The sequence below is a fragment of the Homo sapiens genome, chromosome 10, assembly GCF_000001405.40.
Source record: "Homo sapiens chromosome 10, GRCh38.p14 Primary Assembly".
Lineage (NCBI taxonomy): Eukaryota > Metazoa > Chordata > Mammalia > Primates > Hominidae > Homo > Homo sapiens.
The window spans coordinates 23,526,204-23,598,292 of record NC_000010.11 but is presented as its reverse complement, the minus strand read 5'-3'; the positions used below and the strand labels follow the sequence as shown (position 1 = coordinate 23,598,292).

At 39.2% G+C, this 72,089-nt stretch overlaps 1 long non-coding RNA gene across 2 annotated transcripts; it reads right to left on the bottom strand.

Moving 5' to 3' along the window:
* Positions 1–12,052: 12,052 nt before the first annotated feature.
* LOC105376454 (uncharacterized) lies at positions 12,053–54,373 on the bottom strand. 2 transcript variants are annotated; one of them, XR_930753.3, is made up of 11 exons: positions 54,292–54,373; positions 50,342–50,477; positions 49,580–50,103; positions 40,480–40,657; positions 29,491–29,721; positions 27,179–27,320; positions 22,590–22,692; positions 22,270–22,354; positions 18,210–18,415; positions 15,801–15,947; positions 12,053–12,545 (listed from the first exon to the last, which is right to left on the bottom strand). It is a non-coding gene; the product is annotated as an uncharacterized LOC105376454 (long non-coding RNA). The 2 variants fall into 2 exon arrangements; XR_930754.3 differs by lacking the exons at positions 15,801–15,947; positions 18,210–18,415.
* Positions 54,374–72,089: the final 17,716 nt, after the last annotated feature.

The window sequence follows — 72,089 nt, the reverse complement described above, 5'->3', positions numbered from 1 at the left end:
AACAAAAACGACATCCACACCAAAACCCCATGTGTAGGTCACCATCATCAAAGACCAAAGGTAGATAAAACCACAAAGACAGGGAGAATCCAGAGCAGAAAAGCTGAAAATTCTAAAAACCAAAGGGCCTCTTCTCCTCCAAAGGATGACAGCTCCTCGCCAGCAATGGAACAAAGCTGGATGGAGAATTATTTTGACAAGCTGACAGAAGTAGGCTTCAGAAGGTCAGTAACAACAAACTTCTCCAAGCTAAAGGAGGGTGTTCAATCCCATCAAAGGAAGCTAAAAACCTTGAAAAAAGATTAGATGAATGGCTAACTAGAATAAACCATGTAGAGAAGACTTTAAATGACCTGATGGAGCTGAAAACCATGGCACAAGAACTATGTGATGCATGCACAAGCTTAAGTAGCCGATTCAATCAAGTGGAAGAAAGGGTATCAGTGGCTGAAGATCAAATTAATGAAATAAAGTGAGAGTGAGAGGAGAAGTTTAGAGAAAAAGAGTAAAAAGAAATGAACAAAGCCTCCAAGAAATACAGGACTATGTGAAAAGACCAAATTTACGCTTGACTGGTGTACCTGAAAGTGACAGGAAGAATGGACCAACTTGAAAAACACTCTTCAGGATATAATCCAGGAAAACTTCCCCAACCTAGCAAGGCAGGCCAAAATTCAAATTCAGGAAATACAGAGAACACCACAAAGATACTCCTTGAGAAGAGCAACCCCAAGACACATAATTGTCAGATTCACCAAGGTTGAAATGAAGGAAAAAATGTTAAGGGCAGCCAGAAAGAAAGGTCAGATGACCCACAAAGGGAAGCCCATCAGACTAACAGCAGATCTCTCAGCAGAAACTCTACATGCCAGAAGAGAGTGGGGACCAATATTTAACATTCTTAAAGAAAAGAATTTTCAACTCAGAATTTCATATCCAGCCAAACTAAGCTTCATAAGTGAAAGAGAAATAACATCCTGTACAGACAAGCAAATGTTGAGAGATTTTGTCACCACCAGGCCTGCCCTAAAAGAGCTCCTGAAGGAAGCACTAAACATGGAAAGGAACAGCCAGTACCAGCTACTACAAACACATACCAAATTGTAAAGACCATCAACGCTAGGAAGAAACTGCAACAATTAAGGGGCAAAATAACCAGCTAACATCATAATGGCAGGATGAAATTCACACATAACAATATTAACCTTAAATGTAAATGGGCTAAATGTCCCAATTAAAAGACACAGACTGGCAAATTGGATAAACAGTCAAGACCCATCAATGTGCTGTATTCAGAAGACCCATATCACATGCAGAGACACACATAGGCTCAAAATAAAGGGATAGAGGAAGATCTACCAGGCAAATGGAAAGCAAAAGAAAGCAGGTGTTGCAATCCTAGTCTCGGATAAAACAGACTTTAAACCAACAAAGATCAAAAGAAACAAAGGTCATTACATAATGGTAAAGGGATCAATTCAACAAGAAGAGCTAACTATGCTAAATATATATGCACCCAAAACAGGAGCACCCAGATTCATAAAGCAAGTCCTTAGAGACCTAGAAAGAGACTTAGACTCCCACACAATAATAATGGGAGACTTTAACACCCCACTGTCAATATTAGACATATCAAAGAGACAGAAGATTATTAAGAAGGATATCCAGGTCTTGAACTCAGCTCTGCACCAAGTGGACATGATAGACATCTACAGACCTCTCCACCCCAAATCAACAGAATATACATTCTTCTCAGCACCACATCACACTTATTCCAAAATTGACCACATAGTTGGAAGTAAAGCACTCCTCAGCAAACGTAAAAGAACAGAAATCACAACAAACTGTCTCTCAGACCACAGTGCAATCAAATTAGAACTTAGGATTAAGAAACTCTCAAAACTGCACAACTACACGGAAACTGAACAACCTGCTCCTGAATGACTACTGGGTAAATAATGAAATGAAGGCAGAAATAAAGATGTTCTTTGAAACCAATGAGAACAAAGACACAATGTACTGGAATCTCTGGGACACATTTAAAGCAGTATGTGGTGGGAAATTTATAGCACTAAATGCCCACTAGAGAAAGCAGGAAAGATCTAAAATCAATACCCTAACATCACAATTAAAAGAACTAGAGAAGCAAAGGCAAACATATTCAAAAGCTAGCAGAAGGCAAGAAATAACTAAGATCAGAGCAGAACAGAAGGAGATATAGACACAAAAAAACTGTTCAAAAAAATCAATGAATCCAGGAGCTGGTTTTTTGAAAATATCAACAAAAGTGATAGAACACTAGGTAGATTAATAAAGAAGAAAAGAGAGAAGAATCAAATAGATGCAATAAAAAATGATAGGGGTGGAGCCAAGACGGCCGAATAGGAACAGATCCAGCCTACAGCTCCGAGCATGAGCGATGCAGAAGATGGGTGATTTCTGCAATTCCAACTGAGGTACTGGGTTCATCTCACTGGGGAGTGCCGGACAGTGGGTGCAGGACAGTGGGTGCAGCGCACCGTGCATGAGGCAAAGCAAGGTGAGGCATCGCCTCACCTGGGAAGCGCAAGGGGTCAGGGAATTCCCTTTCCTAGTCAAAGAAAGGGGTGACAGACGGCACCTGGAAACTGGGTCACTCCCACCCTAATACTGTGCTTTTCCAACGGGCTTAACAAACCGCACACCAGGAGATTATATCCCACACATGGCTCAGACGGTCCTATGCCCATGGAGCCTTGCTGATTGCTAGCACAGCAGTCAGATCAAACTGCAAGGCGGCAGCGAGGCTGGGGGAGGGGCGCCCGCCATTGCTCAGGCTTAAGTAGGTAAACGAGGCGGCTGGGAAGCTCGAACTGGGTGGTGCCCACCACAGCTCAAGGAGGCCTGCCTGCCTCTGCAGGCTCCACCTCTGGGGGCAGGGCACAGACAAACAAAAGACAGCAATAACCTCTGCAGACTTAAATGTCCCTGTCTGACAGCTTTGAAGAGAGTAGTGGTTCTCCCAGCATACAGCTTGAGATCTGAGAACAGGCAGACTGCCTCCTCAAGTGGGTCCCTGAATCCTGAGGAGCCTAACTTGGAGGCACCCCCCAGTAGGGGTGGACTGACACCTCACACGGCTGCGTACTCCTCTGAGACAAAACTTCCAGAGGAACAATCAAGCAGCAGCATTTGTGGCTCACCAATAGCCGCTGTTCTGCAGCCACCGCTGCTGATACCCACGCAAACCGGGTCTGGAGTGGACCTCCAGTAAACTCCAACAGACCTGCAGCTGAGGGTCCTGACTGTTAGAAGGAAAACTAACAAACAGAAAGGACATCCACACCAAAAACACATCTGTACGTCACCACTGTCAAAGACCAAATGTAGATAAAACCACAAAGATGGGGAAAAAACAGAGCAGAAAAACTGGAAACTCTAAAAATCAGAGCACCTCTCCTCCTGCAAAGGAACACAGCTTCTTACCAGCAACGGAACAAAGCTGGATGCAGAATGACTTTGACGAGTTGAAGTCAAAGAGAGGAAGGCTTCAGAAGATCAAACTACTCCAAGCTAAAGGAGGAATTCGAACCAAAGCAAAGAAGTTAAAAACTTTGAAAAAAATTAGGCGAATGGATAACTAGAATAACCAATGCAGAGAAGTCCTTAAAGGACCCGATGGAGCTGAAAACCATGGCATGAGAACTACGTGACAAATGCACAAGCCTCAGTAGCCGACGTGATCAACTGGAAAAAAGTGTATCAGTGATGGAAGACGAAATGAATGAAATGAAGCGAGAAGAGAAGTTTAGAAGAAAAGAATAAAAAGAAATGAACAAAGCCTCCAAGAAATATGGGACTATGTGAAAAGACCAAATCTACATCTAATTGGTGTACCTGAAAGTGACGGGGAGAACGGAACCAAGTTGGAAAACACTCTGCACGATATTATCCAGGAGAACTTCTCCAATCTAACAAGGCAAGCCAACATTCACATTCAGGAAATACAGAAAATGCCACAGAGATACTCCTCAAGAAGAGCAACTCCAAGACACATAATTGTCAGATTCACCAAAGTTGAAATGAAGGAAAAAATGTTAAGGGCAGCCAGACAGAAAGGCCGGGTTACCCACAAAGGGAAGCCCATCAGACTAACAGCTGATCTCTCGGCAGAAACTCTACAAGCCAGAAGAGAGTGGGGGCCAATATTCAACATTCTTAAAGAAAAGAATTTTCAACCCAGAATTTCATATCCAGCCAAACTAAGCTTCATAAGTGAAGGACAAATAAAATCCTTTACAGACAAGCAAATGCTGAGAGATTTTGTCACCACCAGGCCTGCCCTAAAAGAGCTCCTGAAGGAAGCACTAAACATGGAAAGGAACAACTGGTACCAGCCACTGCAAAAACATGCCAAATTGTAAAGACTATTGAGGCTAGGAAGAAACTGCATCAACTAACAAGCAAAATAACCAGCTAACATCATAATGACAGGATCAAATTCACACATAACAATACTAACCTTAAATGTAAATGGGCTAAGTGCTCCAATTAAAAGGTATAGACTGGCAAATTGGATCAAGAGTCAACACCCATCAGTGTGCTGTATTCAGGAAACCCATCTCACATGCAGAGACACACAGAGGCTCAAAATAAAGGGATGGAGGAAGATCTACCAAGCAAATGGAAAACAAAAAAAGGCAGGGGTTGTAATCCTAGTCTCTGATAAAACAAACTTTAAACCAACAAAGATCAAAAGAGACAAAGAAGGCCATTACATAATGGTAAAGGGATCAATTCAACAAGAAGAGCTCACTGTCCTAAATATACATGCGCCCAATACAGGAGCAGCCAAATTCATAAAGCAAGTCCTTAGAGACCTACAAACAGACTTAGACTCCCACACAATAATAATGGGAGACGTTAACATCCCACTGTCAACATTAGACAGATCAATGAGACAGAAAGTTAACAAGGATATCCAGGAATTGAACTCAGCTCTGCACCAAGCGGACCTAATAGACATCTACAGAACTCTCCACCCCAAATCAACAGAATATACATTCTTTTCAGCACCACACCACACCTATTCCAAAACTGACCACATAGTTGGAAGTAAAGCACCCCTCAGCAAATGTAAAAGAACAGAAATTATATCAAACTGTCTCTCAGACCACAGTGCAATCAAACTAGAACTCAGGATTAAGAAACTCACTCAAAACCACTCAACTACATGGAAACTGAACAACCTGCACCTGAATGACTACTGGGTACATAAAGAAATGAAGGTAGAAATAAAGATGTTCTTCGAAATCAACGAGAACAAAGACACAACATACCAGAATCTCTGGGACACATTCAAAGCAGCGTGTAGAGGGAAATTTATAGCACTAAATGCCCACAAGAGAAAGCAGGAAAGATCTAAAAGTGACACCCTAACATCACAATTAAAAGAACTAGAGAAGCAAGAGGAAACATATTCAAAAGCTAGCAGAAGGCCAGAAATAACTAAGATCAGAGCAGAACTGAAAGAAATAGAGAGACAAAAAACCCTTCAAAAAATCAATGAATCCAGGAGCTGGTTTTTTGAAAAGATCAACAAAATTGATAGACCACTAGCAAGACTAATAGAGAAGAAAAGAGAGAAGAATCAAATCAATGCAATAAAAAATGATAAAGGGGATATCACCACCGATCCCGCAGAAATACAAACTACCATCAGAGAATACTATAAACACCTCTACAGAAATAAACTAGAAAATCTAGAAGAAATGGATAAATTCCTCAACACATACACCCTCCCAAGACTAAACCTAGAAGAAGTTGAATCTCTGAATAGACCAATAACAGGCTCTGAAATTGAGGCAATAATTAATAGCTTACCAACCAAAAAAAGTCCAGGACCAGATGGATTCACAGCCAAATTCTACCAGAGGTACAAGGAGAAGCTGGTACCATTCCTTCTGAAATTATTCCAATCAACAGAAAAAGAGGGAATCCTCCCTAATGCACTTTATGAGGCCAGCATCATCCTGATACCAAAGCCTGGCAGAGACACAATAAAAAAAAAGAGAATTTTAGAGCAATATCCTTGATGAACATTGATGCAAAAATCCTCAATAAAATACTGGCAAACCGAATCCAGCAGCACATCAAGAAGCTTATCCATCATGATCAAGTCGGCTTCATCCCTGGGATGCAAGGCTAGTTCAACATACGAAAATCAATAAATGTAATCCGGCATATAAACAGAACCAAAGGCAAAAACCACATGATTATCTCAATAGATGCAGAAAAGGCCTTTGACAAAATTCAACAATGCTTCATGCTAAAAACTCTCAATAAATTAGGTATTGATGGGATGTATCTCAAAATAATAAGAGGTATCTGTGACAAACCCACAGCCAATATCATACTGAATGGACAAAAACTGGAAGCATTCTCTTTGAAAACTGGCACAAGACAGGGATGCCCTCTCTCACCACTCCTATTCAACATAGTGTTGGAAGTTCTGGCCAGGGCAATCAGGCAGGAGAGAGCAATAAAGGGTATTCAATTAGGAAAAGAGGAAGTCAAACTGACCCTGTTTGCAGATGACATGATTGTATATCTAAAAAACCCCATTGTCTCAGCCCAAAATCTCCTTAAGCTGATAAGTAACTTCAGCAAAGTCTCAGGATACAAAATCAATGTGCAAAAATCACAAGCATTCTTATACACCAAGAACAGACAAACAGAGAGCCAAATCATGAGTGAACTCCCATTCATAACTGCTTCAAAGAGAATAAAATACCTAGGAATAAAACTTACAAGGGATGTGAAGGACCTCTTTAAGGAGAACTACAAACCTCTGCTCAATGAAATAAAAGAGGATACAAACAAATGGAAGAACATTCCATGTTCATGGGTAGGAAGAATCAATATCATGAAAATGGCCATACTGACCAAGGTAATTTATAGATTCAATGCCATCCCCATCAAGCTACCAATGACTTTCTTCACAGAATTGGAAAAAAACTACTTTAAAGTTCCTGTGGAACCAAAAAAGAGCACACATCGCCAAGACAATCCTAAGCCAAAAGAACAAAGCTGGAGGCATCACACTACCTGACTTCAAGCTATACTACAAGACTACAGTAACCAAAACAGCATGGTACTGGTACCAAAACAGAGATATAGACGAATGGAAGAGAACAGAGCCCTCAGAAATAATGCTGCATATCTACAACCATCTGATCTTTGACAAACCTGAGAAAAACAAGCAATGGGGAAAGGATTCCCTATTTAATAAATGGTGCTGGGAAAAGTGGCTAGCCATATGTAGAAAGCTGAAACTGGATCCCTTCCTTACACCTTATACTAAAATTAATTCAAGATGGATTAAAGACTTACATGTTAGACCTAAAACCATAAAAACCCTAGAAGAAAACCTAGGCAATACTATTCAGGACATAGGCATGGGCAAGGACTTCATGTCTAAAACACCAAAAGCAATGGCAACAAAAGACAAAATTGACAAATGGGATCTAATTAAACTAAAGAGCTTCTGCACAGCAAAAGAAACTACCATCAGAGTGAACAGGCAACCTACAGAATGGGAGAAAATTTTGGCAACCTACTCATCTGACAAAGGGCTAATATCCAGAATCTACAATGAACTCAAAGAAATACACAAGAAAAAAACAAACAACCCCATCAAAAAGTGGGCAAAGGATATGAACAGACACTTCTCAAAAGAAGACATTTATGCAGCCAAAAAACACATGAAAAAATGCTCATCATCACTGGCCATCAGAGAAATGCAAATCAAAACCACAGTGAGATACCATCTCACACCAGTTACAATGGCAATCATTAAAAAGTCAGGAAACAACAGGTGCTGGAGAGGATGTGAAGAAATAGGAACACTTTTACACTGTTGGTGGGACTGTAAACTGGTTCAACCATTGTGGAAGTCGGTGTGGCAATTCCTCAGGGATCTAGAACTAGAAATACCATTTGACCCAGCCATCCCATTAGTGGGTATATACCCAAAGGATTATAAATCATGCTGCTATAAAGACACATGCACACGTATGTTTATTGTGGCACTATTCACAATAGCAAAGACTTGCAAGGAACCCAAATGTCCAACAATGATAGACTGGATTAAGAAAATGTGGCACATATACACCATGGAATACTATGCAGCCATAAAAAAGGATGAGTTCATGTCCTTTGTAGGGACATGGATGAAGCTGGAAACCATCATTCTCAGCAAACTATCGCAAGGACAAAAAACCAAACACTGCATGTTCTCACTCATAGGTGGGAATTGAACAAAGAGAACACATGGACACAGGAAGGGGATCATCACACACCGGGGCCTGTTGTGGGGTGGGGTGGGGGGGAGGTATAGCATTAGGAGATATACCTAATGCTAAATGACGAGTTAATGGGTGCAGCACACCAACATGGCACATATATACATATGTAACAAACCTGCACGTTGTGCACATGTACCCTAAAACTTAAAGTATAATAATAATAAAAAATAAAATACCATAAAATAAAATAAATAAATAAATAAAGACACCTATATTCAGTTTAAAAAAAAATGATAAAGGGGATATCACCACCAATCCCACAGAAATACAAACTACCATCAGAGAATACTATAAACATCTCTACATAAATAAACTAGACAATCTAGAGGAAATGGATAAATTCCTGGACACATACACCCTCCCAAGACTAAACCTAGAAGAAGTTGAATCTCTGAATAGACCAAGAACAGTCCTGAAATTGAGGCAATAATAGCCTACCAACCAAAAAAAGTCCAGGACCAGACGGATTCATGGCCGAATTCTACCAGAGGTACAAACAGGAGCTGGAACCATTCCTTCTGAAACTATTCCAATCAATAGAAAAAGAGAGAATCCTCGCTAACTCATTTTATAAGGCCAGCATCATCCTGATACCAAAGCCTGGCAGAGACACAACAAAAAAAGAGAATTTTAGACCAATATCCCTGATGAACTTCGACGTGAAAATCCTCACTAAAATACTGGCAAACTGAATACAGCAGCACATCAAAAAGCTTATCCAGCATGATCAAGTTGGCTTTATCCTGGGGATGGAAGTCTGGTTCAACATATGCAAATCAATAAATGTAATCCATCACATAAACAGAACCAATGACAAAAACCACATGATTATCTCAATAGATGCAGAAAAGGCCTTTGACAAAATCCAACAGCCTTCATGCTAAAAACTCTCAATGCGTGGAATGTATCTTAAAATATTAAGATCTATTTATGACAAACCCACAGCCAATATCATACTGAATGGGCAAAAACTGGAAGCGTTCCCTTTGAAAACTGGCACAAGACAGGGATTCCCTCTCTCCTATTCAACATAGTGTTGGAAGTTCTGGCCAGGGCAATCAGGCAAGAGAAAGAAAGAAAGTATATTCAATTAGGAAATGAGGAAGTCAAATTGTCCCTATTTGCACATGACATGATTGTATATTTAGAAAACTCCATCATCTCAGCCCAAAATCTCCTTAAGCTGGTAAGCAACTTCAGCAAAGTCTCAGGATACAAAATCAACATGCAAAAATCACACACATTCCTATACACCAATAACAGACAGACAGCCAAATCATGAGTGAACTCCCATTCACAACTGCTACAAAGAGAATAAAATACCTAGGAATCAAACTTACAAGGGATGTGAGGGACCTCTTCAAGGAGAACTACAAACCACTGCTGAATGAAATAAAAGAGGACAGAAACAAATGGAAGAACATTCCTTGCTCATGGATAGGAAGAATCCATATCATGAAAATGACCATACTGCCCAAGGTAATTTATAGATTCAATGCCATGCCCTTCAAGCTACCAATGACTTTTTTTCACAGAATTGGAAAAAACTACTTTAAAGTTCCTGTGGAACCAAAAAAGAGCCCACATTGCCAAGACAATCCTAACCCAAAAGAACAAAGCTGGAGGCATCACACTTCAAACTATACTACAAGACTACAGTAACCAAAACAGCATGGTACTGGTACCAAAACAGAGATATAGACGAATGGAAGAGAACAGAGCCCTCAGAAATAATGCTGCATATCTACAACCATCTGATCTTTGACAAACCTGAGAAAAACAAGCAATGGGGAAAGGATTCCCTATTTAATAAATGGTGCTGGGAAAAGTGGCTAGCCATATGTAGAAAGCTGAAACTGGATCCCTTCCTTACACCTGATACAAAAATTAATTCAAGATGGATTAAAGACTTACATGTTAGACCTAAAACCATAAAAACCCTAGAAGAAAACCTAGGCAATACCATTCAGGACATAGGCATGGGCAAGGACTTCATGACTAAAACACGAAAAGCAATGGTAACAAAAGCCAAAATAGACAAGTGGGATCTAATTAAACGAAAGAGCTTCTGCACAGCAAAAGAAACTATCATCAGAGTGAACAGGCAACCTACAGAATGGGAGGTAATTTTTTCAGTCTACCCAACTGACAAAGTGCTAATATCCAGAATCTACAAAGAACTTAAATAAATTTACAAGAAAAAAACAAACAACCCCCTCAAAAAGTGGCCAAAGGATATGAACAGACACTTCTCAAAAGAAGACATTTATGCAGCCAACAGACACACGAAAAAAAGCTCATCATCACTGGTCATCAGAGAAATGCAAATCAAAACCACAGTGAGATACCATCTCACACCAGTTACAATGGCAATCATTAAAAAGTCAGGAAACAACAGGTGCTGGAGAGGATGTGAAGAAATAGGAACACTTTTACACTGTTGGTGGGACTGTAAACTGGTTCAACCATTGTGGAAGTCGGTGTGGCAATTCCTCAGGGATCTAGAATTAGAAATACCATTTAACCCAGCCATCCCATTACTGGGTATATACCCAAAGGATTATAAATCATGCTACTATAAAGACACATGCACACGTATGTTTATTGCGGCACTATTCACAATAGCAAAGACTTGAAACCAACCCAAATGTCCACCAATGATAGACTGGATTAAGAAAATGTGGCACATATACACCATGGAATACTATGCAGCCATAAAAAAATGATGAGTTCATGTCCTTTGCAGGGACATGGATGAAGCTGGAAACCATCATTCTGAGCAAACTATCACAAGGACAGAAAACCAAACACCGCATGTTCTCACACATAGGTGGGAATTGGACAATGAGAACACTTGAACACAGGGAAGGCAACATCACACACAGGGGCCTGTCATGGGGTTGGGGGCTGGGGGAGGGATAGCATTAGGAGAAATACCTAATGTAAATGACAAGTTAATGGGTGCAGCGAACCAACAAGGCACATGTATACCTATGTAACAAATCTGCACGTTGTACACGTGTACCCTAGAACTTAAAGTATAATTTTAAAAAAAGAAAAAAAAGAAGAAATTTTTAATTTTTCATTAGGAATTTTGTTTGTTCTTAATGGCACACCCCAGCCTTATTCCTACTTCCCGTGGCATATACCAATCACCCTAAATTTTGCCTCAGTCAGCCAAACAACCCTATAAAAAGCATTGGGGGCATAATCATTATCTCTTTGATTACCAAGCATCTCCTGAGTGTTAGGCTCAAGCACTATCTTAGGTTCAGAGAGATTTAGAAACGATGAAAGATGAACTACATATTCCTGTAAGGAATTTACAATGTCTCTCCCCAAAAAATCTGAAAAGCATCACACCTTGTCAAATTGTAACAGTACTGGCCTTGCATTTAAACTGTTACCCTACAATTATACATTTCAAAGCCACATCTTCATTAAACTGTTGTGGATGTTTACTGTTGACATCTGTCATTTGGAAATTTTCCCTTAACAAAATTTATTGTGAACAAGTAACAAAGTTTATTGCTTCAGGACATCTGGCATATAAAAATGGCCCCTTTGGAAAGAACTGAACGTTAAAGTGTTTTCTCTATACCTGAGCTTTATACAAGTTTTGCTAGAATGAAAGAAGTTTTCCCTCCATTTAAACAAAGTCAGCTATATGCAGCTCATGGGTCACAAATGATTCACGGGCTAACAAATTATGCCTCCAAAGAGCAGTTGAATATTTATTCTGACACAGCTTTCACAGGACAACCAACAACCTCATTTGAAGTAAATTCCTTAGTCTGTTCCAATAAGAATAATTGTGTTGGAGCTGTGCTCCCTGCTCTAAAGAGGGCAAATCCATTTACTGCTGCAGAAAAGTCTCTTGGATGGATCTAACCTCTTTGCTTTGTGGGTTCTGATGCTGCTGAGTAAGCCAATGATATTTCAAGTTGCTGCTTGTTTGGACACAGTTGGGCAGAACTCTGTAGAGTGCTTTTTTCTTCAACGACTCAATCATGACTGCAAAAACAGCATCAGTATCAGAGATGTGGAGTAGTAACTCAGCTTGACAGCACTGAACTAACGGACATCCATCATTGGATTGTTCACACATCTTTCACAATTGAGTGTCTGACTTTAAAAGGAATTGTCATATAGTCTTTAGCATGTCAGTAGCATTCATCTGTAGCAATCTGTAGTGTTTATCTGTAGTTTAAATCCAAAAAGAAAAGAAAAATTAATCTTTCATGCAAGGCTGCTTTTGGAACAAAATTAATAATGGCTGCAATGTGCAGAATGATTCTCTCATGTTGTGTAGGCTAAATCAGACTAATTTAATTTTTTTGCAGTAATGGCTTAAAATATTGCAGAAGAAACATTTGAAACACTGTGAACATGATACCACTATACAACCTATTTACCAATCTCTTTTAGAGAGTGCTCACCAAGATTATTCTTGGCTCAATGATGTGTTTGCTTTCCCTCATAAATCTAACACTGTTTTTTCAGATTCATCCATTGTCATTTTTGGTGAATTCTAATTGGCTCCCACTGAGGCTTGGCAGCCTCCAAACTGATCATATGCCAGTTTAATTGACTCCAGGGAATATTTAACAAATTGTTCACTATTTCACTGTGCACTGAAGGATAGCTGCAACTATTCTTTTTTCCTGTCATCACCATTGGGGCCATTATGACAACCCTGTACATGTTTTATTTTGTGGCATAATTTTCTGTGCTGGAAAAATAATAACGCTTCACCACCTCCATCTTCTCTACCATTGAAACTATGATGAGATCAAAGATTGACTCAAGCTAATACATGGAAAAATAATGATTGCTAGCCTGTCAATTTGTAGAGCAATTTGTAACTCAATTCCTTATAATGCTGGACACCTACAAAGATGTATTGCAATGAAATCATTGTGTGATAATTCATTCCATCCTTCTAAAATGAACTTTTAATCAGCTAAGAAAATGTAATAGATCTATTCATCAGGTGTGTTTAATGAATGAGTTTTAAATAACACAGGATCATAGGAAACATCTGTGAAATCTTTGAATACAAGCTTTGTTTCTTTAAAAACAAATCCGTTAGAGAAAAATATTGAACTTCATCACATTGTTTATAGACTACAAAGATATGACTTCCAGGTAATAATTTATAAAGCAATGAAATGAAAATATGCAAATTTTCAAGAAGCATTCAACATAAGAGGCTTTTCTTGTTTAGAAAAGTTGTCTCTTTAATCCCTTCAATTCAGTGAGTTAACACTGAGCAATGAAAGGTACTCCATGTTGCAGAGGAAAACTGTGAGTTATAGCTCTGAATTTGGACAAACACACAAGCTGGAGGGACAGATGGGGGAGCCGCATGCAATCATCAGCAGAGCCCTCTCCTTAAATGAGAATATGCCATAGTCAGAGATAGGAAGATATTTCCTCTGCCGATATATAGGGAACAAAGAGTACTATGACCATGACATTGTGAATGAGTCCAAAGGACAAATGGCAAAAGGTGCACAGAGTTGTTACAACTTTCATAATCTAATCTGCCTTCCTCAAATGAGAGTTTAGAATTATAAAGCTACATGGCCATCCAGTTGGCACAAAAGCGCACTGCTATAACCATTGATTCATTTCTTGACTTCTTTTTTTCTTTTGCCAGCGCTTGTCTTTTAGCTATATTCCAGTTGCAGACCACAATTCTACCTTTCACTGTGTTCATTCTGCTGGAAACCTGGCAGGACCCATCACCCCATGCTTACTGGACCACATCAATTTTGGAGCCAGCTGCTCTAACATTTGGCAACATTAGGATCCACGGAATAACCCCTACAGTATCTGCAGTGGCTCTACCCATGTTAGCACCTATAAAAATAACAGTTACTGAGCACCAACTATGTGCCGAGCACTACTTTAGAAACTTATGATACATTAAGGAACAGACAAGGATACTGAGGTGTCTGACTTTGAGCCAAAATCCTACATGTGCTCTTTCAAGACAGACCTTAGCCAATCACAAAGACTTCACCTGGCAGGCATCACAAGGCATGAGCGGGAGGAGTGATCCTCCCCTTACTAGAGTTGGTGCACAGCCAAAGCGTTGCATCCTCTGAAGGAAGCTGCACTCAGGGACTCAGGTGCATGCCCCTGGCTGGACATGCTCTTACACATACCCATTTTCCTAGCCTAGGTGACTCCAGTTGGAGGCCTGCTTACCTTCGGGAAGCGGGTGGGAGGGCTCAGCTGAGACACTGTTCAGATGCCTCTGCTAAGACTTCCTAATGGGTGTGGGGCAAGAGGAGGGGCTTAAAGCTAAAGACACCTTTTTCCACTGTGACTCAGTTCTCAGTACTTTTCCCACTCCTAGCCCTTCTCTGCCTCCTCCAATATCCCACTCCATAAAACAGCAGGAGCCTTTTGTTCAGTGTCCCTTTAGCAATGAGATGATTTTCCTGTGTGAACCATTCCTAGAAACACAAAAATGGAACAATGGGGAAGCCAGCACCTTCTCTTATTGGTCTCTTGCTTGTACTGTTGCAATAAGTAAATAAAGGCCTTATTGTTTGGCCCATTGTTCAAATTAACTACCTTGGCACCTGGCAGTTTTCAAACAGGTGCCTGCCTTTGAGAAGCTTACATTCTAGATTACTCCCTGACTTGGGTTAAGCATTAAAGATTGTTCAAAAGTAAACATCAGAAAAAATGGTAGCACATTAATTTGTTATTAGTAATTAGTAATGCAACTCAAATTTTAATTTCAGAACCACCAGTCAGGGAAGGTACAAAACACAAAATGCCCAAGGTTATAGGTTCTGGGAAGCATTTTCTGAAAAGTCTTAGTAGTCATGAGACATTATTACAGGCCATACATCTGGGAGTGATGGGTTCTCTTACAAAGGGAGGCAGCTGGTTATTTGATTTGGGTTGGTTTGATTCAGTTTGTTGGTTTTGCCTGCCCACATTTTTTTTCTTTCTGAAACTGCCTTTCTCCATCAGTGGGTACCAGACTTAGGTAAACTCACAGTTAAGGGCACAGTCTTCCAGACTGCTACATCTAGCCAAAACTTCTGACACCAACTGCAATGAGAATATCAAGCTTCAAAGTCTAAGGAAACAGACGTCACAGGTCTGGCCTCAATACAGACACCAATTGTGAGTTTTGGGGTCCCCCACCACCACCTTCGCTTCAGACCAACTGGCTACAAATTCAGGGGTTTCTATGACCACCCTTAGGCTTGATAATCTGCTAGGACAACTCAAAGAATTCAGACAAACACTATACTTATGATTACAGCTGTATTATAGCAAAAGAATATAAATTAGAAGCAGAGGCATATAGGATGAGTTCTGGGAGGATTCCAGATATAAAGTTTTCATCATCGTCAAGGATGCCTTACACTCCCATTATCAAAATGTAACAAAACACTCCCAGTACTGCCAACCTGGGAAACTCACCTGAACTTTAGTGTCCAGAGTGATTATTGCGGTTTTCTTACATAGGCATGACTTAATCATTGACCACATAGCTGAACTCAACTTCCAGCACCCTCTTCTTGTCTCTCTGGAGGTCAGACTTATATCCTGTGGCCCAAAGGCCCAATTCTGTAATCACACAGTTGGTCTTTCTGGAATGGCGATCCCACCACCCTGAGTCACCTCATTAGCATAAACTATCAGGTTTAGGTCTGAGGGGTCCACCATGAATAGCAAAGACACTCCCATCACTCTGGAAGTTCTAAAGGTTTAGGGGTTTCCTCCCAGGAGCTGGGACAAAGGTCAGTAATCTCTCTGGGTAAAGTTAATATTCTATTATGTAGTGGGGTTGCCAATCACCACCTGACTTAAGTTGGTCAGTTGGAACACCGCATTCTCTGACAATATTCAATGATTGCTTCAAGGTTGAGTATATCACAAGCTCAGTCATGAGATGCTCCCAGAGGCTCTGCCACCAGAGCTATCAAATAAACTTTTCTTTATACATTGGTGCTGTGATTTTGAGAAAAGAGTGTGTGTGTGTGTGTGTGTGTGTGTGTGTGTGAGAGAGAGAGAGAGAGACCTTGTATCTCTTGAGTCTCTGAATTTAGCCATGTGAAAAGAAAGTCTCCTAGACTTCTCAGTTATAAGAGCTGATAGATTCCTTTTTGTGGAGGGGGTTGTTAATTTAGCTGGTGAGATTTCTGTGACTTGCAATCAAAAGAGCCTTGTCTAATACCTGCAGGACTCTTGTAGGTGCAGAAGTGGAGCTGAAGGGTGGATACAAACAACCTTCAACAGCACGATGTTGCCCATGGCCTTTCTCGCTTTCTAGAAGTTTTCTAAAAGTACCACACAGCTTGTTTTCACTCTAAGTTAATCAAGGAATTAAAATGGATGTATACTCCACAAGAAAGTCATGACACTGACTGATTACTTGATACTTTTAAAACCATATAAAGTATATTTTAAACCAGGAAAAAATACTGGTGATTGGGGTTTTAATCCCTATTCAGCCCCACAACCATTCATTCAAATCAAAAGAAGTAATCCTATCAGTAAGCTTTGTTCATGGGAACATTGGATAAGCTGAATGGAAGGTTATTGCCACTCAAATCCAGCTTTAGAATTTGTAGTTCTAACCCTTTGAGTGGTACCACCCCCTTGTTATAAACATGTGTGATATATTAATATCATGCTATCCATGTATATAAAAACTTTAGTGTTAAAGTACTAACATTTACCAATGATTTAATTTTTATATAAGTTATCATTTCACATTATCTATATTATAACTCTCTCTGGCTCACATGCATTCTGATAAAATTTCTTAAGTGAGAGAGAAGTGCATGGTAGCAAAGGCAGGGAGTTGAGGTTGGGTAAAAGCCACAGCAGAATTCACTAATGCCTCAGCCCACAGGGTGTTTTATTTATATAAACATCACCTGTCACAGGCAGTAACTCAGAATAGAAATCACACAGAACTGTTCAGGTAAAGGAAATAAATCTGCATAGACCTTGATAGAATATCCTCTTTCTATAAATGCCCTAATCACAGAAACTATCTCTCCTGTTTGTTCTTACTGTGTTTCTGCAAAGATTGTGTCAGAGACATGCACATGCAAGCTGGAAGAAGAGAGATTTTTGGGAAAAAATTGTTTTTCAATAATCTGACGATTCCCATGCTTCTCTTTAATTTTGAGCCAAGCATTGTTATTACCACTAACCATATTTGAAGTTGGTCTATGACTAAATCTGGGCTGCTTTATTAAGTGGAATGAATACACTCAAGTCTACATAATTATTTACCACTTAATTCATTCTCACAGAAGCAACGTAGTATATGCATAAAAGCTGCCTTCAGTTGGCATGAACACTATCATAATCGTTCTGAGGTTAACATCAAAAAATTGTAAGTTTCAGGTGGCAGGTGTCTGAAATAAGAAGTTTCTTTACTCAACAAAAATAAGCCTTTTGAAGTCTTCTGGACTAGTTTTAAAACATGTTCCTCTCAGACTTAAAGGTCCTATTATGCATTGAAATATTGCAACAGATAGCTGTATTCTATCAGCCTACTCAGATTCCCTCCAATATCCTTGCCTCCCAGCACACTCTGCTACAGCAAAGGACCAAGCAAACACTTGCTCTGGACGTGTAGAGCTCTCCCAATGGGCAGTCACCCACAATTTGACGTCCCCCATCATTCGAGACTTGGCTGAAGCACCAGAATTGTAGATTCCAGATGATGCAACTCAGAAATATGGGGAGTTTAAATTCCCACGCGGTCCTGTGCTTTCAAGAATTGGTCCAAGAAAGAGGCTTCGAGGAAAATAGGAGAGAATTGGGATTCTAAAAGCAATGCCCCAGGCTGGGTCACTAGGAGACACTTACCTGATTTGGAGTGGAGAAGGAAGGCAGTGGCCATTTTGAGATTTAGAAGGCAGAAGGCAGGCAGTGGCCATTTTGCAGCTGATCCCTGTTGCTGATGGCGTAATTCACCACATTAGCCTGAAGCAGCATGTGGGCCTGAAATTGATCTACCTTCCCAGTTTGGCTTCAGCTTTTCTGACTCCTGGGCCAGGTGTACGTGTTTAGCTCTGTGAGGAAGAGCTCCAGTTTGCACAAGACCACCCTCTTCATGAGAGTGAGAGGCAACAAAAATGGCTGCAGCTTCAGCCCACCCTCAAGGGCTCACAGCCTGCTCATGATCTTCCCTTTCAGATCGCCTGCCCAGTGGACTTGAAGCTCCAGCATTACATATGGAGACAGCTTTTTGAAAACCATTTTACCAGCTCCCACAACTGCATAAGCCAATTCCCTGTGACAAATCCCATGTAGAATCTTTCTCTTGGTTCTGCTTCTCTGGTTAAACCGTAACTGAAAAACCTGGGCTAACCTTTACTAGTAGGAAACAAGAGATGGCAGAGAGGGAGACACGAATCCCTCCTCTTTCCTTTTGCTCAAAGACTACTCCGAGGCGTAGTGCCTCACTGAAGCCCAGCCAGGGAAGTGCCGAGTGGGCACAGCCTGAGCTGCTTCCCACTCACCACGAAGAGGTAGCAAGCATGGCTACGCATCTTGCATTCATTTTCATCTTTCCTTTCTTCTTTTCTCCTCATCCTTGCTTCTCTAGGTCTAAACATACCATATAAAGCATGAACCTTTCTTTAGTTCTCCCTTAGAATATTTTCTGAGGGAAAAGTTTTCTTAGCATAGACAACTATGCTAAGAAAATTGGAACAGCGGGTGACAGGTGCACTAAAATCTCAGACTTCACCACTATACAACTCATCCATGTAACCCAAAACCACTTGTACTCCAAAAGCTATTGAAATAAAAAATATATATAATTGGAATAGGAACATGGTTCCACAAAGCAGACCTGCATGACAGAATTTAAGGGTCACATTGCCCATTCATCTGAGCCACCTCCTTTTACCTTTCAGCCTGCTCTTTTTCCAATTGAGATTTAATGCTGGTTTCTTTTCAGATTCTCCATATTTTTCACAAGTGAACTCATCTATTTTTGTGGCTTTAAAGACTTTCCTTCTGCTAATGATTCCAAAGTCTTATCTCCAGCCCAGACATTTCTCCTGGGCTGCAGATTTATGTATCCAACTGTCTTCCATGGCAAACACTTCAAGCACAACATCTCCTGGCCTATATTCATCTCCTCCCCACACCCAGTCTTGCCCAGTATTCCCTATCTCAGCAGAACCTAGAGTCACTCTTGATTCCTCATCACCTTCACCTTTCACATTCATTTAGACATCAAGTTCTAGCTGTTCTCCCTCATAAATATATCTCAAAACACCATTTTTCTCCATCTTAACTGCCACTACCTTGAATAATCCTATTAACCCACCATCCATTCTTGCCCGAAATCACACCATGGCCCCCTAATAGGCTTTATATTTTCTAATCTTTCTGCTCTCAGATCCTTTCTGTGTGCTACAGCCAGAAAGATCTTTCTGAACTGCAAACCTAATCATTATGAGGTTTAAAACCAATCAGTCTGTTCCATTGCTTTTAGGATAGAATCCAGTCTCCTTAACAGGTCTAATCAGATCCTTGATGATCTGGTCCTGCTTAGCTCACAGCCATTATCATCTTCACCTTCAATTACAGCCCTAAAAACATTCTTTCAGTGCCTTAAAGGTAGCTTGCACTCTCTCCTCTGGGCCTTCACACAGGACATTCCCTTTATCAAAAAACCTTTTCTACCTTTCCCAATTCCATCTTTCAAGTCTCGAATTTGGCATCACTTTCTCCCAGAAGCCCTCTTGAGTCCCCTAGAGCAGAGGCAAGGTGATCCGTTGCTCCTTGCTCTTTTTATTCTGTTACACTTATCATGCATTACTGTAATAGCTTGTTTAATTGTTATTTCCCCCACTAGACTCTATAACTTGTTTGTCTCACTTACTGCTGTATGCCTAATACAGAATGCATGGTCTGGAACAGAGGAGACACTCCATAAATATTTGATGAATGAATGACCATCATTTTAAAGAGACAGAATGGCTCCCAGGCCGGGATAATTTCACCATAATATTATTAAATGTATAGACATGTCTAAATAAAGAATGCATCAATCATTAAAGGAGCTGGACAGTTTGGAAACATAGGACAAGGTGAGTTATTGATGTAAATGCTGCAGTGCTTATCCAAACATACTCAGAAATGAAGGAATATTCACTAATGGACTTCAAACACTATGGTCCCATTAGTAAGAAAATCCCATTTATGAAATGGACATATCCAGCTCTTTTAGCCAAATGTCATTAACTTCCTATTTTGTAATTCCATAACCATGTAGCAATTTTGTAATTATTATTTGGTTTCCCATGTAAGTCTGTCTACAGGGAGAATGATATGCAAATTTGGAGTATGTCAGGTCTCTGTGATGGTAATTTCTCATGGGGAATTAACAAATTGCCTGCAGATTATGGTGTGCACTCATTATGAACCAACGATAAGTGGATCTCATCCACTATTTGTTCTTTGGACACTTCATCCACTCTTACTTTGCTTCTTAGGTTCAGTGGCCACAGGTTGTGGAAGCAAGCCCTGGATGCCCACAACAAACGGTGGAAGGAATGTGACCTTGGCAGGGACCATGCCCTATAACTGTTAATTCTTTTTTGCCCTCAGCAGCTTCCTAGCTAGTTCAGGATTATTTGCCAAAGAACCATAGTTCACAAGCAGGATGCTTTTATAACATCATTGTCTGGTAGATCGAGAGAGTTATCTCAGAATTTACTCACCATCTTGAGTGATTTCTAAGACATACTGACCAAAATAACAGAAATGAAAGGTTTCTAAAAGCATTAAAAAAAAAAGTGGCCCAAGTCAATCAAAGTCACTAGAAATATAGGCTCTTGGATCTGATGCTACAGAGTAAGGCTTTCAGTACATGTTTAAAATCACAGTAATTTCAAGCCAGCAATAGTGTGCTTAAAATATCACAGCAATGGAGAACCTGGAGCAGTGGTTCACACCTGTAATCCTAGTGATTTAGGAGACCAAGGCAGGAGGATCACTTGGAGGCCAGGAGTTTGAGACCAGCCTGGGCAACACAGCAAGACCTCCTCTCTATAAGAAGAAGAAGAAATAAATAAAAGTTTTAAAGATTACAGCAAGGAAGTTTATACCTAAAGAGAATGGATAAATTTCCTTTGTTGGTAGAATAAAAAAGCAGCGGGAAATTCCAAGGGCCTCTTGTTTTCATAATCACCCTGTATGATGAAAGATAGTTTGACAAGTAGAAAAACAGTTTAATACGTTTCCATATATTTAAAGAAAAGCCTGATGATGGTTTATAATTTCAATTTTTGTAAAATGAATGAAATTAACAACATCTATTTAGTAAAAGTACTAATGCAAGTAACACAAGTAAAAATTGTACAATTGATGTAGGCACCTTGTAGATATATATGTGTTATACCTCACGTACACTCCAGCAGCATATAAAAATGGTAGCAATTAATGCTCTGTTTCATACGGGAAAGTACAATGCCTCATTTAGATCTTTGTCCTTTACAACCAAAAAGGACATGAGATAATTGGAAATAGTCTTGGAACAGTGCTACTTATGAATTTTTTCTGAGAGTGGGTGTTAGTCTGTGGCCTTGTTTCTGTTCCCATATCAGAGAAGGGAGTCCAGTTTAAATTAATGCAAAGTACAAGCACGTTTAGCATTAGATTATACCTTTCATTTCCCCAGTGACTCAAGCAAAACATGAGTTTTCTTTAATTAAAATGTGCATGGGGAATGCTAATGAAAATTTTGGTAAGGCTATAATACTTTTTGAAAACAAAGTTAATCACGCACTGAAGAAGAAAGAAGAGGAGGAAAAGAAAAGAAAGAAGAAAAGAAGACCTAGCCAAAAGGAGGAGTTAAAATGACTTTCATCAATTTCTTGACATTTAGCACGACAACCTAGTAGCATACCTTTTTATGAAGAGAAGACAGTGGAGGTAAAGATGTTTTACGTGTTAATAAAAACATAAGTGAAGATTGTGTTACAGGAATTCACCTGTAAGAAAGCAAGCAAAATGTGTCAGCATTTAATTAATATGTGAGTAGTGAGGTGGAAGCTCACTTTTTTAACGTAAGTGAAGGTGAACAAGATTGCAAATCTCATTTATTTTCTTTTGTAATTTATTATCTTTTAAAATCTTTTTTTAACCTCCTGTCTTAGCCTGTTTGGGTTGCTATAACAAAATGCCTAAGATTGGGTAATTAATCAAAATTAGAAATATGTTTCTTACAGTTCTGGAGGCTGGGAAGTCAAAGATCAAGGCACCAACAAGTTTGGTGTCTGGTGAGGGCCTGATCTCTGCTCCCAAGGTGGTGCCTTGAGTGCTGCATCCTCTAGAAGAGAAAAACACTGTGTCCTCACATGGCAGAAGGGACAAAAGAGCAAATGGATGTAGCTAGTTCCCTCCAGCCCTTTTAAAATGTTGTTAGTACTATTCTTGAGGGTACTGCCCTCATTACTTAATCACCTCCTAATGGACTCACCTCTTAATACTATCACATTGGTTACTGAATTTCAACATGTGAATTTTGGAGGGGGCACAAACAGTCAAGCCATAGCACCTCCTAATTCTCAATCTTTATTAATTCCTTAGACAAGCCTTGAGGCCACTGGTCTTTCCTTTAGTATGCTAGACACTGTCATGTAACCATTCTCTACCGAACACATCTGGACCCCTTGCCAACTCTGCCTGCCTGAATATAGAATGAGTGGCACCCATGAAAGACTTGGGGGATGTTAGAGATGGGAGGGACTATATTATCCAACTTTCATTTTCAAAATAAAGAAAAAACAGGAGCCCAGAGAGAAGACCCAGGTTGCCCATTGTTATGTAGCTGCTTAGTGGCCCAGCTGGGGTGGAACCTCAGGGTTCCTAACTCCCAGGTCCAATGCTTCCTCCAGCACATAGGCTTCCTCTATCCCTCACAGAGTATCATGGAAATGACCCTGGACCAGTATCTTGATCCCTGGACTTGAGATCAACATTTGCCACTCATCAGATGTGTGACTTGAGGCAAATGCAGAGGCCTTGGTGAGCTGATTTCCCAACCTTTGAAACAAGGGGTTGAACTCTCTAGGTTCACTTCTGCTTCTACTTTAATCTGAAAAGATGGTTATCCTCCACCTGAGGAGAAGCACCTATTTCCATTTTCTTAAGTTTATATCCATTTAAAAATATATCTTTTATTTTTAAATAAAAAGGAAAGTCTCACTCTGTTGCCCGGGCTGGTCTTGAAAGTGTTGGCAGAGTTGATTTCTTCTGAGACACTCTCTTCAGCTTGTAGATAGCTGTCTTCTCCCTGGGACTTCGTGTGGTTTTCCTTTTGTAACTAAGTCCAAATTTCCTCTTCTTATAAAGACACCAGTCGTATTGGATTAGGGCCCATCTATAAGACCTTATTTTAAATAAAGTATCTCCTTAAAGGCTCTATTTCTAAATACAGTCACATTCTGAGGTTCTGTGGGTTAGGACTTCAGCATATGAATTCTTGGGGAAGATAATTCAGCCCATAACAGAAACCATGTGATAATATTCTTCCTTGATAGTTTCTCTTTTGAGAAATGATGTATTTCTTCCTTTTCCCTTCAATTGCATATTTTTAGTCCCTTTGAGAGCCCCTTTATGAAGACTAAGAACATGGACCTGTCCTCGAAAGCCACAGCATTGGCAGCTGTGATTTCAGTTTAGGTGAAGGTGACCTTATATAGGCAGTTCTAAATCACCTCTGGAAAACAGTGGAAGTCCAGGGTTTCCCTGGCACTTCAAGTCTGTTGCAGACTTGGGGGTCCCTGTGTAGTCCAGGAATCCTATCTCAGCCCAGAATTAGGCACTCTGGGAGGACCCTCTGAGGTAGGTGCTGGTGTTCTAGTATCTGACTAGATTCAGATGCATCCTTTGATAATAAAATCTGCCTTTGGGTGTGGCAGGGAACATGAGAAATTGATGAACAGCAATAGTGAAAATGGTCATGTAACTCTGTAAACAGAAGCTTCTTTTATTATATAGACCCAATTTTAGTTTCATTAAAAGGGAGATAGGCTGGGTACGGTGGCTCACATCTGTAATCCCAATGCTTTAGGAGGCCAAGCTGGGAGGATCACTTGAGACCAGGAGTTTGAGGCTGCAGTGAGCTCTAATTGCACCAATGCACTCCAGCCTGGGTAATGGAGGGAGATCCTGTCTCTTAAAAACAAAACACACCCACACTCTGAGAAATAAATTTCTGTAGCACTTTGTTATGGCCACCCTTGCAAATTAATATAATTTCCCTTTTTGTTTTAGAAATGATCCTCTTTATTATAAAAGTAACACATCTTCCAAATATTCCAATGGAGGGATTGGAAGCTGCATGGGTACAGTGCCCTTTCATATTTATGACACATTGCATAGTACCTAATATGCAACAGATGTCAAAAAAGTATTTGACTGACTACAGGAAAAATTTAAACTACAGATGAGTATTAATAAAAAATAAAAATAACAGGTAATCTTGTCTTACTGACCAATGATAGCCACTATTTTCACATAGTATCATTTTTCTCAGCCATTAAATATTCTTTAAAAAACATGTTTTAATGTTAAATGACGAGTTAATGGGTGCAGCACACCAACCTGGCACATGTATACATATGTAACTAACCTGCACATTGTGCACATGTACCCTAAAACTTAAAGTATAATAAAAAATAAAGCTATTAGAAACTTTAAAAAAAAATCATGTTTTGTAACACCTGAATGAAATTCTAGTAGAAGGACAAACCATAATTTTTAGCCATTCCCTTACTGTTAGGTATTTAAATTGTTTCAATTTTTTGTCAATATAAAAAAGTCATAAAAGATATCTTTGTAATCATATCATTGTGTCCTGTTTCCTCAGAACAAATTAATAGAGTAGAATTATTAAGTCAAATGTATGCACGATATTAAAGCCTTCATATATATATCAAATTTTTATTCTGGAAGGTTTTACCAATTTATACTTCTCCATCAGTGTATTGGGATTCTAGCTTCCAATAACAATAATAATCACAATACTAATATTAACAGAGCATTTGCTATATGCCAGATGAGACGTTAAACACTTTATAAGCATTATTTCACTTAATCCCCTCAAAAAGACTGTGAGGTGATTACTAATGTTATCTGCATTTTACAGCTGAGGACAATAGTCTTAGAGAAATTATATGGCAAGCCCAAGTTCCCTCAGCTAGTAAGAGGAGGAGCTAAGAAGCAAAACCAGTCTGACTCTAGTAACCTCCTGGTATTTTCACCAATCCTGGATATTATTGTTTCTTACATATTTGCTAATTTGATAGGCAAAAATAGATAGATTGTTTTAATTTGCATTTCCTAGTTTATTGATTAGTTTGAAGCCATTTTCCTATGTTTATTGACCATTTTGTGATAATGGTTTTTTTGAGTTGTCTTTCTCTGTCTGCTAGGCGTTTGAGAACTCCCTTGTATGTGACTTGCTTCTTTCCTCTTGATGCTTTCAGCATCTTCTCTTTCTCTTTGATCTTTGACATTTTAACTACAATATATCTTGGAGTAGTCTTATTTGTATTAAATCTGATTGCAACTTTTGACCTTCCTGTACCTGGATATTTATACCTTTCTCTGGGTTTGAAAAGTTTGCTGCTGTTATTTCTTTAAATAAACTTTCTATCCTTTATCTTTCTCTACTCCATCTTGAACATCAATATCTCACAGATTTGCTCATTTGATGCTATCCCATAAATCCCATAAGCCTTGTTCATTTTTGACCCTTTTTCCTTTTTTCTCTTCTGACTATATATTTTCAAAAAGCCTGTCTTTGAGTTCACAGATTCTTTCTTCTGCTTGATCAATTCTGCTATTGATGCTCTCTATTGCATTTTTCAGTTGGCTTATTGTATTTTTTAGCTCCAGGATTTGATTTTTTTTTAATTGTTATTATTTCAATCTCTCTGTTAAATTTCTTGTTCTGGTCACTCATAGTTTTCTCATTTCACTGAATTTTTCTCATATTTTCTTGAAGTTCATTGAGCTTCTTTAAAATAGCTATTTTGAATACCTTTTCATGAAATTTATACATCTTCATCTCTTTGGGGTTACTGGCACTTTATTTTGTCCATTTGATGACATCATGTTTCACTGACTGTTCTTGATGCTTACGGTCATACAGCAATGTCTGTGCATTGAAGAAGTAGGTACTTATTCCAGTTTTCGTAGTCTGGCTTTATCTGGGAATGTTCTTCAGCAGTAAGCCTGTCTAGAAATTCTAGGCAGGTCATTAATTGCAGTCCCTAAGCCTGTGATGGCCACAGCTATTGCAGTGCTAGGGGACGTTGTAAACCCAGGATCACTGCAGCCAATCTGAAATCCCTTGACTGCTGAGGCTGGTGCAGCATTAAGCTGAATTTCAAGCCCCCAACCACAGAGGCCTATCTGTCACTGTGGGTTATTCGGTACCCACAGCCACTGTATTTGACCAATGGTGATGTAGGCTAAACCTCAAGTCCATTTTGCAGGGAATATGAATTCCCATGTGGTGTCTGGATGGCTCTAGAGGTTCAGTCTTCAAGTACTAGCCTGGAGTGAGGGGCTGAGAGATTCTGCCTGGCACCGGGTTTTACTTTGGCAGGCCCAGTACTGGGGTCCAAGGAAAACTCCTATATTTACTTCCTTCTCTTTCCATCAAGCAAATGGTATCTCTCTCCACACTGTGCTGCCTGGAGTTGGGGGAGGGGTGATATGGGTACTGTAAAACTATCCTTCCTACCCTCTTCAATGTGTCTTTTTGTAGTATGATGCTTTAACCAGGTACTGTGATTTCTCACCTAGTTTCCTTAGCTCTTGTGAAGGTTTTTTGCATGTGAATAGTTACTCAAGTTGATGTTTCTGTGGGTGGATGATCACTACAGAGTCATATTCCACCATCTTGCTCCACTCCCCATCTGTCTCTGTTCTTTGTTCTTTCTGCTATTGGAGTGAAACAGCACAACAACTAAATATAAAAACTTTCATCTATTCATGATGCTTGTGAAGACTCCCAGAAACCAAGGTTTGGCACAGGTCTCACTAAGATTTGGAATCAACACTGCTGATTACTCATTCCAGCCAAACATTCAGTATAGTCTCATCATGTCGTAAGCAATACACATTTGGAGATAACCCACCCAGCTGCTAATTTTGTGAAGCATTATTTTCCCTTCTGTAGCATTGTAAACTATTTCAATTAGGTAGTCTTTTTTTTTTTTTTTTTTTTTTTGAGACAGAGTCTCGCTCTTTTGCCCAGGCTGGAGTGCAGCGGTGCAATCTTGGCTCACTGCAAGCTCCACCTCCCAGGTTCACGCCATTCTCCTGCCTCAGCCTCCCGAGTAGCTGGGACTACAGGTGCCTGCCACCACGCCCTGCTAATTTTTTTTGTATTTTTAGTAGAGACAGGGTTTCACTGTATAAGCCAGGGTGGTCTTGGTCTCGATCTCCTGACCTCGTGATCTGCCCGCCTCGGCCTCCCAAAGTGCTGGGATTAGAGGTGTGAGCCACAGTGCCTGGCCCGGGTAGTCTCTTAATATTTTATTAAGTCCAATTTTTTTACTGTTAACAAATCTTGACATTTTCCTCTCAAGCTGTGGAAGGAAAGAAAGAAAAAGAGGAAAATGGAGCAATAAACACTTCCTTTGGCTAACTTCTATGTAATCACTAAAGTTAGAAACATTATGGCACTGAAGCTCTAAGAACAGAGTTCTGAGTAAGGATGCACAATTTTTCTGGTGGTGGGGACAGGGAGAAGGCAGAAAAAGGAGGGCTTGTTTTTGTGCTATAAACCAGCTTTTAGCCATGCAGAAACATTTACCTTGGAGATAGGCTCAACGTGTAGAATGGATAATTATATGTTAAGGAGTTTAATTTAGGTTAAGAGAAGACACAGATTCATGGCAGACACATGAAACATTGACACAGCCCTGTGCTGTTGGGTTCACAATGCCCCATGGTATCAAGCTGATTCAAGGTTAAATTGATTAAGTATAGATCACATTGACAAAGAGATACAATTAAACAAAGGCTCGAGTCTGGAGAGTAATTAAAAGCCTCCTCCTTATTCAGCAGTCTAAGCTCCAAAGTTAGAATCAGGACATAGGAGGCCGAGCACAGTGGCTCATGTCTGTAATCTCAGTATTTTTGAGAAGTCGAGACGGGAAGATTGCTTGAGACCAGGAGTTGGAAACTACTCTGGGCAGCGTTGTGAGACTCCATCTCTACAAAAAAAAAAAAAAAAAAAAAAAAAAAAATTTAAATTAGCCGAGTGAGGTGGCACACACCTGTAATCTCAGCTACTTGGGAGGCTGAGGTGAGAGGATCACTTGAGCCCAGGAGTTCAAGGCTGCAATGTGCTGGAGTCACATCACTGCACTCCAGCCTGGGTGACAGGACAAGACACTGTGTCAAAAACAAACGAACGAACAAAAGGATCTAGGGAAAACGCTATACCTCCCCCGAAAACTGCTTTGTTTTATGTTTTTGTTCTTTTTTCTTTTTTTTTTGCTAATTTAAGAGAAAGGGAACATTTCTCTCCTTGAGATCCTGTTGTTTGATGCCCAGTTCAGAGGATGTGCATGTTAAGACGTGTTGATCCTTTAATAATTAAGAGCTGTGTCCGGATTGTTGACCTCCAGCCTTATTCAGCTTATCAGCAGTCACAGTCGGCAGTGACTGTGGGAAAACCAAGCCAAAGGGAGTTAAAACTGTTTAGACAGCAGCATTAGTGCTGACAGTGAGTTCCCCCAGTGGCAGCATCCTTGCCAGCTTATAAGCTTCATTTACAAGAACCAGGCTGCCCATAAAGCACATGCAGGGGAGTTACTCTGTTGTGTCAGGCTGGGAACTTTAGTTTAGATCACTCTGTAACTACTAGGAAATCATACAAAAATTTAAGTTGAAGCTGCTTTAATCAAATTCCAAAGGAAGGGTCATTAATATGCTGCTGCGAATAAAAGAATATGTAGTAAGTCTCTGAAAGGCTTTATAACAACAAGAAAAAGAATGCCAATTAGGATGACCTTAAAGGATTTGTAGAAAGCAGCTCATATTCATCATTAATGCCTCCAAAAGAGAACTTGCAGAAATAGATTGCTGACAGAATACATACCTTCAAACGTGCAGAAATTTTCATCCTATTTGCCCAACTTGCAGGGCAGGAGAGCAATCTCCACCTACCACATGCCGTCAGGATCTGGGTGCCCTGGTGCTTCTGCTTTTCTTAACAAAAGCTCAGGGAGCCACATAGTTGCCCAGGAACTCAAAGATGGAGCAGCAAAAGCCCTGTTCAGCCTGGCTCTGTGTTTGACTAGAATAAATCCAGAGAACCGGTTCATTTTCCCTATGGGGATAAAGGGAGACCTGCTCAGACACTCGCTGAGTGCTATAGTCCACAAATACAAGGTTTGATTAAACATAATGAACACAGGTGGAAAAACATATCCATACCTCCTTTTCTAGACACCAGCTATGGCAGAATTACAATTCTAAAATGAGATCAATCTAATAAACACATTCAAAAGGCCAACCCATTCAAATCCTTCTCCAAAGAAAAGGTTACTTTGTCATAGATTAATATCAATTTTGCCCAGCAATTAATTTGTCAGGAAACATTATTTTCAAAAGCACAATCGATTTTTGTTATCAGCTGTCTTTCACATGAAAAAAGAAATACTTCATATTTTAAAACAAATTAAAACAAAACATTGTTTTTCCTTTCAAAGACAGAACAACCTTAGGTTTGATAAATTGTTCTATAATTGTTTGGAAATTATAAATATATCTGAGTTTAACTAGGGTAATCTTTATACAAAATGATATCAAGTATGAATACTGTGACTAAATTCTAATTACTGAGAAAAGATAATTACATGCAAAACAAATAGAACTAATCAAAATCATTAGCAGAACTTGCTATCAATCCTTCAAATCTGATTTGGCCATCCAGAAGTCTAAGAGTGTGCAGAACAGGGGATATGGACATTAATTAAAAGGATATCTCTGAGAATGCCAGAGATTGACAAAGGGGTGACAATTACCATGAACAGTATTTGTAGAAGGGAAATTAGGGATAATGCTATCAGTTGCTAACATGCTAGTTTCCAAAACGTCCTGAGCAAGGCCAGACATTTCCTGATGGTTCTTAAAGATGCTTTTAGCAAATTTTATCTATTTGTAGCTTCTGATTACCACAACAGCAACCAAGCAGCTGAGACAGGGGAATATGATCTAAAATAGTGTTGGACTATTTCCTTTCCTCAGAGGAAATGGGTTTTGGTCTTCAAAATCAGCTCCTCAGCTACTCTCTCTTATTGACTGTTCCCTAGTCAACTTGAGATATCCCCTCCACCCAGAGGGAGAAACCTTTGCTCAAGGTGCCTTGATTTGCATTTTCAGCACTTCAACTTAACCCCCTTTTTTGTTGTTTGTTTTAAAAAGAAATGCTCTGAAGAGAGCACATGAAATACAAATAAACGTCAAAAAGCAGTAAACACTGAGAAGCAAGGCACAGAGTAGGTCAATGGTGATAAACCATAGGAGGAGCAGGAAAAAACTGAAGTAAAGATGAAACAAAATAATAGCTGCACATACAAAAATTCATCTTGGGTGAAAAAAAAAAAGCATCCGGGCAGTTGCCACCCCCCAGACAGAGATTTACTGTAAATAAAAAACCAGTCAGCAGGGAGATGATAAAAATGGAAGGCGACAAAGTTCATTAAGAAAACTTGATTGTATCTATTTCTTAGACATAAGGGAAATTTTAAAAAATATGAATATAACTTACTGGAGTAATGTCAGAATAGGGCTAGTGGAGAGTCAGAAATTTCACGATGTCCCAGTGGTTAAAAGGCCAGCCTCACTGCAGTATCAGTGGAGACCACATGAAAAGCCAGAACCCTTATCCCCTCCAAGTTATAAGCTGAGCTACCTACTTGGGTGTCATCAGAAGCCAAACAGGGATCATGAGTTTCTACCTCCACCAGGCAGTAACAAGGCAATGCTCACTTCTCCCTGCCAGAGTGGTGTCAGAATCTGCCAGCAAAACAGAAGATTTAAGTAACATCCAGTCTCCTAGTACACTACGAAAATGTCCAGATTTCAATCAAAAACCACTCCTCACACCAAAAAGTAAAACTATCTCAAACTGAATGCAAAAAGACAATCAATAGATACCAACATCAAGTGACAGAGTTGTTGGAATGGTCTAAAAATATTTTAAAGCAGGCATGATAAAAATGTTTCAAAGAACAATTATTTACACACTTGAAACAAATAAAAAGCAGAAAGCTTTAGCAAGAAATACAGAAAGTCTCAGCAAAGAACTAGAATATTTAAAGAAGAAACAAATAGAAAATTTAGAACTGAAAAACACAATAATTGAAATTTTAAAAACCTGGTAGATGTACTCAACAGCAGAATGAAGAAGACAGAGGGAAGAATTAGTGTACTGGAAGACACAATGATAAAAATTTCTTAGTCTAAACAACAAATCAAAAAAAGAAAGAACAGAGACTCAGGACCCTGTAGGACTATAAGAAGATATATATATATATATATATATATATATTCACGTCATCAGAATCCAAGAAAAAAAAAAGGAAAAGAAGATAGGGCTAAAGAGTTCTTGACCATAAAATGGCTGAAAACTTCCCAAATCTGGCAGAATAAACCTACAAATTTGAGAAGTTGAGTCCACCTTAAATAGGACAAACTCAAAGAAATCCATGCCAAAACATATCATAATTAAAGTTCTGAAAACTAAAGACAGAAAAATCTTAAACTTTACCTATACTAAAAAAAAAAGAATTCAAATGACAGTAGATTTCTCATCAGACACCAAGGAAGCCTGAAGGAAGCAACACATTTTTCAAGTGCTGAAAGAAAAGAATTGGCAACCCAGAATCTTATGTCCAGTGAAAATATGCCTTAGGAATAAAGAGGAAATCAAGAGTCTTACATTAACAAAAATAAAGAGAACTTGTCATCAATAGACCTATCCTGAAAGGACAGATAAAGAAAATTCCCTAAATAGAAAAGAAATGATAAAAGAAGAAAATTTTATACCAATAAGCAAGAACAAAAGTATAGTTGATCCTCATTATTTATAGATTCTGTATTTGTGAATCTTCCCATTCACTGAATTTTATTTGTAACCATGAAATTAATACTCACAGCACTTTCATAGTCATTCACAAACACGTGCAGAGTGGTAGAAAATTTGAGTCTTCTAATATATTTCAAGCTGAGGTTGAACATGGCTGTCACCTTTTGTTTCAGCTCATATTATAAACAAGTGCCTTTTTCGTAGTCTATCTAATGCTAAGTTATTTGCAATTTTTTACATTTTGTTGGCTAATGCACTGTTTAAAATGATCCCCACTGTAGTGCTGAAATGCTGTCTACTGTTTCTAAGTGCAAGAAAGCTGTGATGTGCCTGATGGAGAAACCATGTGTGTTAGATAAGCTTTATTTAGGCATGACTTACAGAGCTGTTGGCCATGAATTCAATGTTAATTGAATTTAAAGGTATCTTTAAATAGAAACATCTATGAAACAAGGTTATGTATTGATCAGTTGATAATATCATGACCTGAGGCTCCCAGGAATCTAACCTTGTATTTCCCCTAGGAGCAATGGTATAGTATTTGCTAATTCAGAGACTTTGTAGAATACAACTACTACAATAATGACAATGAATTGCATATAAAAAAGGAGGATGAAGGAAGGTAAAGAAGGGTAAGATCTCTATACTTCACTTGAACCAGTAAATAATAGCAGTAGACAATGATAAATTATGTATATGTAATGTAATACCCAGAGCAACAACTAAACAAGTCCTACAAATAGATACGCTCAAAAACACTATATAGAAACATCCAAATAGAATTCTTAAAAACTGTTTGAGTAACCCACAGGAAAAAAGAAAACAGAAAAATGAAAAACAGCAAGAACAAACAGAAAACAGCAAATGTCAGTCTTAATCCCTAACACAGCAATAATTACATTAAATGAAAATGGTGTAAATATACCAATTAAAGAACAGAGATTGTCAGAGTGAATTAACATGACCCAATGTTTGCTATCTATAAGAAACTCACTTCAAGTGTAACAATATAGGCAGGTTACCAGAGACAGAGAGGAATGGTATATAGTGATAAAAGGGTCAATTCACCAAGAGGACACAGCAATCCTAAATGTGTATGCACCAAACAACAGTGCAGCAAAATGTGCGAAGCAAAAATTAATAGAGCTAAAAACATAGATAGACAAATCCACATTATACTTGGAGATTTTAATACCCTGCTGTCAACAACTAATAGAACAACTAGACAGAAAATCAGTAAGGATGTGAAAAAATTCCACAATACCATCAACTAACATGATCTAATGAACATTTATAGAATATTCCATCAAACAGCAGCAGAATGCTCTTTCAAGTTCCTGTGGAAAGATATATCAAGATAGACAAAATCTTGGACAATAAAACAAATTTCAAAACATCTAAAAGAATTGAACTTTTACAGAGTGTTTTCTCTGACCACAATTAAATCTAACTAGAAATCAATAACATAAAGACAATAGGAAAATTTTTAACAATTGGAAACTAAACAACACACCTCTAAATAATCCATGGGCTAAAGAGGGAGTCTCAAAGGAAATTTTAAAAATGCATTGCACTTAATAAAAATGTTTAATGTATTAAATTTGTAGGATATAGCTAAAGCAATGATAAAGAAGAAATTTGCAGTAGTAAATACATACATCAGACAAAGAAGAAAGGTGTCATATCAATAATCCAAACTCCCACCTCAATAACCCAGACAAAGAAGAGCAAAATAAATCCAAAGCAAGCAGAAGAAAATATGACGATAGCATAAATCAGTGAATTGAAAACAGAAAAACAAAAGAGAAAATTAATGAAACAAAGAACTGGTCTTTTGAGAAGATCAATAAAATTGACAAAATCTAGCAAGACTGAGAAAGAAAAAGGAGAGAAGACACAAATTACCAATATTTATACGAATGGAACATGGAATATCACTACAGACCTATACACAGTAAAATGGATACTATGAATTTTACACACATAAATTTAACTCAGAAAAAAATGATCTACTTCCTTGAAAAAAACACTATTGCAATTCAACCAATAAGATATAGAAAAATTTGAATAGCCCTATATATAACATTGATGAGATTTCATTCATAATTTTAAGCCTCCAAAAAAGAAATCTCCAGGCCCAGAAGTCTTCACTGGAGAAATCTCCCAAACTTTTAAAGAATAAGTAACACCAATTCTACACAATGTCTTCTGGAAAATAGAAGAGGCAATAAGGCTTCCCAATTTATTTATGAAGCTAGTATTAGCCTAATACCATACCAAAGACAGTACAAACAACGAAAACTACAGAAAAATATTCTTCATGAATATAGATACAATAATCCATAACAAAATATTAGCAAAGAGAATTCAGCAATATAAAAAGAATTAGACACCAGGACCAAGTCGGGTTTAGTTAAGAAACGCAAGGCTGGTTCAACATTTAAAATCAATCTGTATATTCTTTGGGTTTTTGGGGGTTTTTGTTTGTTTGTTTTCAGATGGAATCTCCCTCTGTCACCCAGGCTAGAGTGCAGTGGTGTGATCTTGGCTCACTGCAACTTCTACCTCCTAGGTTCAATCAATTTTCTTGCCTCAGCCTCCCAAGTAGCTGGGATTACAGGTGCCTGCCACCATGTCTGGCTAATTTTTGTATTTTTAGTAGAGACGGGGTTTCATCATGTTGGCCAGGCTGGTCTTGAACTCCTGACCTCAAGTGATCCCCTGCCCCAACCTCCCAAAGTGCTGGGATTACAGGCATGAGCCAGTGTGCCTGGCCATCAACCTATATATTCTACCATACATGGTTATATTAATTGATGAAGAAAAAGCATTTGACTAAATTTCATACCCATGTATGATAAAAGCTCTCAGAAAACTAGGAATAGACGGGAACTTATAAAGAGCATCTAAAAAACCCTGGAGCTAACATACTTAATGGTAAAAGACTGAATACTTTCCTGAGATTGGAAAAAGGTAAAGATGTTCACTGTCACCAATCTTACTCAACAAAGTGCTAGAAGTTTTAGTCAGTGCAATCAGGGAAAGACAAGAGGGAAAAATAAAGAGACACTTGGATCAGAATGGAAGAAATAAAACTGTCCCTATTTGCACATTACATTATTTCTACACAGAAAAGTCAAAGGAATCTACAACAAAAAAAATACTGCTAGAACTAATAAGTGATTTCAAATGATTTCAAATGGATACCTAAATTAAAAATACAACACTAGGGCCAGGCATGGTGGTTCATGCCGGTAATCCCCAGAACTTTGGGAGGCCCAGGCAGGCAGATCATTTAAGGCCAGGAGTTCAAGACCAGCCCTGGTCAATATGGCGAAACCCCATCTCTACTAAAAACACAAAAATTAGGTGAGTGCGGTAGCACATTCCTGTAGTCTCAACTGCTTGGGAATCTGAGGCACAAGAATGACTTGAGCCTGGGAGGCAGAGGTTGCAGTGAGCTGAGATCACACCACTGCACTCCAGCGTTGGCGACAGAGCAAGACTCTGTCACCTCCCCCCACCCCCCAAAAAAAACTGACAAGGAGGACAAAATAAAAATAAAACTACAACATTCATAATCACTCAAAAAATTAATTACTTAGGTGAAAATCTACCAAAATGTGTGTGGGACTCATAGGATAAAAACTATATAACACTATCTGATTAAAGAAATCAAAGATCTTAATAAATAGAAAGATATTCTTTATTCATGGATTAGAAGACTCAGTATGGTAAAGATGTCAGATTTTCCCCAAATTGATATACTTGTTTAACACAATTCCTATCCCAGTGAAACTTTTTGCAAACACAGACAAAATTACGCCAAAATATATATGTAAAAGCAAACAAACTAGAATAGTTCAAACAATTTTTTAAAAGAATAAAATATTTTAAAATATATTATAGAGCTACAGTAGTCAAAACTGTGTGGTATTGGTAAAGGAAAAGACACATAGATCAATGGAAAAGAATACAGAACCCAAATATGCCCACACAAATATGCCCAACTGATTTTTGATAAAGGTGCAAACACAATTCAATAGAGAAAAAGTTAACCTTTTCAACAAATGGTGCTGGGGCAATTGGATATCTACAGGCAAAAATAATAAACCTCAATCTGTCTCACACTATACAAACTTAACTAAATTAATATATGCAAAAATTAACTAATAATGTGTCAAACCTTAAATGTAGAATGTAAAACTATAAAACATTTAGATAAAACATAGAAGAAATTCTTAAGATTCTAGAAAAAGAGTTCTTAGACTTGACATCCAAAGCACGATCCACAAAGTAAAAATGGGTACATTTGACTTTATAAAAATTTAAAACTTTTGTTCTGTGAAAAATCCTACTAAGAAGATGAAAATACTAGCTAAAGACAGGGAAATATCTGCAACCACATATTTGTAAGCCACGTATTTTGCAAAGCACTAGTATCTAGACAATATAGATAACTCTCAAAACTCAACAGTAAAAAACAAACAATTCAATTAGAACATAAGCAAAGGACATGAAGATACATTTTACCAAAGAAGACATGAAGGTGACAAATATGCATTTGAAAAAATATTCAACATCATTAGCCATTAGAGAAATGAAATTAAAACCATAATGAGATACCTCTACACACATATCAGAATGGATAAATAAGAAATAATGATAACACCAAATGCCACCAATAAAGTTGAGAAACTGGATAACTCATACCTTGCTAGTGGAAATGTAAAATGGTACTGCCATTCTGGAAAAGTTTGGCAGTTTCCTAAAAACTAAACATGTAACTACTATATACCCAAAAATCACATTGCTGGGTATTTATCCCAGAGAAATGAAGACTATATTCACACCAAAACCTATACGCAAATGTTTATAATAGCTTTATTTGAAATAGTCAAAAGCTAAAAATGGGTGAATGGTTAAACAAGCTATTGTACCATCTACGCTGTAGTAACATGAAAAATGAACTTATTTGTGATGGGGTCTCACTCTGCCACTCAGGCCGAAGTGCAGTGGTGCAATCATAGCTCACCACAGCCTCAAACTCCTGGCCTCAAGCAATCCTCCTGCCTCAGCCTCTCTAGGAGCTGGGACTATAGGGTGTGCCACCACACCTGCCTAGAAATGAAGTATTAATACATGGAATAACCTGGATGAATCTCCAGAAAATTATGCTGAGTGAAAAAAAGACAATCTCAGAGGTGACATACTGAATAATTCCATTATAGAACATTCTTGAAATGAAAAAAGTATAGGAAACGAAAAATGGATTAGTTGTTGTCAGTTGTTAAGAAGGGGGTTGGCAGGAAAGAAGTAGGTAACATGAGAGATCCAAATGATGATGGAATGTTCTGTATCTTGAGAGTATCAGTGTCAATATCCTATTGTGATATTGTGTTACAGTTTTACAAGATGTTATCATTGGGTGAAACTGGACAAAGAGTCCATGGGGTCCCTCTGTATTATTTCTTAATGAATCTGTGGTCACTTCAAAATCAAAATTTTAATCATAAAAAAATACCTGAACATATTGTTCCCTCATAGGAAAAAAAGAGAGAAAGAATCAATGCAGTTCACTTCAATGAAGGAAACATTAAGATGAATTTTACTATAATGTAAAAATCTTTCCAGTATTCCTGACCAGATTTAAAAATTGTTCAGAACAATGGAATTTTAGTCATCAAAGTGCTTTCAGCAATACCCTAAAGCATCTATCTTACCTACTGTCTGTTTCCAGACTTGACATATAATTGATGTGTTCAATAATATTATTTGCCTTTATTAGTAAATTGATTAGTTTTTGTACTGTAACTTGAACTTATAGAGCATTTCAAAAGCACAGTGAACTCTGCTTATTTCCTGCTCATGTGATATTGAAGTGAAATGGTGGATTTCTTCCTGGTCGCTATGAGCATTAGTTGGATATCAAGAGTATAGTGAGAAGGAAAAAGCAAAAACAGCCATATACTTCAACTGAGAAGTGAGACTGTTCAGATGTATTGGAGGTAATGGCCATGAAGATCAAAAGGAAGAGAAGACAGGTCCAAAGCTGGGCAGAAAATAGAAAGGACTTCACAGAAGGGTAGTTATGTGAAGCAACAAATGGAAATAGAATTATGAAGTTCAGTCCTAGGCAAAAAAAAAAAAAAAGTAAAGATTTTCTTCAATGACTCCTCATTCAACAGGCATTTGTTGACTACCTGCTAGATGCAAGGAAGGCATTTATTGAATATACCCACTAGGTGCAAGGAAGACACTCAGAGAATTTCAGCGATATGAAAAGGGAGCTCCTTTCCCATAAGGGTTTTATAGCCTAGTAGGAATGACAGAAATATAAAAACAGTGAAGCCTGTAATCATGGCACTTTAGGAGACCGAAGTGGGAGAAGTGCTTTGCTTTAGCCCAGGAGTTCAAAACTAGCTTGAGCAACAATGTGAGATCTTGTCTCTACCAAAAAAAAAAAAAAGAAAAATGTAAAAATTAGCCAGGAATGGTGGTGAGCACCTGTAGTCCCAGATACTCTGGAGGCTGAGATGGGAGGATCACTTGAGTCCAAGAGGTCAAGGCTGCAGTGAGCTATGATCATGCCACTGTGCTCCAGCCTGGGCAACAGAAAAAGACCTGGTCTCAAAATCAAAAACAAAAAATAAAAACAGCGAATGCCACGACAAGGTGTAATTGACCCCATCACCGATGGGAACATAAGCAGTATGTCCAGGGAGCTCAGGTAATAACTGCCTCTCATCAGTAGCACCTCAGCCCCTGTAGATTACAGGCTTCTTCCCAAAGATCCCATTCTGGAACCCGACTTGTTCTTCCTCAACAACATTTAACTTGGAACTCTATTCCCTGCTAGGGTTAATCAGATAAATGTGTGCCAATTACGTATTAATCTCTGATTCTGGCTTACTCTATAATTCGATCAGATAACTTAATTCATAGAAAGAGGTAGATGAAAGCGACAATCACCTCAATAGCTACATCAGAGGAAGGAAGAGAAAGAGCCGAGTGTTTGAGACTCACAGAGGGAGGGAGAACTCTAGACGGCCCTAAAATTGCACCACAGAGAGGGCTGCACCCAAAGCGATCAGTTAGATTGTGATTCCAGGGAGGAGGACCTTTCCTCTGAGAGAAAAGTTCCGGGTAAAGTCCAATTTGCTGGAAGAGACCTTGAATTTAATGTTGTTATTGCACAAATATTATTAAATCAACTCAAGCTGCAAACCAGAACATTTTCATTTTTCATTAGCTTGATCTGTTTGCATAATGTGACTCATTAATCTTTTTCCCTGAACTAATCTTAGGTTGCAAAATAATTCCATCTCCCGGATCCCAGTCCAATCTTCAAGCTGTAACTAGCTTTCTAAAGATTTCCTTTACTGTAACGAACTCTTTCTTTGCTGACGTCACCTGTTACATAAGCAGCCAGATCAATATGAAATAATGACTTGGATTTACGGCATATCTGAAAATAACACATAGGGCAAGGACAACTGTTGAACAGTAAGGTATGCCAGCCATGTTCACATCCATTATTTTATTTAATTTCTATGATACCTGACAATATGTGCATTATATCCCCACTTTAGAGTTGAATAAAGAGAAATTCAGAGAGGTTAAGTGACTTGCTAAAGGTCACACACCTAGCAAGTGGTGAAACCAAGGTTTAAATTCAGGTCTGTCTGACTTCAGAACTTAGATGCATTCCTTCACATCCCATTCCACATGCAATTTAAAGCCAGAAGAATTAAATAAGAATCTGTCATTTTCACTAAAGATAAAACTGGAATAAATGACTCAAGTTTCAAAAGTTGGAAAGCTTTCTCTAAATAATAATGCCTGTGAGACACAGGATACGTAACCACAGGATGTCTTTAGGATACATATTAGAATAGGTTAGAAAGCCGTAAGGAAGTTTTTATCATGAGGTCTGTCTAAAAGCGGAGATTGGATTAAAGCAACATGCTTCTAAAGCACATATCTGATACTCACCTTTCTGTCTCTGCCTACTATTGTAAGACCGTTAAGTCATCAAGGTAGCACTCTCTAAAATGAATTTCTACATGTTCCCAATGGCGCCAATTAAGCTAAACCTAAGGAATTGCAGTGAACAGTGGCAGCAGCAGATCCTGAAGACTTGGACAGGTTGAGGTCGCCAAATTTCCCTATCCTTTGGAAGTGAAAAGAAATACAAAAAAAAATTATTGTCAATACTCACCATCGGTACAAGGAGATTGACCATCCAGGCCTTCTTTCTGACAACTGCCAGCCGCTCTCAATTTTGTAAAAAGTTGCCAATAAATAAGAAATAGCCTGTTTTTTGTCCATGTCCCAATTCTTTGCATGCACCACTCATTGCTGCTCTCATGCTCATTCCATTAGTTTAGGCATCAAATCATAAATGTAACTGAGATGGTATTTTGCTGTAGGTTCAGTAACATGCTATCACAACTCCTTAGTTTTAAACAATATATCATTCTCACCAATAAGAGACGACAATAAAGCTTAATAGCAAAAGCCATATGCCTGAAACCACAATTCTTTCCTTACCACGTATGAGCAGATGGCCCAGGCCTACTAGGATGATTCAAACTTAATACATGATTCTGAGTCATTTCCTTAGACATTTCCTCAGATGAGCAGAAAGGATTCTAGCTTGAACCTAAACTGTAGTCAGCTTAAGATTCAGGCATTCTGGTGGTATCCGGAAGGCCCCAATGGGACCCTAGAGTCTATTTATGCATGGAACCAAGACGGAAGAGGCTGGAAGTCAGGCACACAAGCTTGGTTCAATGTCAAGGCCCCAAGAACTATTGGCCAACTGGAGAGTAAGGAGGACATTGAGCATATCACTGAGCCCATCCAGCTACTCAACTGCATGCAGACAAGAGTGTGTTTAGAGCCCAAGGCAGCACTGCTCTGGCCAGGTGAGAGTATTACATGATGTTTGGGTACAAGGGGACAGACTCTCCGCACTTTGGTAGAGAATACAACATCTTCTGCAGCATCAGTGACACAGCAGGTAGACAGTCCATGTGGTTTGACCAAAGGGTAACCTGACTGTGCTGGGCACCTTCCTAGTGCCGTGGTGGGCATCAAAGAACAGTGCAGCAGGTCACCACAGGAGAGGCTTAGCAGGAGAGTGGGCGATATCAGGCTCTGCAAGGAACCAAAGAGGACTGTGCTTGAAAATCCACCAAAATTCCCCTGAGGGTTTCCTGAGATATTTGAGAAGAACATCAAAGAGAGAAATCGGGGGTCCTACAAGAGTTTGTTGTTGCAGAGAAGAGAAATATCACTGGCTACTGTTATCACCCTTTTGATTTAACCATTTAGGTGCCCTACGAAAACTAGGTTACAACCTGCTGTGCTGACATCTGAGATAATGGAAGGATACAACTGCAACCAAACCTTGGAGAAAGGCTGGGCACGGTGGCTCACACTTGTAAACCCAGTACTTTGAGAGGCTGAGGCAGGAGAATTGCTTGAGTCCAGGAGTTCAAGACCAGCCTGGGCAACATAGTGAGACTCTGTCTCTACAAAAAATTTAAAAAGTAGCCAGCTTTGGTGGCAAGTGCCTGTAGTCCCAACTACTTGGAAGGCTGAAGCAAGAGGATTGCTTGAGCCCAGGAGGTTGAGGCTGCAGTGAGCCATGATTGAGCCACTGTACTCCAGCCTGGGTGACTGAGACCCCATCCCCCACCACTCCCTGCCCCCCAAAAAATAAAAAATAAAAACCATGGAGAAAGAGGAAGCTGTGTGACAAGCTATGAGTTCAAGAATAGCTATTGACTTCAATTTGAGGCAATACAATTAAACTGTTCATTGTGGTTTTCCCTACTTTATTAAAATAGCAATTTGCAACAGTAAGTTAGAAGCTCTGCTGGTTTCAAAGCCAATAGTTTCACATATGTTTGGCCCAAATGTCAAATTCTTTTTCAAAAGACTTTACAGACCATCTACCTTCCTATTGCCATTCCAAAAAAGTCACCAATATTAATGGTGCAATATTTGGTGTGTATATCTCCATCTTCATTTCTCACAAACATCTTAGGCAGAATGGATCTAAGCAGATCTCATTATCTTTTGATCAAATTCTACACTTCCCTCTACAGTTTCTACCCCAGTAAATGGCATTCCTATACATCAATAACAATTAAAAATTTAATTCCAGATGGAATATCTATCCTCCTTTGAATGAATTAAAATACAGCTATAAATTCAATAAAAATACAGAAAACCCAATATTATAAAGGTAACATAACATTTCTTCAAAAATTAATCTCTAGGCCGGACACAGTGGCTCATGCCTGTAATCCCAGCACTTTGCGAAGCTGAGGCAGGCAGATGATCTGAGGTCAGGAGCTTGAGACCAACCTGGCCAATACGGTGAAACCCCGTCTCTAGTAAAAATACAAAAATTAGCCAGGCGTAGTGGCACACGCCTGTAATCCCAGCTACTAGGGAGGCTGAGGTGGGAGAATTACTTAAACTCAGGAGGCAGAGGTTGCAGTAAGCCGAGATCACGCCACTGCATTCCAGCCTGGATGGCAGAGCAAGACTCCATCTCAAAAAAATAAAATAAAATAAAATAAAATAAACTCTAATTTCAATGAAGTTCCAATCAAAATTTAAACAATATCTTAATGAAACTTGACAAGCCCATTTTAAAATTAAAATGGAAGAGAAAATGTGAATGAATCAAGAAAACTTTAGGAAAAAAGAAAACGAGGGAAGACTTACCCTACTAGTTAGTGAAATTCTACTGCAGAGGGCCGGGCATGGTGACTCATGTCTGTAATCTCAGCACTTTGCGAGGCCAAGGTAGGAGCATTGCTTGAGCCCAGGAGTTCAGGGCTGCAGTGAGCTATGATCAGGCCACTGCGCGCCAGCCTGGGCAACAGAGCGAGACCCTATCAAATCCTTAAATCAGGCTCAAGAATAAAGGCTCAATAAATACAGGCTCAAGAATAAAGAAGTAAAACCCAGAAATAGATCCATACATATGGATGATGGAGACAGTTTAGGTTAGTGGGAAAAGGGTAGACTGAATCTTCAGTAGATAGCGTTGGTACAGCTGGCTATCCCTCTTTAAAAGATAAATTTATATATAACTATTTACCCAATTGATAGAAATCAATGAATTCCAGATGGATTAAAAGTCTAATTGTAAAATACAAAGCTGTACAACATAGATGAAACGAAAACATTATACTAAGTGACAGAAGCCAGTTACAAAAGACCACATGTAATATGGCCCCATTTGTATGGTATACTCGGAATAAGCAAAAATAAGAAACAAAAATTAGATTCATAGTTGCCTGGTAGGTTGTGGAAGGCCAACAGTGTTGAGGTAAAATGTCAAGTTTCTGCAAATGAGTATGAGGGTTCTCTTGGGATTGATGAAAATGTTCTAAAATTGATCATGGTGATGGGTGCACAATTCTAAGAATACACTAAAAAACATTGAATGGTATACTTTAAATCAGTGAATTGTGTGATATACGGTTTACATCTCAATAAAGCTGTTAAAGGATTTTTAAAGCTAAACAATTCAAAAATATAAGAGAATGTGTTTATTACCTTGTACTTGAAAATGCATTCACAGACCCAAAAACGGTGTTAATAAATTTTACTTCATAAAACTTTGAAAACTATACAAGAAGGAACCTTATTCAAAAGTTAAAAATCAAACAACAAACTAGAAAAAAATGTTAGCAACATATACAAAAGAAAAATAATTGATATATGGACACACATTCATACATGTACAAACATACATATAAAATAAACTACAAGTCAATAAGAGGCAGACAACCTAATAGAAAATTGGCAATTGCTATGAATGGGACAATTAAGGTTTAAAAATTATTTGATCTCACTATTAATTTAAAATACAGCTGGGAGCGATGGCTCACGTCTGTAATCCCCGCACTTTGGGAGGCTGAGGCAGGAGGATTGCTTGAGTTCAGGAGTTCGAGACCAGCTTGGGCAACATGGCAAGACCCCAACTCTACAAAAAAATTAAAAATTAGCTAGGCATGGTGGCGCATATCTATGGTCCCAGCTACTTGGGAGGCTGAGGCAGGAGGATTGCTTGAATGCAGGAGGTCAGAGTTGAGGTGAGTTGTGTTTGCACCACTGCACTCCAGCCTGGGGGACAAAGTGAGATCCTGTCTCAAATAATAAAAATAGTAATTAATAATAGTAATAATTTAAAATACAACATAAAACAGCATTTCTTTTACCCATCAAATTAGCAAAAGATATTTTAGACTGATATTTTTGCATTGGCAAGAGTGTCTAAAAAAATGAGAATTCTCCTGCATTGTTGTTGAAATGTGAATCATTTGTAATACTTGTGGGAAGACAATTGTGCAGTTATCCATTAAAGCTTCATTTGTGCATACCGTTTGGCCCAGCAATTCCACTCTAGTTATTTGTTCCTGAGACATATTCATACATGCATATAAGGAGTAGATAAAGAATTTTCACTGGAGCATTACTTATGAAAGTGAACATTATAAAGTATTTTTAATGCCCTTAATTTAGAACGTGGTTACTTCATAGTATATCTATGTACAAGGGCTTCAAAGGATGGGGTAGATCTACATTTACTGATATAGAAACTAATAGCAGTGGTTATCTGTTTGTTTTTGAAGAGATTGATGGCATCAAGAATTTTTCTGTATTGGTGTAGTTTTTTTACCAGAAAATTTTCTATAACTTGTATAATTAAAAATAAATGAAAACAAGAATATGCAATATGTTAGTAAGGAGCATTATGAGAAAATTATCAAAACAACACTTTGCATTGGTGTCAAGCAGAGATGAGCAACTATTTTTTAAAGGGCACCAATTTAGTTAAAATAACAGTGTTTAAGGAGCCCGTGATCTCACTTCTTTAGAATTTATCTTGCAGGAAAAAAATGCATGTGTACACACACACACAAAGTGTAGCCATAAGAATATCCATTCCAGAATGTTTTAATTTTAAAAATGGACACAAAATAATGGTTCACATGTGAGGGGTGGGTATATAAATTATTATAGATACATTAAATAAAATTATCTATAACCATTGAAAAGATGATGAAGACTTATATTTTTGACTTGGAAAATGTCTTACAACATGTAGTCTAGTGAATAAATCAGGTAAGAGAATAGCCGGTGTATTAGTCAAGGTTCTCTAGAGGGACAGGACTAATAGGACAGATGTATATATGAAGGGGAGTTTATTAAGGAGTATTGACTCACATGATTGCAAGGTGAAGTCCCACAGTAGACCATCTGCAAGCTGAGGAGCAAGAAAGCCTCGAAAGTAGGGAAGCCAACGGTGCAGGCTTCAGTCTGTGGCCAAAGGTCTGAGAGCCCCTGGCAAACAACTGGTGTAAGTCCAAGAGTCCAAAAGCTGAAGAACTCGGAGTCCAGTATTCCAAGGTAGGAAGCACCCAGCATGGGAGAAAGATGAAGGCTGGAAGACTCAGCAAGTCAAGTTCTTCCAATGTCTGCCTGCTTTATTCTGGCCACACTGGAAGCTAATTAGATGGTGCCCACCCAGATGGAGGGTGGGTCTGCCTCTCCCAGTCCACTGACTCAAATGTTAATCTCCTTTGGCAACACCCTCACAGACACACCCAGGAACAATACTGTGCATCTTTCAATCCAATCAAGTTGACACTCAATATTAACCATCACAGCATGTATACTTTGATCCTATTTACATTAAAAAATGATTTCCATATCCTTGTGAACTTACATACATAGAAAGGTATCATAAGGGATGTTTAATAAAATGTTGATATGGTCATTAAAGGGATAAAAATAATTTATTAAAATTCTCATTAAAACATTAATTTGTATTGAGATATTATATAATATATAATAATTATTTCATTTGCTCCTCATTATTCTGTAACTTGAGAACCATTATTCTTTCCAATTTTTTAGATAAGAAATTAAAGATTAAAAATGTACAAAGACTGCACAGCTAGTAAGGGATTAAAATCTGTCTCATTCTGAAGCCTGTGGTTTTAACTACCACCTATTCTAATTCTCTACTTTATCATTTTCTTATAAACAGTTAAAATAAATAACTTATTGATTCATTGTTATTGCATGGCTTCTAAGCCTAATGGTTGCTGAATAAAAGGGAGTTACCAAGAACGAACCATAACAGGAAAAGATCATGGAGACCTTCGTCTTTCTAAAGTGTGAGACGTCTTTAGAAAGGAGCCAACTGAAGACAGAGCTCTTGGCCTTTCCTTATTCCTGGCTGACCCTGTTTCCACCAAGGCCTAGGGAGAGTCTAACAGTGTGTTTTGAAAAGCAATTTGGACACGGCTGTATACATAACACACAAATACACACACACACACACTCACGCGCACACGCACACACACACACACAGGCATTTTTATGGCCTTTTTGTTACCTCCCTCTTTCTACCCTTTAAAAAAAATCCACAAAATTCACATGATTACTATTTTTTCTGTATTTTTTGTCTTTGTGTGTTTGTGTGTGTGTGTAGAGGGGATGTAGGTCAATGATTGTCACCAAAAACTGGGAAAACTGAAGATCTACCCTCTTAGCAAACTTCAAGTATACCATACAGTATTATTAACTATGTATACATATAGAAAAACATGAAGTTGTACATCTTTTTTTTTTTTTTTTGAGACGGAGTCTCGCTCTGTCGCCCAGGCTGGAGTGCAGTGGTGCGATCTCTGCTCACTGAAGGCTCCGCCCCTCCTGGTTCACGCCATTCTCCTGCCTCAGCCTCCCGAGTAGCTGGGACTACAGGCGCCTACCACATCGCCCCAAGCTGTACATCTTATTTGTCAATTAAACTTCAATAAAGATGGGGAGGGGGAAAGACTCTTTGAATCTATTTAAGAAGAAAGCTGAACTAAATACTCTCTCCCAAATGCCCTATAATTGCTTAAAATATTTTTTAAGTGTGGCAGAGGTCTTTAACAGATATTAAGAGAGTCTACTTAAAAATTCTAGTTGTAATTTAACATAATTTGAATACATATAATGATATATTTGAGGGTCTACTTACAATTCAAACTGTAATTTAAGACAATCCTAATAAACATATTGCCCTTCTACCCTGGTACTATTGGATGAGTGCCTGGAAGTTGACTGGAGTTTCTGTCACTAGGATGGATCTTATGGATGGAGCATGATGAGGCTTTAATAAAATGTCTCATTTAAAAGATCAATGGGCCAGGCACTGTGGCTCATGCCTGTAATACCAGCACTTTGGGAGGCTGAGGCAGGCAGATTACCTGAGGTCAGGAGTTTGAGACCAGCCTGACCAACATGGCAAAACCCCGTCTCTGCTAAAAATACAAAAAAAGAAAAATAGCCAGGTGTGGTGGCAGGCACCTGTAATCCCAGCTACTCGGGAAGCTGAGGCAGGAGAATTGCTTGAACCTGGGAGGTGGAGGCTGCAGTGAGCCGACGTCACGCCATTGCACTCCAGCCTGGGCAATGAGTGCGAAACTCCGTCTCAAAAAAATATAAATAAAATAAAATAAAAGATCTATGAGACATTCATTACAAATTGGCTTCTCACAAACTCAAAACTGATTGAAATCCCTTCCTCCAGCTCCCCCACCAAAAATGGTGAAAGATACCTGAATTAAGAACAAATGCCTGGAGGGAGAAAATATCAGATCATACAAATACATAGAGAGACAGAATAATAAAAGGAATGCTGCTGAAAGCACTGTTAGATTCACTTTAACTAATAAACAAAGTACACAAATAATACCTGGGAAAGAGAACTTAACATGCATATATTTGTAACTAATACAGTAATGGTATTTCTTTCCTTTGTGTCCACCTCACTCCAGGGTAGGAAAAGTCTGTTTGTGGGAGAGATGCCTTTACAGTGGTAACTTTTGGGGTCACTGAGAAATGGCAGCAGCAAACAAGGAAGAGAGCCTGAGGCTGTCTGTCCCTGCATAGTGCCCATCTCCTGGCCAGTGAGCAACCCATCCCACCAGCACAATGGTGGTTACAATATGGAACCCTGTGACTTACACCATGCTTGAAAAGTTAACTCAAGGCAATGTGTGGAAAGCTTAAAATGAAATTCAGAATATTACCAAAGACAACTATTTGGTATTATCTTGCAATAAACACACTTATTTAAGTATATTTAACATATTATTAAAATAAATATATTAAAACAGAAAATGGTTTTATAACAGAATAAAGGAAAATGAATATTTATTGAGCACCAATTATGTACCAGGTACTTTATGATCATAAATTCATTGCATAGTCACATCAATACTGCAAAGTGGTTATCAACCCCATCTTAGACCAAAAAAATGCAGTCCAAATAGGCCAGGTAACCCCCACAAGTTCAAACATGTACAGCAGCAGTCCCCAACGTTTTTGGCACCAGGGACTGGTCCCGTGGAAGACAATTTTTCCATGGGCTGGGGGGTGGACAAGGGCTGGGGGATGGTTTTGGATGAAACTGTTCCACCTCAGATCATCAGGCATTAGATTCTCATAAGGAACGTGCAACCTAGATCCCTCACATGTACACAGTTCACAATAGGGTTTGTGCTCCTATGATAATCTAATGCCACCCCTGATCTAACAGGAGAAGGAGCTCAGGCAGTAATATTCACTCACCTGCCATTCATCTCCTGCTGCGTGGCCCCTTCCTAACAGACCATGGACCAGTACCAGACCACGGACCAGTACCGGTCCACAGCCAGGGGCTGGGAACCCCTGATGTAAAGGACAGATACAGAACTCCAACCCAGGCTAATCTGGCACTAGAATCCATGATATTTTCATGCAATGGCACCATCTTCCCAGATTAGGATTGTTTTTCTCATTAAATAGACATGTTTGGTCTGTAATTAGTGTGTGCATGGTATGCACCACTGTAAAGCCATTTATTGGAGTCCATCTGACACAATCCTTGGTTGAAAAGAGAGAATAGAATGAATATGGCAGTTTGCTAGCACTGAACTCTTAAAACAACACTAGGAATCAAATGCAGTTTTCTTTTCTGTAATAATATTTTAGGGGGAACAAAAACAACTCCATAAGAAAATACCTTGCAGTGAGTAATTGTTGAGACAATGAACGCTCCACAGTCCATATCTTGGGGCACGGTGGGTGCCTGCATACTCCTGCAGACTGAGCATGTTTCAGAGCCTTCAAAAGCCTTCTCGGAAAGCCCCAGGTGGTGAAATTGCCCTCAAGCACTGATGAGAAGCCTCCAGCCTAATGATTTGTTTTAATGCTCATGGCCACATTGTCCATTAGTGTTATTATCTGCCTTTGAGAGATTGGAAAAGAGAGTCTTGGCAAAGCAGGGTAGCCCAATTTCTGATATCAGAAACCTTCTCATTCAACTGATGGTGGGACAGGCACCTACCTTAGCTTTGATACACTCTGTGACATATTCAGTTCATGTACTGATGGATGTGCCACTAGCAGGGTCTGGCAATTGGAGGATAATGGTTGATTGGATTTGCCTTGTAGGTAGATATCCGTCTCTTTAAGCTTGGAAGGAAGGCAGATGGTGGGAGAATGGATGGGGATGGTGTGAGTGGAGTCTGTCAATTTTCCAAAAGGCTGTTGCCAAGAAAAGAAAGGCAGTTGATGAAAATCATGTGTTTCAAAGTAAGGAGACTAGGAAATACTTCTTTTGTTTTAAAGACATCATTGTTTGTCTTATTTGCAATGGGAAAAAAATATCTTTTTCAGAAAGAATATAATACCAAGAGACTCTATGTAATAAGCCACATTGTATAGTTAAGTAGCATAGAAGGTCAGTAAAAGACAAAAGAAACAAGATTCTCAAATGTCTTACTCAGCAACAAAAGTTATTCAAGACCTGGCCTGGTGGCTCCCATTTGTAGTTTCAGCACTTTGGAAGGCTGAGGTGAGAGGATCACTTGAGCCCAGTAGTTTGACACCAGCCTGGGAAACATAGAAAGACGTTGTATCTACAAAATTAAAAAAAAAAAAAAAATTAGCCAGGCGTGGTGGGGCATGACTGTGGTCCCAACTACTGGGAAGGCTGAAGTGGGAAGATCACTTGAGCTTGGAAGGTCAAAGCTGCAGTGACCCATGACCGTGCCACTGCACTCCTGCCTGGACAACAGAGCAAGACCTTGTCTCAAAAAAAAGTTATTCAAAGGCGCAGCATTATAATAAGATACTGCAGTGCATGCTACTATGTAAATCCTGAAATTTTAGCAAAAAGGAAAAAAAAATCATGAAGTCTAGCAAAATAGTAAGAGAGGAAAAGAAAAAGCCTTCATGATACTGACAGTAAGACCTCTGCAAACAAATGACCCGTGTGAGCATGATCCCACAATGAAGCTCAAAGTCGACAAGTACAACCATATTCACAGAGACCCTAATCCGTTTTTCAGGCCCCTAATCTTTATCATGAGCAGACATGCAAGAGCTACCAAAAGTATGAGGAAACCTACATGAAAGATAAAGATGAGAACAAACAGAAAAAAAAAAAAAAAAAGCAACTACAAGGAAACTGAAACAATGCAAGGAAAAGAATACTTTGAAAACAAAAACCGTAACTCCTATACTCAGAGGCACAAGAAAAGATAATGCATTAATAAAGCAAGAACAGAATCCTCCAAAAAAGAGCATTCAGAGAATAAAAAGTGTTCTCTTTAAATTTAACATAAGGATTGGAAAACCCCAAAACCAGCTGGGCGCGGTGGCTCACACCTGTAATACCAGCACTTTGGGAGGCTGAGGCAGGTGGATCACGAGACCAGGAGATCGAGACCATCCTGGCTAACACGGTGAAACCCTGTCTCTACTAAAAGTACAAAAAATTAGTCGGGCGTAGTGGTGGGCACCTGTAGTCCCAGCTACTCAGGAGGCTGAGGCAGGAGAATGGCGTGAACCCCAGAGGTGAAGCTTGCAGTGAACCGAGATCTCACCACTGCACTCCAGCCTAGGGGACAGAGTGAGACTCCATCTCAAAAAAAAAAAAAAAAAAAGAAAGAAAGAAAACCCCGAAACCAGGAGAAAATCTAAAGAGAAGAACAACCAGAGAAGTCAGAAAATTAGAACACAAGTCCAGGAAGTCCAACATCAAAATTATGGGATGGTTAGAAAGAACCAAGAAAACAGGAGATAAGATTATAAGCAACATTTCTCAGAGCTAAAAGATATCAGCTTCTACTTTGAAAGGTCTATTGAGTACCCAGCACAGTGGAACAAAATAGACTCACCCAAGGGCACATCAGTTCAGAATACTGCCAAAAATAAGTTTTACAAAGCTTCTGCAAGTTAGAAAGAAAGAGAGAGGGAGAAGAAGCCACGTGGAAAGCAGCAGGATTCAGAATGGCTTTGTACTTCTCAACACTAGCCCTGGAATCCAGAAGACCATGGAGCAATGCCTTCCAAATTGTGAAGAAAAATTACTTCCAACCTTGAGTTCAATACTCAGCCATAAATTGGAGGGGAGGTAGAACTAAAACACTTTTAGAAATGTAAGGTCTCAAAAGATGTGCTTTTCGTGCACACTTTCTCAGGAAGCTATTGAAGATGCCCTGTATTAGTCTGTTTTCATGCTGCTGATAAAAGACATACCTGAGACTGAGAAGAAAAAGAGATTTAATTGGACTTCTAGTTCCACATGGCTGGGGAGGCCTCTGAATCATGGCAGGAGGTGAAAGGCACTTCTTACATGGCAGCCACAAGAGAAAAATGAGGAAGAACAAAAAGCGGAAACCCTGATAAACCCATCAGATCTCATGAGATTTATTCACTATCACAGGAATAGAACAGGCCCCTTTGATTCAATTACTTCCCCCGGCTCCCTCCCACAACATGTGGGAATTCTGGGAGATACAATTCAAGTTGAGATTTGGTTGGGGACACAGCCAAACCATATCATTCTGCCCCTGATTCATTTAAAACTCATGTTCTCACATTTCAAAACCGATCATACCTTCCCAACAGTCCCCCAAAGTCTTAACTCATTTCAGCATTAACTCAAAAAGTCCACAGTCCAAAGTTTCATCTGAGACAAGGCAAGTCCCTTCTGCCTATGAGCTTGTAAAATCAAAAGCAAGCTAGTTACTTCCTAGATACAATTGGGGTGCAGGTATTGGGTAAATACAACCGTTCCAAATGCGAGAAATTGGCCAAAACAAAGGGGTTACAGGGCCCGTGCAAGTCTGAAATCCAGGCTGGCAGTCAAATTTTAAAGCTCCAAAATGATGTACTTCGACTCCAGGTCTCACATCCAGGTCATGCTGATGCAAAAGGTGGGTTCCCATGGTCTTGGGCAGCTCTGCATCTATGGCTTTGCAGGGTACGACCTCCCTCCTGGCTACTTACACAGGCTGGCATTGAGTGTCTGCGGCTTTTCCAGGTGCAGGGTGCAAGCTGTCAGTGGATCTACTATTCTGGGGTCTGGAGGGTGGTGGCCCTCTTCTCACAGCTCCACTAGGCAGTACCCCAGTAGGGCCTCTGTGTGGGGGCTCTGACCCCACATTTCCTTTCCGCAATGCCCTAGCAGAGGTTCTCCATGAGGGCCCCACCCCTGCAGCAAACTTTTGCCTGGTCATCTAGCCATTTCCATATATATTCTGAATTCTAGGTGGAGGTTTGGGAAAACCTCAATTCTTGACTTCTGTGCAACGAAGGCTCAACACCACATGGAAGCTGCCAAGGCCTGGGGCTTCCACCCTCTGAAGCCACAGCCTGAGCTGTACATTGGCCCCTATCAGCCACAGCTAGAGTGGCTGGGATGCAGGACACCAAGTCCCTAGGCTGCACACATCACAGGGACCCTGGGCCCGGCCCATGAAACGGCTTTTTCTTCCTGGGTCTCCAAGCCTGTGATGGGAGGGACTGCCGTGAAGTTCTCTGACATGACCTGGAGACATTTTCCCGATGGTCTTGGAGATTAACATTAGGGTCTTTGCTACTTATGCAAATTTCTGCAGCCAGCTTGAATTTCTCCCCAGAAAATGGGTTTTTCTTTTCTATTACATAGTCAGGCTGCAAATTTTCCAAACTTTTATGCTCTGCTTCCCTTATAAAACTGAATGCCTTTAACAGAACTCAAGTCATCCCTTACATGCTTTGCTACCTAGAAGTTTTTTTTCCACCAGATACCCTGAATCACCTCTCTCAAGTTCAAAGTTCCATAAATCTCTAGAGCAGGGGCAAAATGCCACCAGTCTCTTTGCTAAAACATAACAAGAGTCACCTTTACTCTAGTTCCCAACAAGTTCCTCATCTCCATTTGAGACCACCTCAGCCTGGACCTTATTGTCCATATCACTATCAGGATATTGGGCAAAGTTCCAAACTTTCACAAATTTTCCTGTCTTCTTCTGAGCCCTCAAAACTGTTCCAACCTCTGCCTGTTACACAGTCACTTCCACATTTTCGGGTATCTTTTCAGCAACACCCCACTCTACTGGTACCGATTTACTGTATTAGTTCGTTTTCATGCTGCTGATAAAGACGTATGTGAGACTGGGAAGAAAAAGAGGTTTAATTGGATTGATAATTCCACATGGCTGGGGAGGCCTCAAACGTCACCTCTTACATACAGTGGCAAGAGAAAAATGAGGAAGAAGCAAAAGCAGAAACCCCTGATAAACCCATCAGATTTTGTGAGATTTATTCACTATGACAAGAATAGCACAGGAAAGCCTGGCCCCCGTGATTCAATTACCTCCCCCTGTGACCCTCCCGCAACATGTGGGAATTCTGGGAGATACAATTCAAGTTGAGATTTGGGAGGGGGCAGTCAAACCATACCATGACCTCACCAGAGTGAGGGAGTAAACTAAGAATATGTAGGCTACACGAAAGAGAAGACTCACACCAGGAGAGAGAAAAAAAAAAAAGAATTTTCAAGACAATGGTAAAGGGAGTTGCCTAGTGATAATAGAATGCCCATCAAGTAGAGATAATGAATGAAATTGTGTGATTCAGATGATTGGCATGCTGGGGCTATCATCCTGATTCCCTCTGCTACTATAAAATCATTCAACCTAGACGAAACTCCTGGAGGATATTCTCTAATTTTAACAAAAAAGAGTTAGAAAAAACATTTCTGTTTTGTTTTGTTTTTTTTTTTTAAAAAAAAAAAAAAAAGGTTCAGAAAGCCCACCAAGGCCTGGAACAGGAGCAAAAGTAATCCAAAGGTGTGACTACTATCTAGCCAGCCTAGAAGTAAGAAGAAAGGTCTCTAGAGGCAGTTTCTCAAAAAATACAAAAGGAAACTGATAGGTAGGCTATTGTGAATAGCTTTGTGTAATATTTTACTAAAAACAGCCATTAGAAAAGATGGAAATACTTAAAAATAGATACAAAGAAAACTAAACAAATAAAAAAGGCATTATTAACTTTAAGAAAAATATAAAGGAAGGAAAGAAAAAACAATCATAGTATACTACAGCACTCAGTTATAAAAAAATATTACAATGACAACAATACTGATTTAACCAAAATTGTAATTGGACTATATTGGGAGAATGAGAAAAAGGAAGCAAAATGGAGGCAGTGTAGAAAGCCAGTTATGTTTCCTACAATAAGAATTCAATAGATGATGTCTAGAATGGACAAATCAAAATATAGAAATATATGTGTAGTGTTTGGAACTTTGGAGATGTTAAATGCCAAAAGGAAGTTAAAAGAGCTGGAAGTGGTTGTCTTTGGAGAGGGGACCTGGGAAAAGTGAGAAGGAGTGAGTCAGAACACTGCTGAATTTTGTAATAGATCTTTTACTACCATCTTGACTTTTTAAACCACATGTGTACAGTTTTTCATTTAAAATGTAATTTAAAAAAATTAAAGAAAAATAAGATAGCCAGATGCGGTAGCTCATGCCTGTAATCCCAGTACTTTGGGAGGGGGAGGCAGGTGGATCACTTAAGCCCAGGAGTTCGAGACCAGCCTGGGCAACATGGTGCAACCCTGTCTCTACAAAAAAATACAAAAAAGTTAGCCAGGCATGGTGGTGCATGCCTGTAGTCCCAACAACTTGGGAGGCTGGGGTGAGAGGATCACCTGAGCCCAGGGATCACAACACTGCAGCCCAGCCTGGGTGACAGAGTAAAACCCTGTTTCAAATAGTAATAATAATAAGCTGTACCTACAATATATACCTCCAATATAAACAGGTAGGCTCTTGGGTGATTAACTTGAATATTAAAAAGAGACCTGGTATTATCTGAACCCCTGGCAGGGGATTCAGGCTACAGGATACAGATTACACTGGAATAGCCCAGTGTCTTCACCTTAATGTTTTCTCTTTAATTTCTGTAATGCTTCCATCCTTTTAAATTGTATGAATAGTCAGTGATCTAATCTTCTGCAAGTTCCAGACTTTCATCTACAGATATAACAAGATCTGTTACTTGCTCACATTATTTCTCTGAATCACAATGGTAAGGTGATAATTACCCTCTCCCTGGGAATAAGAAGCTACTATTTATTATGTACGTACCCTTCACTGCCTTGAATAATCAAAGGATCTCGCAATTGTGTAGTACTTTACAGTTTTCATTGTGCATTTTCATTGTGCTTTTTCATGATTTTATGAAACCAAAGGCCAGGCGGAAGCTCAGAGAGTTGAAGTGACTTCCTTAAGGTCACTCAGCTGGTAACAGCAAGCCACAAGTAGAGGCATCACTGCTGACTCTCTCTCCACCTACCATACTGTGCAGCAGTCTGGTTTTCAAATTTCCTAAAGTCCCCATTTGTTTAATAGCTCCAGTTGCTGGCAGCTGAACAACCAGATGGTGGGAAAAAAGAAAAAGGGTGTGTGTAAATTTACTTTTCGAAACTCCGGCCATTGTGCCCAGAGCCAGCCTTAGAACAAGTTGCCCTCTACCCAGATCAACCCCAGAACCTGTCGTGCAAACATCCCAAATTGGGGGTCTTAGGACTTTTCCACATTCACGAGTCTCTTTTAAAATTGGAAATACCCCTGAGAAATGGAGTACCTTAATACTTATCAATTAATGCCTTAGGTAGTTTTGGTTGACAGCCAGCTAAAAATAAGACTGAGGTATTGGAAGACAATCAAGGGAGAAAGAAACAGACACAGATTTATCCTAATTCAAAATTGTTCCCAGGGTTAACCCTGGCCATCCTTCCCAGGATTCTTTTAAAAAGTTCCTTTGGCAAGAATGCCATAAGATACCAACTCTCATTTTGTCTACCTGTTGGTATCTAGTGATGGGAAAAGTGACAACCACCAGAACGCTACAAATCCCCCTCTAAGTCCAGGTCACTAGGAAATATTTTAGATAGACTAGCATTATAATCTCAACAGTTATTTATGCATCCATTTAAAAACAGTTGGACATTTCATCTTGCTCATCAGGAACAAGATTTTCCCCCTATTTTTAGCAAAAATTGTAAGCCGGGCACATGCAGCCTTTGCCAAGCAGAATATGATTCCTCAAGGCTCTTCAATGTGTGGGAGCCTGACATAAGGCTCAGAGAAGGGCAGAGCCACAAACAAGCTGTGATGATCACTTTGAGATAACCAACCAATGTGTCCAACTCAACTATGGCTTCCCAGACCATTATTAGTACTCTACTTTTGTTTATTTTTAATGACTAGTGCACATAAATTTAAATTCATGGCCTGTTAGGATCCATTCGTGCTAGCTCTATGTATAATGAGTAGCAAAGTCTATGCAGCTTTAAATATAGAGGAAAGAATAATTGTAAGATATCTCAATCAAGGTTTCTGCTCTCCTTCACATATTTTAAAGACATAACACACAGAGGTTACATAACAGTCTTTACAGAAAACCTTGCATTCAGAGCTGTTGTGGAAGCCTGTTTGCAGCTGAGTGTTTACTAAATCAAGCACTAAAAACTAGATTTACACTGGTTGTTTGAAGCTGAAAGCCAGCTGCAGCTGCCATTAGAGCAATTCAATTTCTTTTTTATAAAGCACAAGTAAGGCTCAATTTACTAAAGTTTTATTTCCTTTTTATGCATCCCATATGCTAGGGGAAAAAATTAAGTTTATGAGATTAAAAATGAGTTTTATGCTAACTGTTTACAAAGTTTCAGCTGCCTGCATTTGCAAGCCCTCAAACCCACCAACTTCAGCTTCTGGCTTGTTTTTTTTCTTTTCCTTCCAACGAAGGAAGGTCTTTGTGTTTGCAAAAGGAAATCACCCAGCCCCCTTCTCTGCTTCCCTCTAGCTCTGGCTTCCTGTTTCACAACGTGCAATTTTATGACAGTTGAGGCAGACAGATAAGTTCCTTCATGATGCCAAAATCTTCAGAGAAGAAGGTTCTTGTATGGATAATAGCTTTTTTAAAGGATTCTTTTTTACCTCCATTCCCTGTGTCTGGATTTAACTAGTCTGGTGATGTTTTTCACTTCTGTGATCAACTCTTAAAAGGCAATATAGCTTTCACTTGATAGGAAGAAACATCTAGACAGTGAGCAAACTGCTGCTGAATTTGGAGAACAGTGCATTTTGTTACCTAATTACAAACCATAGTAGATTTTTTAAAGATGAAAGTTGAATTTGTTTGCTCCAAAATTAATGAGCACAATTATTTTTCAAGTGTATATATGTAATTCAGGAGACCTCAAGATATCCATTATTAATTGAGTCCACCATGCAAATTCTTCCTCTATCTGGAATACTTTGGCCTTTCTTAGGATTAAAATTCCTCCAGTTCAGACTAAGCTGTTGGAGAACGTGTCATTTTTTGTTATTTTAAGGTGCATTCTGTAAAAAAGACAGGGTAGAAAAATACAAGAAGATGAGAAAAGCTTCTAGATATCAGGCCAGAGAAATCATCTAAAAGAGTAATGTAATGCATACACTTATTTCCTCTAACTCCTCCTGCCTCTACCTAACTACTAAAAGGTTGAGTTTTAAACCTTCCCAGTAGAAGTAAAGGACATTCTAGAACCTTAAAGTATGTGATTGGGAAAAGGACAGAGAGAAAAAAAAATCAACATGTAAACAATGCAGCAGATGATAGCTGGCAAGGGCCTTGTGAGAACACATTGTTTTGCCAGTTAGAGGAAATAAGTATGTCCAAGCATGTCACAGAGAGTTTCTCAGAGGTTTCCCAGTTGAACAGAGCTCACAGTCAACTCCAGCACTGAAATTCTTGAGCAAAGAAGAGAAATGAAGACCATGTCCCCAGCATTGCCCTAGAGTGGGGAAGAGTTGACATGGACCAACTTCAGCCACAGATACTAAGTAAGCGTCAGCAGGCTAGAATTCTCTGGAGGTATGAAGCTTTGTTATACTTCAAATAATCTCATCCCAACAGGCAATTCTTGGCAAACAGGATGGTTTGCACCATGAACATTGAAAAGCATGCAGAGCCCATGGAAATGAACAATTCCCAGAAAGAAAGTTGAAAGGTGTTTACTGAGCACTGATCAACGTCAAAGACCTATTGCAGTAAGGCCTACAACCTACAGCAGCAAAGACCAAGCACTGCAGAGATGATCTTGGGGCACTGATCTGACATGCTTCTAGCAGCAAAGGGGAACACCTGGGACCCTGCGACGAGAGAGAGGTACCTGAGGCTGGGATTCCCCTGGTTTTATAGTAAGAAGCTTAGAGCATAGATCACTCTTTGCTGAGACACATGAACTATGCCCCTTCAAACTGTTTGTTACAGCTTAAAAAATGAGTCACACCAATGAACCATGGACCATACCACTGATTTAGAATCCTCACCCTTCAGCTAGAGGAGACAAGATGCACAATCATGAAACAAACACAAACATAATTAAGACAGGATTGGTAAGATGCTACCCGCAATTCAACAAAAATCAAAGAAAACAGAGGAACCCATGTATGTAGGAGCAGTCAGAGAAGGTCTGCAGAGGAGATGGGCCTTGAAGGATATATAATATGTAGATGGAAGACAAAAATTGTTCCACGTGTACAGAGGGCTATGTAATGGCATTTGAAGCAGGCAGGAAAATGAGCTGTGTGTAGAGAGGGGAATGGTGAGGAGGCCAATTAGAGCAAGGGGCTAGGAGACCTGCAGAAGATAACACTGGAATGAGAGATTGGACTCAGGATTTGGGGATCACCAACAACAAACTGAGGAGTAGTTCCCAGCCATTCAAGGTTGTGAGAAGAAAAATGGCATAAGGAACGCAGCATCTCAGAGACTGATCTGGCAATGTGTGGTGGGATAGAGCAGAAGGGAATGAAGTAAGGTTATTGAAGAGGTAGTAAGGATCCAGGCATGAGGTTACAAAGCACAAGCAAGAAATTGGAAGGCTCTTGGAGAGAAGGGGTGGGCATTTGCTTTCCACACTCACCTCCTCACCCTATGCCATGCCTCTGCAGTGTTCAATAGCGGCTGTGTTCCTCTGGGAACTGGTGGGTAGACCCAGCTCCATCGATCAGCTTTCTCTGAACTGGCAACCCAGAGCATTGCCCATCCCTTTTGTCCTTTCAATACTAGGAGTGGTAACAGCATCCCAATAGTTTAATACCTGGGAGCCTCCTCATCTCTTCCTGGTTTTCTGAACCATCCCTCTGTGTCTTTTTGGAATGGACCATCTGTGCCTTTGCAGACCCTGACTGATAGACACAACAAAAACATTTTGAAAGAGAAGTAGAGAAGTTATGGATTGGACTGGAAAAAAAAAAGAATGTTAATGAGTATAGTTTTGAGCATGGGAAATTAGAAAACAGGGCATGGAAATATAATGTATTGGTTAGGAGTAGACTCCATTAATTCAACGACATTGCCTGAGATGAATTTGTATCCTCCACTTAACAGCCATGTGATGTCATTTGTTGGGGGGCTGTTGCTTTAGCATTTCTAGGCTGAATTCCTTCAACTGTAAAATAAGAATAATAACTGTTTTAAGGTTTAAATAAGTTAATCCATATAAGGTACTTAAAATGGTGCCAGGTTTAATGCACATGCTTTGTGTTTTTCTATTATTATTGTTATTAAAATAATAATTAGATATTTTACTAATTGCAATTTTCTCAACTTTAAGTGAGTTCTTTCCCAATAGACCCCTCATCTTTCTTCAAAAATTTATTTCCATGTGGAAAACACTGATTATAAGCTCAGGCTTGTGCACTTTGAGTTTAATGGTGACCGTAAAATATTTAAATGGAAATTTCCAGGAAGAATTTGGAAATAAATACTGGCATTCATGTAAGAGGAAATGACAAAGGTATAGATAGATCTAAAAGAGCTTGTATGAAAGGGAGAGATGAAACTTTGAAAACAGATGACCTTTGCAAAGGGGAAAATGTATCAAAAGAACAGCAGAGTTCTAAGAAATAAGCATTGGAGAAACCCACAGTGAGAGGGTGGGAGGAAGACGAGAGGTGAAAAGGAAAAAAGAAGCAAAGGTGCTGGACTTTCCAGTATTACAGGAAATAAAGGAGCAAGAAATAGTAGAAATGACAAATGTCTTTGAACTTCACAGAGAGGTTACTTGGACCTTCAAGAGAAGAAGCTTGAAGAAATGGAGGGAGTGGAAGGGAGAAACAGGTATTTTTAAAAAACTAGAGAAAGCAGGTACAGTCAAGACTAGGTCACTCATGGTTTTTCCCAAGATGGAGTAGACATGGGCAAGAGAAAGGAATCAAAAGAGAAAAACTGAAGATTCTAGAGAAAGAAAAGACAAGTAAGATAGCAAGATGCCTCTGGGAAAACCTAAGAGGCTAGGATTAGAAATCAAATCAGAATTTCTTTAGAAATTAAAAATCAAAATTCCAAGTATTTGCAGGGTTTTCCTACCCTCAATGTGTTCTTTTCATTTATAACAAAGCTAGCTCTTAAGATTTTTAATTATTATGGTCCAGCTGTGAATTTGAGCTAATTTAAAAACAAAACAAAACACAAACATGGCAACCTATACTTGTTCACTTCACAATAACATTGTAGTTAAAAAATGTGGTCTCTAGGGTAAGACTGGTTGAGGTTAAAATCTTAACTTTGTCACTTACTAGCTACATGCTCTTGGGAAAGATTACATTTTTTAATACCTAAATTTCCACATCTCTAAAATGGGGATATTAATAGTACAGACCTCATTGGGCCACCGAGAAATAAATTGCTTAGAACAGGGTCTGGCTTATAGTATGCGCTCAAAAACCTTAGTTTTGATTACTCACACATATCTACCCTATACAATAATTATATCTTAATTCTTTCTCCTCAAGGCAATACTTTGATTTCTTTCAACTCAAAGAGAACATGATTATAGGAAAATCCCTTAGTAAACATGCCCCTTGATAATGTAAATTCAGATATAATGCAATTGGACATTGGCACTGTCTTTTTCTGTGCTCAACCCCATTTTTCAAATGGGGCAGAGCAAGCAAGTTTTCATTTTCTGGAGAGGAGACACATGAGATACAGAAGGGGGCAAGACAGGGTGGAAAGACTGCAAGCAACCCTGTTTTAGGAAATTGGAAAATAAAGGAAGTATGACCACATCCCCAGTCATCTCTCAGCCCAATCGCCCTGCCTTAGGCTGAAAAAATGGGGACCAAGTTACCAAGGGATTCCCAGAATCCCTGCCACTGCCCTGAAAATTCATCCAAGCCCAAGAGCCAGAATGATTCTCATTGATATTTAACCAGATATTAAACACAATGGCCACCAAGGAGTACCAACTTGTATCTGAAAGCATTAAATAGTGTAGTCAGACCCAGAATTCCTGGTCAACCAGACACGAAGGCTCACCTCATTATTTCATTTATCTTGCAATAATATGGACCCCAAATTTACTCTATTAAAATTGTTAGACTCTCATCTATCAAGTTACATTAGAATTTTCCTGTACCTCAGTTGTCTTCAGAAAATTGTTCTTGGTAAATTAACAGCCTCTTAAATTTATTATTTCTGTCTCCCCAAGCTCAACTCTAATTTTCTTGAGAGCAGGGTTCATCTTTAACAACCTGTTTTTGAAAAAATCTCCCACAGTGCCCAGCATAATACAGTAAGAAAATAGATACCATGGCAACACAAGAAGGGGATTCAAGGACTCAGAAAAGACTTAGCTTCACCTACTACTACATAATCTCCATCAGCCCCTCCCCACTCAAACAAATTATGTCCTTAATCCCCTTTTTATAGGAATTCTAGAGCAACTTCTGAGTTGGTGCTAAATAAATATTGCTGAAAATTTCTTATTTGACCAGTATGATAGGTCCTCTATTTTATATCCCTTGGATGTATCTCTAGCTCCCCTCTATGGAGGGTAAATGTTAGGGTATCTCTTGTGGATAATTCAGATGGGTAAGTGTCCCAGAAAGAAAGGGGCAGAGATCTTAAGGATTAATATAGTTGACCTAGAGAGAGTTAAATGCTGGTGGGGCATGGTGGCTCACGCTGTAATTCCAACACTGCAGGAGGCCAAGGTGGTAGGATCATTAAGCCCAGGACTTTGAGACCAGCCTGGGCAACATAGTGAGACCTTGTCTCTATTTTTTAAAAAAATACAAAAAAAAAAAAAAGACTAAATGCTATCTTGTTAGCTATCTGCTAAATGTTACTGAGTAATAGCGTAAATAGATAAAACAGAAAACAAACTGAAAACAGCTTACCCGGCCAACTCCTCTGAGTTGGGAGCATAAAAATCCAAGTCACATCCACTCTTCTGTTTGAGTCCTCATAGGATGCTACACAACTCCTCTCTTTCTTCTGGAAAGGTATTTTCCAGTCTTTTTTGGACAATCAAAGGCTTTTAAAGTTCAGACACCTGCCAATGTTTGTTACAGCTGCTTAACAGCTAACAATGGAGCAGAACCTCTACCTAGGTATTACTCCATCAGAATGCAATGATTGCCTTCCGCCCACCCTAGCATATGTCAGGTTAGGTTACCATACTTCATTTCTTTCACCCACCAATCTCTTCTGCTAGAAGTGGGTGGATAATGGCAGGAGGTTCCTCCTTTGCAGTGTCTTTTATCAATACTAATATAGCACCACTGCTATCTTCATTTTTCTTATTTGTTTCAGAATTGATTCTGCCCAGAGTGTAAACACCAAACAGGGTAATTAGTAAAGAGTTCGTGGTTTTAATCATCTTTGAACTTACCGGTTGAATAAAATACTCTATTTGATTATTCATTGAACATCCAGGTGCTGGTTTTAGCTTCAAGAAGTTTACAACATATTTGGGGAAACTCAGAAGTAAACAGATGATGGCACAGCAAGTCTATAGTAGACGTGTTCACAGAGAAAAAACTTTAAGGCTGTCTAAAGGAGGAAGCACCTGAGCTGAATTGTGAAGCCGTGCAGGCAGAAGCAGTGGGGAGGATGTTCATAGAAGGAGCAGCTAGCACACCGAGGCAGGAAGGAGCACAGCACATTTAAGGATCAACTAGCCTGGCTGGAATGTGGAGTTGAAGGGAAGGACTGGCTAACCACCATGTTGGACAGGATGGAAAGGTCATGCAAAAGAACTCATGGCTCCTTAGCAAATGATCTCATGCAAGATATTCTTTTTCTTTTCTTTTTTTTTTTTTTTTTTTTTGACACAGCATGTCACTCTGTCACCCAGGCTGGAATGCAGTGGTGCAATCATACCTCACTGCAGCCATGACTTCCTGGGTTCAAGTGATCCTCCCACCTCAGCCTCCCAAATCGCTAGGACTACAGGCTTGCACCACCACACCTGGCTAATGTTTTCGCTTTCTTTTTATTTATTTATTTATTTATTTATTTATTTATTTATTTATTTATTTTGAGATGGAATCTCCCTCTGTTGCCCAGGCTGGAGTGCAGTGGTGCAATCTTGGCTCACTGCAAGCTCTGCCTCCCAGGTTCAAGTGATTCTCCTGCCTCAGCCTCCCGAGTAGCTGGGACTACAGGTGCCCGCCACCATGCCCGGCTATTTTTTTATATTTTTAGTAGAGACGGGGTTTCAATGTGTTAGCCAGGATGGTTTCGATCTCCTGACCTCATGATCCGCCCACCTCAGCCTCCCAAAGTTCTGGGATTACAGGCATGAGCCACCACTCCTGGCCCTCATTTTCATTTTTTTAAATAGAGACGGGGGTCTCACTATGTTGCCCAGGCTGGTCTCAAACTCCTGGCCTCAAGCAATTCCCCTGCCTCTGCCTCCCAAAGTTCAGATATTACAGGAATGAGCCATGACACCCAGCCTCATGAATGATTTTTAAACTGACATTATGAGATCTTCAATTTAGAAAGTTAACTCCAGAAAGGAGAATGGTAGTGAGAGGTGAATAACTCAAGGCTGAGAAAAGAAATTAGGAGGCTGTTATAAGAAGACATACAAAAAGTAAGAAGAATCTTGACTAAGAATGTAGTACTGGGGATAGAAAGAGGTGCTTTTCAGAAATAATAGAAATAGCGTTGAAGTATCATAATGACTGAGAAGACATAGGGGACAATAAGTGAGGGCATCACTGATGATTCACAGGTTTCTGGCTTAAGCAATCAGGTAGATAATGATACTACTCCCTGACACAGGGACTATGAAGAACTTAGGAAGAGTTTCATTGTGAGACGCATTGACTTCGAGGTTTCCCTGGGACTTATGAGAAAAAGTGTCCAGTACACAATTATATACACAGGTCTTGAGTTTGAGAAGCAGTTTAGGGCCTGGCACAGTGGCTCATGCCTGTAAATCCCAGTACTTTGGCCGAGGCAAGAGGATCTCTTTTTTTTAAATTATGGTTTTAAATTTTTATGGGTGCATAGTAGGTGTATATTTTCATGGAGTATGTGCGATGTTTTGATGCAGGCATGCAATGTGAAATAAGCATATCATGGAGAATAACCCTATCCATCCCCTCAAGTATTTGCCCTTTGAGTTACAAACAATCCATTTACATTCCTTATTTTTAAATATACAATTAAGTTATTATTGAGGAGGATCATTTGAGCCCAGGAGTTTGAGACCAGCCTGGACAACATAGGGGGACCCTGTATCTACAAAAAAAGAAACAACATTAGCTGGGCATGGTGGTGCACACCTGCGGTCCCAGTGACTTGGGGAACTGAGGTGGGAGGATCATTTGGGTCTCAGAGGTCAAGGGTGAAGTGAGCTGAGAGCTCATCACTGAACTCCAGCCTAGGTGATAGAGAAAGACTCTGTCTCAAAAAAGAAAAAAGAAAGAAAGAAAGAGTTTAGTACTAGAGATGGAAATTTGGGAGCCATTAGCACCTTGGTGGAAGCTAAAGCCATGATAGTTAATAAGCTCATTCAAAGAGCCTGTGGCTAATGAGATGAAGATGGGAAACCAAGGCCACCTGAACAGGAGCTAGACCCTAGCATTGGCTGATATCTGTGACTCTGCATTAAAAATGCACCCAGAAGAAAGAAAAGCCCTGCTCCCTCATATTCCCTAAGTAAGTTTACTTACGGTTCTGCAGTCTTTGTGGGTTTTTGAAGTTCGTTTTGGAATTTTGTGTTTAGTCTTCATTTCATGAAGACTCTACTTTTGAAATTTCAAATTGGCCTAATAAACTATGAGTGAGATGGGGACAGGATGGGGATGAGCAGGTCACCTGATACCAAACACGGCTGGGGACCGAAGGTTTTGGAAAATCCTCATTTACTAAATGGGGCAGTTTTACTGAGATAGAGCCATGGGCATAAGAGATGCGATATTGCTACAGCTAGCATCAGCCCCAACCCAGAAGCTATTATTAGGCATCTTGGTACTTCCTACTTGCAAAAGTTAGTCATCATGATATATTAGTAAAAATTTTAATATGGAGAAAAGAAATGAAGGAAACTTGCATGGTTTGGAATGAGCATTTTAAGGTAAATGAAAAGTTCATATCCTCTTGCGTCTCTGTGTCTTATGAATATTAAATCAGTCACTTACCCTGTTTTGATTATTATCAGGTCTTCCTCCTGATCATCATCTTCCTGATTCTTGGGACTCTGGAACCTGCTGTTTTCCCTTACCTTCCAGAATGTTCTGTTCACTGATAACCCTTGAACAAGTTACTTGACTATGCAGGCAGTATCTGCTCTGTACTAATCAGGACTCTTTGGGATGTAAGTGACAGAAACCCAACTCCAACTAGCTGAGGCAAAAGGGGAAATGTACTGGTTCCAAAAAGCGTGGCTCAGGCATGTTCCCTGCTCTATGTCTCTGCCTGTTTCTGCTGTCAGCTGCCATCTCATCTTCTGGACTGATTTTCTCCACAAAGCAGGAAGCAGCACCACAATTCACATCTCCTGAGTTTGACACCAGAGAATATCTCAGACTTCTCACTAGAGCTGAGTTCAAAACGACTCAGGTAATTCTCTGATTGGCCCAGCCTAGGAAACACGTCTACCCCACAACCACACATTCTATCCAGAAAAATGGTATTTCTAAAAAAAGGTGGAGGGAGGGGAGCAAAATAACAGACACCATTCTGTTGTAGCAGAATTCTCCCTCCATTATCTTGTTCCCCCACAGATCTTCCTGGGTGCCTTATGTATCAGGGAAGCTCTTCCTCTTTTAGAGTCTATTCCCTTTTTACCCTGCTCAATTACTCCTTAAAGGTTTTGTCTGCTCTCAGGCTGGCACGCTTCAATCCTCTCGACTTTAGATCAACTTTAGATGTCATTGCTTCCAGGAACCACATGTGAAGACTTGTCTTCAGATTACCCAGTGAAACCACAGAAGAAATGGAGAGGTCAGAGTTCCAACAAGCAGGATCATCAAGAAGAGAGGATATTTTCTCTGCTGGGTTCATAAGATAGTTTTGCAATCCTACCAAGTAGGGAGGCTGGTGAATTCAAAGAAGACAAATCTATCTATCTTTGTGCTAATTCCGATTTTGAAAAAAACCTATTTAGAGACACATGGCAATTTAAGAAAGCAGGAAACCAAAGAACCTGGCATTCTTGGAACAATAAATAAAAAGCTCCTTAAAAGTTAACAAGGCAAAGATGAATGTGGATTCTAACACGTGAAGTTAGCAGTATTTCATGATTTGGCTCTGCCGGAAGTTATTATACCAGAATAGAGCCAAAATGGAAACTTGCTTTGATCTACAGTTCCCAGTAAAAGAAATCTAAAATTAGACACAGTGTGATCAGTTACAGAGTATTTCTAATGGATCACTGAGCAGATTAGTGATTCAGTTTTGTTCCTTGAATATAAGAAGACAGACTAATGATTGGCTAAAAGACAGACTTAAGAGAATATGACTACACTGAAGACCACTTATCAAAGGTTACATTGGAATACAATTAAGTTGGAAAGTGTATTATTCATTTTAGTCCACTAAATATTTGATTGCTTTTTCTTTCTTATACATATTGCAAATATCCCCTTCAATTATAATTTTTTATAATTTTAATTTTCTTGGCTATGTGGCCTCTATTAGAAGAAACAAAATAAGCAAAGAACTGTTTTTATAATTTATTTTCTAATAGTCAATCTTCTACCAATAAGTAATAATTCAAAAGCTGAATGTATAATATATAATGGTTATGATTCGCTTTACTTAGTTTATTCCTTTTAAATTGGAAACTGTTAAACTTTTACATTTTTTTTCAGAATAAGAAATCATATCTCATGTATATTACCACTAGGTGGCTCAAATGGCTAAAACACCAGTTCATTATACAAGCAGATCAAAACCTTAAATATTTAAAGATTTATCTCTTTCTACAGTTCTATATACTTTAATTTTCTACAAACTTTCACATTATTTATAGATTATCGCTATAATACTACCCATGGTAAACAATTACTTTAATGTAGATCATCAACACATATGCTATTTTTATGAATGAGAGGATTAACAGACACAATGAATGAGTTATGTTACATTTCATCATAAACACGCAATAATAAATTAAAATTTTATCAGCTGACTGAGAACAAAGTATTCAACGGGGTCTAAAGAACCAGAGTACTGGGTTATATTTCATTTTAATGTATCCAGGCATTTCTAGAGATTACCAGCTTTATTTTCTGGCAGTTGTGGTTATTTATGTCTCTTCTCTACGGCAATGTCGCCATGTGGCTCTATGATAGACAGTGTCTTGCAGCCAGAGCTCAATCTCTCTGTAGACTAGAGACTTTGAAAATCAAAGCAGTCTTCCTTAGAGTAAGTTTTGAAATGCAGGACTCTCCAGATACCGTGTCCATCACATTAGCTGGCTGGAGGCCCTTGCCTCTGCCTGATACAAAGAAAACAAAAGCAGAAAATGATTGTTTTCTTCCCAATTTAAAAAGCATCTTATAATTCTGTTTGACTATTCAAGATAGAGCATCAAGGGGGAGAAAGGAGGAGAGATCCTTTCAAGCTGGAAAGGAACGTATTAAGCCTGTAGATTCTGTCAAAAAAAAAAAGGAAAACATAATGGCGTCCTTGGACTAAGAGAGCCTTGTATGTTTTCTAATCAAGAATAATCAATACACATTCCCCTTATTCTGAAGGTATTTTTGTTGTTGTTCTCTATACTTTCTTAGTACTGTACCAACAGAAGCTCTGCCCTTCTAGTTTAAAGGTGAGAACCAATGAAATAAAATCTTAAAGAAAATCTCTTTCGAAGTGATAATTTTTTTTTAAGAGACAAGATCCCACTCTGTCACCCAGGCTGGAGTGCAGTGGCGCCATCACAGCTCACCGCGGCCTGGAACTCCTAGGCTCAAGCCATCCTCCTGCCTCAGCCTCCCAAAGCTCTGGGATTACAGATGTAAGCCACCATGGCTGGCCCTCAAGGTAATGATTTTATCTTTGATTATTTGTCTTTTTAATCCCAAACAACTGAATTTTTCACCATAAAAGTTATTTAATTGGCTCTACCCTGGGGGAGAATAAAGATATATAGAAAAAGCTTAAGGGAGGATTTTTCCAACTCTTGTAACAGACGAGTAGCATTCTCCCCCTAATTTTTATCCTCTGTAGAGGTATTTTAAAAATCTTTTCCTTGGTCATTTATTATTTGTTATTTGGAAGTACATTTAGGAATCTTGAGTTTGGCTTAAAAGAAAAGTATTGATTCTCCCTCAGGGAGCTATAATTCAGTTTCAGCTGCAGTAACAGCAGGTCCTGATATTTTTATATTCATATTCAAGCATCTGACATTTGGGTTTTATTTGAATATAGAGCTGTAAATATAACATGAACCAGTTATCACATAGCTTTTTAATACCGAGATCTAATTAGTTCTTTCCAAGCGTGATGACTATACTCTGTCAAAGTTCTAACCAGTTAGCTTTTGAGAAAGAAATATTATCTTCCCTTACTGTGGCCATGAATAGTTTCCACTGGGTGAGAAAAAAAAACCTCAAATGATAAAAGAGAATTAATAGCTCACATGACTGAATGCTAGAAGTAAGGTTAGTTTCAGGATTGGTTCAGTTCAATTGCTCAACAGTGTCATCCAAGACCAAGTTTAGTTCAACATCTGTCTGCCTTTGGCAATGTCATCTTCAATCCCAGCAGTCCTATTTGGGCTGTCCACAACTACCTGGGCCCTGCCTCCATTTATATCTAAGGATAGAGAAAGAAGCTGCTTTCCCAGTTTTCCAAAACAGAGGACACTTCTTTACCAGAAATTACTCAGCAAACATGGTCTCAGGCTCGCTACCCACCCCTGATGCAATAACTCTGATCAGGGAATAGTTGTCCCTCATTGGTATAGGCTCCACCTAGGTACATGCCCCATCTCAGAAGCCAGGAACAGAATCAGCTCCCCGCAGCAAATGGGCTGTATAAAGGAGGTGTGGATACCTGTGTACGAGGGAGCACTGCTCCTATAGGAGGGAAAAGGAGGAGATATCAGTTAGGGGGTGGGGGTGGCTACTAATACATACATCGCCTGACTATGGATGGGAAACTCTAGAATCAAACTGCCTGATTTTGAACCCAAGTTCTACCACTTATTAGCTCTATTACCAGGTGCAAGGTACTTGACCTGTCTCATCAAGTAACAAGTGGGCCAATGATTTGCTTAATTGCTTATATCATAGGTTTTTTTTTTCTAAAATACAAGGTATTTAGTCAAGCATTTATTACACTCTTTCTTTGTGTGAGGCATGTGAAAAGAATTGGAGAGAACACAAAAGTGAACAAAATGATGTTCTACTTTGAAAGAGCAAGCAATTCAGGAGAGGAAATTAGAGCCCAGACATCATGGTAATAGACAGATGGGATAAGTTACATAAAAAGATATGTTTCCTAAAATGACATTTTTCCTAATTAAATATTCTTTAATAGCAAGCACATCATGTAGTATTTTTCACATCCAAATGAAGTTGACACAATTTTCTGGATATTCATTAATGATAAATGACATTGATAATTTTTTTTTTGAGACGGAGTCTTGCTCTGTCACCCAGGCTGGAGTGCAGTGGCGCGATCTCAGCTCACTGCAACCTCCACATCCCGGGTTCAAGCAATTCTCCTACCTCAGCCTCCCAAAGAGCTGAGATTACAGGCACATGCCACCACATCCAGCTAATTTTTGTATTTTTAGTAGAGACGGAGTTTCACCACGTTGGCCAGGCTGGTCTCGAACTCCTGACTTCGTGATCCACCTGCCTAGGCCTTCCAAAGTCCTGGGATTACAGGCGTAAGCCACCGTGCCCAGCTGACATCAAAAACTAATAATCAGAACAATCAAACTACCAAAAAATAAATAATGGTAACCAACCAAATTTCAACTATAAAGTGTGTAAAATATAATGTTATCCTGCTACACATCTATTAGAATGGCCAAATTCCAGATGTAGATCAATAGGAACCTTCAGTCATTGGTGGTGAAATGCAAAATGGTACAGCCACTTGGGAGGCAGTTTGGCAGTTTCTTATAAAACTAAACATACTCTTACCATGCAATCTCACTCTTTGAAATTTACTCAAAGGAGCTGAAAATTTATGTCCCCACAAAAACCTACACATGGATTTTTGTTTGTTTTTGAGACAGGGTTTCACTCTGTCACTCTGTCACCCAGGCTGGAGTGCAGTGGTGCCACCATGGCTCACTGCAGTCTCAACCTCCCTGGCTCAAGTGATTCTCCCACCTCAGCCTCCTGAGTAGCTGGAACTACAGGCACGCACCACTAGCCAAGTGGCCTAGGCTAGTATCAAACTTCTGGACTCAAGTGATCCACTCGTGCTGGCTTCCCAAAGTGCTGGGATTACAGGCATAAGCCACCGCACCTGGCCCACGTGGATGTTTATAGCAGCTTTATTCATAATTGCTAAAAAACTTGGAAGCAACCAAGAGATCCTTCAGTAGGTGAATGAATAAATGAACTGTGATACATTTAGACACTGGAATATTATTCAGTGCTAAAAAAAAATGAGCTGTCAAGCCATGAAAATACATGGAGAAAACTTAAATGCACAGTACTAAGTGAAAGAAGCCAATCTGAAAAGCCTAAAAAGCTAAAAATGTTTAGTTTTATAAGAGCATGTTTAGTTTAATATACATACTGTATGATTCCACTATATAACATTCTGGAAAACGCAAAACTGTGGATACAGTAAAAAAAACAGTGATGCCAGAGGTTGGGGGTGGGGGATGATTAGGCGGAGCACAGAAAATTTTTAGGGCAGTGAAATTACTCTGTATGATAGTACAATGGTGGATACACATCACCATGCATTTGTCTAAATCCATAG